This window comes from Bidens hawaiensis, unplaced genomic scaffold (assembly GCF_021521415.1).
Source record: "Bidens hawaiensis isolate Kalapana, Puna unplaced genomic scaffold, B.hawaiensis_p1.1 tig00067088_1, whole genome shotgun sequence".
NCBI lineage: Eukaryota > Viridiplantae > Streptophyta > Magnoliopsida > Asterales > Asteraceae > Bidens > Bidens hawaiensis.
In genome coordinates, this window is record NW_027501886.1 from 1 (window position 1) to 71,303 (window position 71,303).

The window sequence follows — 71,303 nt, forward strand, 5'->3', positions numbered from 1 at the left end:
CAAAAAATAGTAACCTTTGTGTTATAGTAACCTGATTCGATTAGAATCGATTAACTTTGTTATGACATTGTCACAAAACCTAAATGTAGCGATGGTGTGTAGACACAAATTCAGCTGGTATCGGTTAGGTTTGTTATAGTAATCGAAACTAAACCCAAAAAAATAATCTCACTAAATTAAGATATATAAAAAAACAAAAGAATCGACATTAAACCAAAAAAATAAACGAGTCTCCGCCCAAAATAGTAGCGACACTCGTATTGTAACATTTGCTAGTTTTTTAAACCTGAAAACCTAACCTATTTAAATTTTTGGATATTCATTTTGTGTTCGTTTATGTTAATTTATCAAATTATTTTTATGTATATTTTTGTGGTATTTACAAACTCAATTTTAAGTACTTTAGGGTCATAATTGCATTTAAATTAAGTCTAGGGATCAAACTCGTTTTCATGTTGTTTTTGTTATCTGGTTAAGTTGATTTTGTGTGTCTTTCATATAGAACAATTGGAATATGTCTTGGCATCATGCCATAGCATGCATATTCTCTTGATTCCTTGAAGTAAGGAACAAGAAATGAGCTAATTTTGTCAAATTTTTTTGATTCCTTCCATTTTTTTTTTACTTTTTTATCATATTCCAATTAATACACAATTATGTCGAATTCCTAGGCAATAATTTGAATTAAGGCTGGATAAATGACGTCTAACCTCTACTCAATGTTCACCCCCACCTTAAATTACTCTCATTTCCGGCTTTTGGTTGTTAATTTACAAGTTATTCAAGGTTTGACTTAAAAATCAACTGTTTTGGTTTATCATTGTCTTCCTCATATTTTTGGGTAAGTTGTAAGCATAAAAGTTGTGTATTTTTATCTAACTAACAAAAGCCCTCTATTAATTTTACTTATCGGAGAGTTTCGCTAGTCAATTGCGGTTTGACCCGTTTAGGGTTTTAAACATTAAAATTGGGATTTTCAATTACATTTAAGTATGATCAAAATTGGCTTTCGGTCAAGTTAAGTGTTTTTTGTTTGTTTTCATATTATAAAGCTGTTGGACTCAAACCCTGTCTCGAACCGTTGTTCGAACTCAGTATGTATAAAACAGACTTAAATCTCGTTTTTGTCATAACTTGTGAACCGTAATGAATATTAATATGATTCCATTTCGATTCTTCTCGGTTTTAATGATATTTTCACATATTAAATTTATAGGCTGTTTTATGTTGGACCAATCAGCTAGCTTATTTTATTCTTATTGTCGCGATAGTTTGCTTAATCACAAAGGTGAGTAATCACATCCCCTTTTTCTCTATTTTATTTTGTGGGCTTTTTGCGTACTCAATACTCAGGTTTATATATTTACTCAAGTGCATTATAAACTCAATTCATTATATTGTGATATTGCTCGATTAGCTGTTACATGCTATTTGACTATGTGTTTATAGTTTTTTAGTTGGTGGGTATCCATCCTCATCCTCATAGTATGGTCATACGCCGTCGGAGTAGCTCGTTATCTATGTGATTCGGGTGAAAAGACAACCTTTATTTAATTGTTATGCTAGTTGAAGTAATGCACATTATCGCAAGGAATTGTTGATTTTATATTATGTATATATTTCAAATTGTGATTACTTACCTAGCATTATGTAGACAAAATATATTTATTTTACGCATATCGTAGGTTGCTATATGGGATGATTGAAGTAAAGTTTGAAAACACTAGTTAGACCTTAGGATTTAATAAAACAATAAACAATTTCTTTTGCGTTAAGTTTGATGTAATACTTTGGTTTATTTTGATTTTGTGAACACTTGTGTACTTTGATATTTATGAATTAATTAGTTGTTGTCACTATAATTATTTAGTGTCTTTTGAGCTATGATACAAATATTGTGGCGCCCCGACATGTTCCGCCATTAGGTTGGTTGTGGCACGTATAACTTATGATACAAGAAATAACATATTTAATGCAACACTAATTCGGTCGGTAAAACCTAGACGTTGCTGTCCGCGAGTTCGTGTGCATTCGAACGATATCGGTTTGGTTTGTTACGATACCGAAACTAAACATAAAACCAGGGCATTGGGCTGTGAGTCACTGCAAATTTGGTTGGTATTGGTTAGGTTCATTACACTACTGGAACTAGACCTAAAAAAATTGTTTGTCAAATTAACATATTTAAAACTAAAAGAAAAAAAAACATAATTTAAAAAAAAACAGTAAAATAATCTAAAGACAGAATAGCAAAAGAACGTCCTTTACGTTTGATCGTTTTTCAATGGATGTCCTTTAGTAAAATAAATGGCAGAAAACATACTTGATATTTCAATCCCCTTCACGTTACGTCCTTTGTCACTAACAAAGTTATCTCAAACTCTCTATCCCTCTTATACCATGACCACCAGGCACCAGCCCCCCACCCTACCCAATCACCATCGTCCCTGGCAGACTCTCCATCATCGTCGGCTCCCCACCAACACCAGTGTCATCCTTCTTCTCCTGATTTTATGCATCAGCAGGTTATACATGGAAGGGGCTTTTGTAACATCTCGGACTTTTCGTATTTGTATTCGTTTAAGTTTAAACCAATTCTAGAATGTAATTTGATCTTTCGAACTATTTAAAACTTGTATTTAACTTATTTTATAATTCCATACTTTCAATTATGCCAAATAGCCCTTAGAAACTCTTAAAATGGCTAAAAATGCATTTTCGGGAACTACATGGACTAATTTTGCCAATTATTTTCTATTTTCGATTAAATTAACGAAACTTAAACTCCAAGAAAATGCTATTACAGATCCCAAGACATTTTCTTGTTGTCCACGTTGAATTATTTTAGTTATTGTACCCGATTTTTCTCATTAATAGCTTATTTGTTTCTAATCGAGCAGATTACTTCATAAACAAGTTATAACCTATTATATTTAATCAAAACACATCTCTAAACCCTAAAAACTCGGGTTTCCAGCCATCCTCCTATATCCCACGAAATTCCCATTCCCTATATCAATTTCATAAAGTTTGTTCAAGTTCTTTCATCTACAGTTTAACTTTGACGTTCAAGACCACTTTGACCTCGATTATCTCTTGCTTAATTCATCTTTTAGGTAAGTTGTCTACATTTGAAAAATGTTTATTTTTATCCAAATAGCAAAATCCCTCAATCAATTTCATATATTGATGGGGGGGGGGGGGTTTGTCGGTCAATTGCTTTCGACCTGTTAAGGGGCATAAAAGTCAATTTTAATGAATTTCAATTACTATATTTTCTTATTGGAATTAGATTTCGGTCCAGAAGATTTTTATTTTTATCTAGAGATTTTAAGGCTATTGATCAAAAACTCGACTTCCGACTCGCTGTTCAGATTCTGGTCAGTACCAGCTCGTTTATTTACTGAAAACCTCATAACCGGAGTTCCAGATATCCGTTTGGATTGATTCTAGCGGCTGTGTTCTCGGTTTTGACTCTATTTTATTTTGCATAAGTCTCAGGTCTTCTTGGATTAGAAAATTGTCATGTTATCCGGAAAGAATGAAATGCATATGGGACCATCCTTTTGTTGCGGCATGCTCCTCAGATTTACGGATTCCTACTTAGTTGACTGACAATGACAAAGGCTTGCGAAACTAAGTAGGTTTGCTTTAAAATCTTAAGTAGTCTAGCAGTGGTACAAAGCTAAGTGCCCCTTTTCAGTAGGGGGCGAAAGGTTAGACCTTAGAAAGTCGGCGAATAGTGGTTCTTCTAAGTAGGTATGGCGTTCCCCCTTGACTCTTCTAACGTTGAGCTAAGTGATTTCGTAACCTTTTCGTAGCGTAGTAGAATGAATATGCTCGTTTATTCTATCTCTCGGTTTATTCGCTTATCGTCAATGTGAGATATCATTCCCCCTTTTATTTTACGATTTTTAAACATTTTGGGAACATATGCGTACTAATACTTCCTTTTATATTAAATACATACACAAAACTAGCAAAGAATGATTGTGTGTGTTCAACCAAATGCTATTTGTTACTTGCTTATGTGCTTACATTCTATCATATTCGAAGAGGTCCATCATAATAACATTATAGTATGATCATGCACCGTCCTAGTAGCCATAGCCTGTGTTCGTGAGGCATGGTCAACCGACAATCACACCTGTATGCTAGTCATAGTAGCCAATGCCCGATTCGCTAGGCAACGGTCAACTGACACCTTATTTGCTCATGGTTTGATTGTTATTACTCACATTATTTTGTTTGCGTATTTATCATTTATTCTTTATTTATTATATATTATTATTAGTGCCAAAACTGGTGATTATCTCACTCAACATGTATTGTTGACAAATCTCTGTTTATTTTCTATGCATATCCAGGTTATCAATTGGTTTGAAGTGAATGTGAAGAACACATAGAGAGACCTTAGACAAAAAAAATAGAGAATAGTTATATTTTATTTTGTTTTGGTAATTTGTTACTTTATTGAAATTTGAAATAAATAAATTAATTAGATATTGTCATATTTTATATTGTATGATAGTACCTTGTGAGCTGTGAACCACGGTTCACACCCCGGCATTTCCGCCTTAGGTTGGGGTGTGACAACTTCCATGCGAACCCCTAAATAACTATCAAATTCAACAATTCACACACATTTGATGCCCTAATCTAAGTGTATCACTGTAGCAAATGATCTGATCTATTTACACAGCAAACTGAATAAAACATCGTACGACACCCATTCAAAACCCAAACCCCCAAAATCAACCACTCACCAATCAATCGAAGATCTTGTAAATACTATCACATAGAAGCCCTTTCCTGAACAATCAAATTCAATGGCTTATTACCCCTAAATCAGACAACCACAGGTTAAGAACGTCCATCGTTGTGCCAACCAAAGCTTGAAAGGGTTAAGATTTGAAAAAACAGAGCGGCCGGAGGGGAAGGAGCAGCCGGAACTAGTTTGGTGGTGACTAACGGGTGGTTTCGGTTCTAAGCGCAAGTGGGGTGCAATAGTAGGGGTCCGGTTATGATAGTGGTGTAGAGAGAGAGAGAGAGGTTAGGTGATTCCGGCGACGGTGGTTGTGGTGTTGGATTTGAACGACGGTAGTGGTGGTGCTCTTGAACTGGAAAATCATGGCAGAGAGAGAGAGAGACAAATAGAGAGTTATACATATACATTTTATTTTTAAGTTTTAATTATTAAATACATAGTAAAATTATAATATTACCCTCATGTGCAAGGCCCATGACAAGATTTAACAAGAAAAATTAACTCGGTAGTAACAAAGGACGTAACCTGAAAGGGATTTGAAACATCAAGTATGCTTTTTGACACTTCTTTTGCAAAAGGACGTCCATTGAAAAAACGATCAAACGTAAATTACGTCTTTTGCTATTCTATCTAATTCTAAAAAAGATATGTAGCATCGAGCACCAATTTTTATCTTATGTATAGTGTGCATTTTGGATTGCCTGGAAGTTTATTATTAAGTCGACCACTTAGGAACAAATTTTATGTAGCAACTTCGGCTATATATAGCGCATGGCTTGATGTTACATTATGCATGACAACGCCCACAGGACCACCACCTTCCTTGGATATGAGAGGGGGCTTGGAGCTTGGATGTGGTGGCGCCGGGGGAATTACTTTTTTTTAACTATTAATTAGTATAACAAGCAATCATTTTCATTTTTTTTTATTATTCGCCCTATCACATTAAATAACCATAACGCACGTTAATAGAGTGTGGAAGGTAGAACACATACTCTTTACATGACAACACTTTTTGAATCACCTTCTCATAACATATAGCTTTCTACATGCAATTATAATAATTTTTCAAAAAAGATATGTAACAACTATTTTTAAGCTATAATATTTTAATGTTTGGTATGCATTGGATATTTACTTATGGAATTTGTGTAGCAGTGTAAAGTGTGAACACGTAGAATTAAGTTTGGATCGCATCCTTTAACGTAAGGTAGCACGAACTTGATTTGTGTAACTAAAGAGCTAGAAGTTGATTCGTTTAAACATAAGAGAGCTTGAGCCCGACTCGTAACTTGTGCTCGACTTGTATACATGTATACTAGTTATGCTATAAATTAGATTTCCCTTAAGTTAAAATAAAATTGATAATGAATTAAGGGGCATTTATATATTTCCCCTTCCTAAACTTTGAAATTACATATTTCCCTAAACCATGCTTAAAGAGCATTGTACATGTTGTATTAAAAACTTGTATTTTAGGGAAATATGTAATTTCATTAATGATGATATCCAATAGTGGTAGTAGGGAATTTCATATTAATCGTGGAACGTGATGGCTTTTAGAGCATTCCCAACCCATTTCCTACTCTATATTCATATGTATCATATAATTACACTATAAATTACTGTTTTTTCTCTCTCCTATTTAATTAAATAATTCTTTTTATACCTTTATCATTATCTTTTCTCTTTCCTCCACTCACATCCACTTTTCAAAAATATTAAAAAATTATAGGGTATGAATAGTGTATCCTCAAATTTAACTTTCACATATAATATTTTCTCTCTCCTCTACTCATATCCACTCATAACCATACCATATAATTTACAAATCCTCCTCACTTATTTTAAGGGAATGGGCTGAGAATGCTCTTAGTCCCTTATTAAGCTGATCTATTGACTTCTCTTACAAAAACATGCACAAAAACATTAGACTCTCCACCAACGGCTTAGTTGTAAGCTTTATATTGATATTTCGATAATAAGTAAAAGAATTTGTGTTGGTGGTCAACATACTTAAACGGCTAGATAATTGCATTAAAAGGATCTAGAGTTATTGCGGCGTTTCAGCCATTTGTTGGGGGTGGTTGTGTTGGTGTTCATTTGAAAAGGAGGCGGGTTTGTGTTAGTCGTGTACGCATCAAAATATGATTTTTATGCATACAAAGATTATTTTAAGTGTGTTAAGTACGTCATTGCATATATACGCAATGACTTATAGTCTTTTATACTAAACTAGTGTTACACCCGGCGCGTTGTGTCGGGGCAAGTCAGTAAAACCCGGGTCTTGGTAAAACCCAATCATTGTCGACCTAAAGCGTTGAGGCGGTAAATCGACGCGGATTGGGTCGGTTTTGGTTACTTGCGTTATTGTACTCGAACTAAAGCCAAAAATAAAACAAAAAAATGATAAAAATTGAGGTGGACAAATGGGATGGCGTCGATGAATAAAACTCAAGCGTTGGTAAAACCTGACATGTCGAACCCAAGTGTTAAGGCTGCGAGTCTATGAAAATTCAGTCGGTTTCCATCAAGTTTGTTAACTGGAAGCCAAGGCTCAAAATGGTTGAAAATATTTTAGCCAACATTATTGTGAAGAAGTATGTGGTTGGGCAATTCTAGCATGTGTCGTTCCCTGCAGCTTTTTTAGAATTGGAGGTTATGTATGTAGTACTTTAGGTGGTCCCTCCTCACAACTTCTCTTTAAAAAGAATCAAGTTAGTTGTAAAAATATGATAACAACCAAAGCATGAATAATATGCTATACAATATATTTACCTTTTTATTCTTCTTTTCTAGAACCACTCATAATATACTCTTAATTCATTCATATTAACCATGCATATCTTCGACTTAAGTTCATGTATAGATGAAAGACACACTACTATTACAATGTTTTCCGGGAGATGATAATCTATTATTTTAATAAACAAAAATGATTGTTCAACCACATATCCCTTAATTGGTCTAATATTCTGCCAAGTGGCACCCCTATCTTTTCTTCTTTAATTCTTAATTATTTTATTAAAATAAATCATTTAACTCCTTTCATAACTCATCTTTATCACATAAAAGCACCAAAATTCTAACATGTTTTTCCTATAATATTTAATTTTAATAAAAAGAAATGTTTCTTAATGATATCCTTTTACAATATTTGTTTTAAAAGTTTAATATGACATTCCATTGTTTCTTACAATTTAATGGTACAAAATAATAGTCTTAATAATTTAAGAAAAAAAAGTGAATGCTTTAAACTTTATACTTAATCTTATTTTTAATTCAAACTATAAACTACACTTAACACTTTAATTTTAAAAAGCATTCGTGATTTTTAAAGACTTTCACTTTCCGACTATAATTATAACTTGCGTTATATTCCAAAAATAATAGTAATAATAATAATACATGCTTAAAATCTTTGAAACTAATTCTTATATAATCTTACTATCTTATGTTTTTTTTATTAAAATAGGTTTATTTTACATAAAAAAAAATCTTAACAACAGTAATTTTCTTCATCGGCCATGTGGTGTTACATGCTCATATGCATCAAATCTAGATAACTACATTTTAAGAAAAATACATGTAAATATGACCAAAATATATAAACGGTTGCTGTTATCCCAAACCTATAATGGTTTCATGTTGTTTGGAATGTTTTGTTGCTTTGAAAAAAGAAGCTACTTTTTATATTTAAAATAATGTTTTTATGTTTTAGAATATTTATAGTTTTTATGGACTAGCATTGTTTTAAACTCTTAGTATCTGGTGTTTTGCTTATATATATTTTTTTGAATGCTAAACATAAATATTAATTATATTACTTTATAATATAATATATTTATTTAAACTTTGTGTATTGTTTATTTAAGTATTTGTATGGGTTGTATTATTTTTTTTAAACACTATTATTCTTAAAATATAAATCCATATATCAAATTAATATGGAAAATTGTTTTTATTGGTCCCAACTTTTTCATTTTTGCCGGCGATGGTCCCAACTTTCATTTTGGCTGGCAACGGTCCCAACTTTAACATTCGTTTCTTCCACCAGTCCGCGACTGACGGAGCACTAACTCCGTTATGTTTTTGGTTTATACTTAATATAACCTCAAACTTTAGGGTCTAAACTGAAATTATAAATTTGAAATATATTAAATTAATAGAAAACACCCAACCCCCCCTGTAGCCCGTATTCCCGGCGAGCCGCCGCCGGCAACGGCGTGAGTCTCCGACCACCGAAAAACACCCCCATTTCAGCCGTTCTTGACCCGTTAATTTAGAATAACGTAGTTAGACGGCAATAAACAACAATAATTAACATTCTAATTATATTTTAACGCCTTAACCATCGAACTAATTCCCGTAACCTTCACCGGAAAATCGGCCATAAGCAATTAACACTGATTAATGAATTTCATCGCAATTACTAGTATAAATAGGACCCACACACCAAGCTAAACTTGCTCATCCTCTCAAATCTCACTGATATATCCTCTTTAACCCCGTAATCCTTCCTCCAAGCTCGGAGCTTCGGCCAACTTCGTTCACCCCTTTCCCGGCATCATTCGAGGTAATTAAAACATGGTTTTGAATCATTTTAATCCACTAATCAAAAACCCTAACTTAATTTTAACAAACATGGATTGGATTAATCAATTGGATTTCTAGGGTTTGCAGAATTATGGATGAACCTGTATTATTATATACAATAATCCACGGTGCCTGCCACGTAAGATGTTTTTGACAACTCAGATTGACACGTAAGCAAAAACATAACGGAGTTAGTGCTCCGTCAGTCGCGGACTGGTGGAAGAAACAAATATTAAAGTTGGGACCGTTGTCAACCAAAATGAAAGTTGGGACCAGCGCAAGCAAAAATGAAAAAGTTGGGACCAATAAAAACCAATTTTCCAATTAATATTAGTACTAAATGATTTAAGTTTTTAGTGGCAATCATGTGTTATTAGTAAGAAAAGTTAATTAAATAAATTTTAAGCATTATATACAAGGAAAGTTTTTAAAGATTTATGTCGCACTTTTTTGATTAAAATTAGAGATAGAGTCAATTTTCTAATATTGAATGAAGAGGGAAACTTGTTAGAGATTAATGAAAATTTACTATCTAATTTTCCTTTTTTCATTTTATGTAAATATTATTGTATTCATCGTTGTAATAAATATTCATATTCATTCATCTAATACCAAATTAGTATAAGTATTTTACACTGTTTTGATCTTTTGTTAATATAGTTTACCCAACCTGTGTATACACGGGTAGTTAACCTAGTACAGTATATGCTAATATGCATACAACAAAACATTTGGGATAAACTGTTAACATTTAGAGCGTGCGCGTTGTGGTTCACGTTAACGCGAATTTGGTCAATCTCAGTTACGTTCATTACGATACCGGAACTAAAACAAAAAGGCCGGTAAAACCCGAGCGTTGTCGGTCCCGGGCGTTATGGCGGTGAGTCGACGCGAATTCGGTCGGTATCGGTTGTGTTCGTTACGTTATTGGAACAAAACAAAAAGGTCGGTAAAACATGAGTGTTGCATAGTGAGTTGGTAAAATCTGAGTGTTGTCGATCTCGGGCATTGTGATGGTGAGTCAATGCGAATTTAATCAGTTTCAACTACGTTTGTTACGGTATCGAAACAAAAAAAAACATAATATTGGCATGGCCCAATACCGAACCGCCAAGCAGGTTGCCTAGCGGCACCAAAATTCTGTTTTATACATATTAGATAATGTATTACACCCGTATTCGATTGACAAGCTTTTGAGGTATTTAATGAGGTTACAAATTTTAGATTGTGGGATGAGGACTTGAAGCCTTCATCTGGAAATGAATGAAGGCCAAATGATGGGCTTGTGAATGAGATCTCAATCATCTCATCATGGGGATGTGAGTGGAGTTCTAATTATGGGCATATTTCTCACAATGGAATGTTTCTTTTTAACTATTTGGTTTTTCATATAAGTTTTGTGATATCTAACTTTTTATTGAGGGTCGTCCATGTAATTGTTTTAAAGGAACTAAAATTTAAATTATATAGACATGGAATAGTAATTTGATAAAGGAATTAAAATGTGTAAAGGAAATGGAATTTATAATGTATTTAGCTGACAAGACATTCATGTGTCGTTTATAAATTCTTTAAGATGTTTGAGTGTTTTGGTGGCATTGTTGTTGGTAACGACAGTGGTGGTGACTGGTGGCAACGCTAATGGTGGGGGAAGCAACGAAGATGGAGTTGGTAGTAACGACATCAGCGATGGTGTGTGACTGAGAGATCTTAGTTGCTTTGTTAAGTTTCTTACTTGAATTCTTTCAATACTTGTAATAGCTTATTTGAGGAATCAGTTTTAACTCTCTTCATTCTCCAACAAAGCATCTTGCCCTTGAATTCAAATACAAATGGATTATGAAAGCCAAACATGTAATTAATAAAATTCATATTCCAACTTTATTGAATTTCAAATGAAGCAAATGTCATTTTAAAATCATAATTTCTTTTTATTGTGAACTACTTATGGATTAATGTAGGGATGAGTTTGGTCCCGATACCATTTGCTTATTCCTACATTGATGAGTGGTTGAATGCTCGGAAATAGAGTACTCTAAGGGTAGCCCAAAAGAAAAAAAAGGAAGGGGGGGGGGGGTACTCTTTTCAGCTTCAACTAATGCTCAAAAGCCGAGGTCCTACAAATGAGACTGATCTAACTAGTGTACTTTTGTATGGAATAGTTGATATCTTGAGCTTCATTATAATTTTACAAAACAACAGATTTGGTGATGAATAGTATCTTATATAGTACGGAATGGTTGATATTATGTTACTTATTAAGCATTTGCTTTTTTTTTTTAATCCAATAATATCGAATCTCCTTTTATATAGGTGCCGCCCATATTTCAGAGTGCACTCATAAGTCAGGAATCGAACCTGAGACCAAGGAAAACCTCATGAACACCCGCCTAAATTGGTGATGGCATCCTATTTAGTATTTGGGGATGAACATCGGCTATTTGATGAAAACAATGTACGATACTGTTTATGAAATTGGTATGTACAAGTAACGGCTATAAATAAAGTTACTCTATTTTCTTCAATGGATGGATGGAAAAAGGTAATATATATTTTTAAAGATGAGTCTCGAATAATGGAGAAAGCAAATTGCAAGTATGATTAAGAGGGTCCTTTTGGCATTATCTGAATTTATGGTAGGCTCCTTTGCTAATAATCACTGGCATCGCATGCATTTCTCCTCTTTTACCAGACAACCAAACCCAATGTGTCACTAGAATCATGAATTTAAAATGTGGCCCCTTATATTGATGCGCTACTCCCATGTATTTTCATTTCGGTAGAAACCATTATGTTCGGTTGCTATTACTTTACTAATAAAAATATTACAAGGCAGTGTCGGCTGAGCGCAGGAAGCCTATTGGGCCACGTCACATGCCTAGAAAATACCACCTCACTGACAAAATTTAACTTTTGTTTTAAACATTGTTAAGTAGATTTTTTTTATAGTTTTCATGAGTCAAGTGAGTCATCCAATGATCTCATTCGTATATATTATTCAAAATTGTTGAAATTTACAAACATTTCAATTTAGTTGCAAATAAGCTTTAAAAATTCTAATGAAGTTATTTTATTCTAATATAGTTGTGTTTATTTTTTGCATGTTGAATTAGGCTTAGATCAATTTGAACTAAAGATAAGTTGGGCTAAAGTTGAGAGGAGTCTCGATCTAATGCTTGCTAGAGTTGGTGATGAGCTTGAAAGCTAGTGTTGTGCTCGCTGGCTAGATTTAGATTCCTTATGTTGATCTAATTAATCTCATGATGTGATCTATTCAAAGGAAAAGAGAGAAGAGATACACCAAAAGTATCTCTTATCTCTCGTATTATCTCTCGATTGTTTCCATTTGATCTAGGGCTTCATCAAGCAAATCCTTCTTCTCTAGTTATCTCATTCAATTGTATACGTTTGATGGTGAATTCATTGTGTTAGAGATTGAATTTTGTTCATGTACAAGCACGCTAATAAATAAACATTTAAACTCAAACTCAAATACAAATACACACTCATAAACATATACAAGAAAAATAAGCATGGACATCTACAGTTTACTGTAAAAAGAAAAAATGGATTTTGATAATCTAAACTTTCTATTTTATTTCCAAAAAAATCTTTTATACGATTGGTCATAATAATGTTCCTTTGTCACACCATTTTATCTACCTGTCATACTCATACTCACCCACTAAACATGTTATCGAAAACTTGCTTACAACTCTTCATTATGTTTGAATCAATTAAAAAAGAAGCATTAAATGAGCTATGTTCGGGTTGACCAATATTTATGTATGTGTGAATTAATTAGGGTTAAAATCTTTGACGCAAATAATAACATGGGTCATATTCGGGTTGCACATGTCAACCCGCTAACCCGACACTATTAACACTCCTATTTTTGAGTCATATTGAAGCGTTAATGTTATTTTGTATATATTCACTACTACCACTACATATCATGAAAAATACCTACAAGGACAAGCAAATACAAAACCTACAAGTGAGTCATAAGCATTTACATAAAAATACACGTGTATATATCTATAATATATATAAACGAAACCCCTAAAATCCAATGTGTCGGATTATTTGATTTTTAGATACAGACCTTTCATTGATTTAACCCAACATCATGGGTATGGGTCTTACCAAAACCAGATAGCTCTTAAACGGGTTATAACATCTCATTAAATTAAAAATTAATGTTACAAATTATTTGAAATGAAAATCCTACAAAATAGGGATATGTTAAAATTTAATATCCAATTTAAAAAGAAAAAGATATTATTTATAATTAATAAAAAATTTTATAGTAAAAAACATAAGTGGGTTGTGACATTTGAGCCAAAACAAGGTACACCTCAGTACGTATTTATCGATTAAGCAAATAAACGCTTTTTACGTAACGAACGAACGATTAACCGAATGGGTCGGGTTATGACCCAGATATCTCGGGGGGCCATCTATAAGTGATATACGTTTAATATAAGCTAAAATATTAGTTTTATGGCCTTAGTTCCATAGCAAACAAGTTAAACGAAAACATGCTCGTTTAACTACCCGCTATAGATTTAAACGCGAAAGATAGTTACAAACTAAGCATTGTATCATCCGTTAAGCCGAAAAAGACTTACCAAACACTTATTTGAAATGTTTTAAGTGATCCGTGAAAATATTTTTGATTTTTACAAACACATAGTATGTTTTTATAAATTTACACAAAACTAGCCGAAAAACACTCGTTTTCACACTGTTTGACGCACCCGATATAAATTTCGCGCCAAAACCGAACCCGAAACAAATTTGAAATTGGGCCTTTAGTTCTGGGCTTGAAGAATCAGATTTGGTCCAAAAAAATGAGCCCAAGGTGGGGGGGGGGGGGGGGCATTATGGTCTGAACGCAAGAAAGAAACCCCCCCTCCCCTAGGGTTTCCTTGTTTTTATATTTAATGTATAGATATTTTGTGAACATCAAAAGTTGTGAACCAAGTCTGGAAACTTTCTTTCTCTCGGCCATACTTCAAGAAACAAAGGTATTAGGATTAATTTGATCATTTTAACTAGATTTAATCATATTTAATATCATATAAACATGGTTTAATTGCCAAAAATCATTCCTAATCATGTAAAAATTCTAAAAATGGTCCATAAACATGTTTTAATCATACACATGGTAAGGAACGTGGTTTGATAGTTTTTTTGTCCATAAACACGGATTAGAGGGTTTAAACGGAATTTTTACGGTTCAAAAGTTCGGTTTTATACCCTAACCGAAACCCTAAGTTAAGGGGCTGTTTTGTTGATGAAACTTGCTTGGTTTGTGATATAGAACTTGTATCTAGCCTTCAAATAATCACAAGAGCTTGAAACCTTGATTAGAAAGGCAAAAACGAGCCAAACCCGCTAAGGTAATGCCGAATCACTCGTTTACGGGCTGTTTAGGTTAAGGTTTTGATGTGCATATTTTATGATCTTGAAATATTTCAGGGACATCAGGGACCATATCATTGAGTCCCTGTTCAAATTTGGTAATTTTTCGACCATCCGAGAATATTTGGCGAATTTATTACCGAATTGGGACGTTTAATTGGGAAAAATAGTTAAAATGCTTGAAAAATTATGAAATTTGGTTGGGAATTCAGAATTGGTATATTTTGATCATACATGAAATTTGGGATCATTTGGAAAAGTCTAAGGGTGTTTTGTGCATATGCGTTCGTATGGATTTTTATAACCGAATTTGGGCCGAAAAGAATATTGAACAAGCTTTTTAGATCCTGAAATTGACACAAATGCTTTTGGGATATAATTTGAACATCCAGGAATTTTTGTGGAATTTTTGGAAATCGTTTGGGATAAACGGACAATTTTCAGGCTAAATATAGCTGATAAAATGAATTTTTATAAATTAATAAACCAATAAATAATTCCAGAAATATTTTTATAAAAATCTATATATTTTATTTGATAAGTGGCTAACTTTTCATAATTTAATGATTAACCGTTAATTAATTATTCTAATTTGAAGATTAAACAAACTCAATTCTGATAAAAACCTGCAAGTTCGTGATTAACGAATCTGCGGGAATATCAAAACACCAAGAGTGATCAAAAATCATATTTTTGGATTAATTAAGTAAAAACGAACCTTTTTATGAGAAACCTGGACAATCTGGATAGATTGTGCGCGTTTCTTCTCAAATCAAACTGAATAAACGAAAACAGGCCCCGTACCTAATTCGAGACCCCAATGTATGATCTTTCTTTATAACTTAATCACTTTATTGACCAACACATTTACCCAAGCTTATTTCCCCACAACTGTTTTCTGAACGCATAAACGAGCAACATGGCCCAGCTGGGAAAACGGGGAAACTGAGCCAAGTTCGGTTTTAAGTATTAGACATTGAACAACATCACAACCTAAGCCTATTGACACTTTCTGGGCGTTCTAGCTATACCCAGATTAGCCATACATTCCAGTTTAGTATTGAGATTATAATAATATTAAAATATTAATATTATTATAATATTGATTATAAGAACTAGTGATAGCAAATCGAACAAACCGCGAGCTGACACAGTGCCGATTATCTACTAAACAGTGAGTTTCATGACCCCACTTCTGAACTGTTTTACGAACTTTTGTGGTGAAAAGTATGTTTGATTACGTATACATATCTGAAACTTGTAATGATGTAAATTATCTAAGTGTTAACACACGAAAGTCCCCACGATCATAGTGATTACCTTCGAGCCGGTGGCTTGTGAATAGTTCTATTGGTTTGACAAACGCAAACGGAATCGGCCTGGTTGTCGTGTCACATAGCGCCGTTTGCACATGACCATATTTATACAAACAGGCTATGTAGTGTTAGACATAGCTATCGTTGCATGTTGTGGGCGGAAGGGGAGCCACAATGGTTGATTGAGCGTGGGAAATGGATACACGCAGGACATACAGTAAGGCTTCACTGTAGCTTAGAATAATTACATCATTTACATATATACATATTTATATCATAATTACAAGTGTTAACTTGTGAATATTCATAACTGTTTTCTTGAAACTCGTGAAACTCACCGACTCCAGTAGTTGACCCATTTTTAAACTGCTTTTCAGGATTACCAAAATTAGAGTAAAGTGATTTCGTGCTATCTATCGTGGAACGTGCTTGATGCTATGTGAATAGACGCAAGGTTATTAGTATGAATAAAATAGTTTAACGAACATATTTTGTCGTAACACCTAGTTTGTAAACAAAGATGGACCAATGTAAATTAGTTTGTAATGTTTCTTTATAAACAATGTTGTTGATACAAGAGGTGTCTGTTACATTCATGTTTTACGCTTCCGCATTGTGCTAGTCGGGGTGTGACAGAAGTTGGTATCAGAGCCATTGGTTATAAAGGATTAGGTTATCCCTTAGGATACCTAAAATATAACCGTAGGCTCGATTAACTCTGGTAAAATAATTAAATAATAAATTAATATTATATATTGATGGATGCCGGGATGAACTTGTAGGGCAAATGAGTTATTGTGGTCCGGAACATAATAACAGACTTCCTTATACGAGGGAATTCAGGGAAAAGTCACGAGATGTGCAGTTAGGTAAAAATGGCAACATATGTGGATAAAAAGTAATACTGAGTACGTATTCATATATACGTAACACTCATACGTGCTTATCTGAGTCAAGATGACGAATACATGTACGTACGATACTGTTGATAATGGTAAATTTTATTATGAATCTTATATTCATTTATATTCAATATTAAATTCTAATTATAACTAAAATTAAAATCTTAATAAAAACTAATATTATATTTTAAATATAATTAATATTAAATTTGGCCTAATTAATTAACCTTCCCGACAATAGTTAACACTAGCAATAGATATTATTATTATAACTAACCTTTGTGCAGAGGCATGATAAGGAATAACGACTACGTACCGGAAGAAGAACCGGTAATATCTGTTGAGAAGAAGGATCCAGAGGAGGACCCAGAAGAGGATCCGAAGGAAGATCCGGAGGAGGATGAGGAAGAGATTGAAGAGGAAGTGATTTGAAGAGAGCTACCCAGAAATGTGACTGACCTGTCCGGCTACAGATGTGATAGTTATCCACCCAGGTCACCATACAAAGGTCAGAATGAAGTTACTAGTCAGCATCGTTCACCTGTTAGAGTAGTCAAATCACCTACTCCACCTGTCCACCAATCTCCGACTACATCAGCCGCTGCACGAGTCCGGCAGACTGCTCGTATTAGGGTAACCCCGATTGACCCTACCTCAGTTCCATTTAGATTTACCTACCATCGGGGAGAGCCTTCGCGTCCTAGGACTGGTACTTCATCTTCCCGTTCATTGAGTATATCTACCTCTCACACTGACCTCCCAAACATATAAAATAACTCTTGGATGGCTGCCCTGACCGACCGTGTGATAGACCACTCGATAGCCATAGCTAACATTAACTAGGGGAGGAGAGACGTGACTCAGTGCTTATTGATATTGCAGCAGATAGTGCTGAACCTGCAGCAATCAGATGCTTATCATCGATGGTGTTTGGATACGATGGCAGTCCGTCTGTGGAAATGTTACTGGGTGATCACGGTGTTGTTTTTATGTTTATGGTTAGTCCATCGTTTGTATGGATAGATGTAGGATGTTACGAATCAATATACGTGATCTTTTGACACTCCATGTATGTATATCGTAGTAGTACGTTATGCTGACATGGAGTATGATATTGTGTATTATTGCAAGCACTGACCTTTACAGCGTTAAGTCTAACAGTCACTTAGTGACAGATTTTGATATATACATACAAGCACTGGCCTTTATCAGGCTAAGTCTATGTATCTTTTGTTATCAATGTATAGAGCAGTTTGTGGAATACCAGTGTGTTGTCTGATTTACTTGTACAACATTTATTGTGATTATTGTTACAATGTGTTATGTACTGGAATTAGTATTAATTGGCTTATATGTGATTATCATTATAGAATGGCCCCAAAGAAAGAAACCCCTATGACTGAAGCGGAAATAGCCGAGATGATTGCTCGGCAAATGCAAGCAGCAATCCCACTTATTGTAACACAAGTAACTGCTGGTCTAAATGCCAATATACAAACAAACCAACAACCAAACCGAACCCTAACAATAACAATAACAATCCTAATCCCCCTCGTAGAGAATACTCAATTAAGAACTTAATGGCCTGTAAACCGATTGACTTTAAAGGCACCAAAGGGCCAAACGGGTTGATTAAATGGATCGAGAAGACTGAATCTGTTCTCAATATTAGCAATTGTCCGCCCGAGAGTATTGTTAAGTATGTTTCCTATACTTTTACGGATCACGCTTTGATGTGGTGGAACACCACAGTTCAGATAAAAGGTCAAGATGCAGTTAATCACATGACATGGGCTGAACTCAAAACATTAATGCTAGAACATTTTTGCCCAAAGAATGAAATACAAAGGTTGGAACATGAGCTATGGAGTTTAGAGATGAAAGGAGCGGATCACTTGGGATACACGAACCGCTTCAATGAATTGGCTCGCTTAGTACCTTGGTTAGTAACTCCTGAAGACAAACGAATTGAACGTTATGTTTGGTGTTTAGCCCCAGAAGTGAGGAGTTTGGTGAACTCCGTGGGTCACAAATCGTTTGAGAATGCCGTGACTCATAACTGTTTTTTTGAAACTCGTGAAACTCACCGACTCCAGTAGTTGACCCATTTTTAAATTGCTTTTCAGGATTACCAAAGTTGGAGTAAAGTGATTTCGTGCTATCTATCGTGGAACGTGCTTGATGCTATGTGAATAGACGCAAGGTTATTAGTATGAATAAAATAGTTTAACGAACATATTTTGTTGTAACACCTAGTTTGTAAACAAAGATGGACCAATGTAATATAATGTAAATTAGTTTGTAATGTTTCTTTATAAACAATGTTGTTGATACCAGAGGTGTCTGTTACATTCCCGTTTTATGCTTCCGCATTGTGCTAGTCACGGTGTGACAGAAGTTGGTATCAGAGCCATTGGTTATAAAGGATTAGGTTATCCCTTAGGATACCTAAAATATAACCGTAGGCTCGATTAACAAACCCAAACCCAAACGGAATCGGCCTGGTTGCCATGTCGCATAGCGCCGTTTGCACATGACCATATTTATACAAACAGGCTATGTAGTGTTTGACATAGCTACCGGGGCATGTTGTAGGCGGAAGGGGAGCCACAGTGGTTGATTGAGCGTGGGAAATGGATGCACGCAGCACATACAATCAAGGCTTCACTGTAGCTTAGCATAATTACGTCATTTACATACATACATATTTATATCATAATTACAAGTGTTAACTTGTGAATATTCATAACTGTTTTCTTGAAACTCGTGAAACACACCGACTCCAGTAGTTGACCTATTTTTAAACTGCTTTTCAGGATTACCAAAGTTGGAGTAAAGTGATTTCGTGCTATCTATCGTGGAACGTGCTTGATGCTATGTGAATAGACGCAACGAACATATTTTGTTGTAACACCAAGTTTGTAAACAAAGATAGACCAATGTAATATAATGTAAATTAGTTTGTAATGTTTCTTTATAAACAATGTTGTTGATACCAGAGGTGTTTGTTACATTCCCGTTTTACGCTTCCGCATTGTGCTAGTCGGGGTGTGACATGGGTCATGGGTCATTAAATCCAGATAGCTTTTAAACGGGTTATAACATATCATTTATTAATGAAACCCTTTCATTATCAAACCCTAAGTATATTATTAACTTTCTTACAATAAAGAAAATTAAAATTCAAAAAATAAATATTAAAAAACGAAAAATGTAAAATGACAATTTTCTCAAGCCATCAGATTGCTTTATTTGTAAACGAATGTTTCTCACGCATTTGACCCGAATTCATGGGTAAATGTCTCACCAAACCCAGATAGCTCTTAAACAACTTATAACATCTCATTATATTAAAAATTAATCTCATAAAATATTTGATATGAAAATCCTATAAAATAGGTATATAATAAAAATTAATATCCTATTTTATTTAAAAAGAAGATATTATTTATAATTAATAAATAATTTTATAATAAAGAAAATAAACGGGTAATGGGTATCACCAAACCCAGATAGTTTTTAAACCGGATTATAATATATCATTTATTTGTGAAACCATGTTATCATCAAACCTCAAGTATATTAATTATTAACTTTATTACAACAAATAAATTAAAATCCAAATATACATATATAAATATTAAAAACGAATAATGTAAACACCCCCCGTAATACGGGGGATAAAATCTAGTATAATATATATAAATGAAATCTTTAAAAGCTCTCTTGTTTTTCACTAAATTCTCTAATGCCACCAGATTACTTTATTTGTAAATGGAGACTTCTCATGCATTTGACATGAATTTATGGGTATGGGTCTCACCAAACCCAGATAGCTCTTAACCGGGTTATAACATCTCATTAAATTAAAAATTAGTCTCACCAAATATTTGATGTGAAAATTCTAAAAATTAATATTTGATTTCTTTTAAAAAGATATTATTTATAATTAAGAACAATTTTATACTAAAAAATAAGCAGGTCTCGGGTCTCACCAAACCCAGATAACTTTTAAACCGGGTTATAACATCTCATTTATTCGTGAAACTCTTTTATCATCAAACCCTAAGTATATTATTAAATTCCGTAAAATAAATAAAATTATAATTCAAAAAGATATATAAACATTATAAACGAATAATGTAAAATAACCCCCGTAATACGGGGGATAAATTAAATTAAAAATTAATCTTACCAAATATTTGATATGAAAATTACATAAAATAGCGATATACTAAAAGTTAATATTCGAATTTAAAAAAAATATTATTTATAATTAAAAACAATTTTATAGTAAAAGAAAATAAACGGGTCATAGACTCATGGGTTACTAAATCTAGATAGCTTTTAAACGGGTTATAATATATAATTTATTTGTTAAACCCTTTAATCATCAAACCCTAAGGGCGCGCTGGTTTCACAGAATTCGTGGGAATTCAAAAGAATTGGAATTAAAATCCCATGATATGGCGTGTTCGTTTCGTTGGAATTGGAATCTTAATTTCCTTTTGATGCGTTCGGTTGTTAAGGAATTGGAATTCAATTCCTTCAAATTCCTTTAAATGATGGGATTCTAAATCCTTCCAAAATGTGGAGAATTTCAATTGAATTAGTTGGAATATTTTCTCGATTTTTTTTACGAGAACAACGGCGGAAACATTTTAGTTTTTTTACTTTTTTTGTTTTCGATTTATATTTTAAGTTATAATTTTTTTATTATTATGTTTGAATATTTTTTTGAGGGGTTTTTGATCTTAATAGAAACCCCTAAAAAGATCATTAAAAAATCATAACACAAAATATAAATAAAAAATAAAAAATCTAAAAAAACTAAAATGTTTCCGCCGTTATTCTTGTTAAAAAAAAAGCCACTGGATTCCAATTCATTTGTCAAACGAACACACCAAGAATGGAATTGGATTTCAATTCCTTCAAATTCCAATTCCTATTGGAATGTTCATATTCCAAATCCTATTCCCTCCAATTCCAAATCCTATGCAAATTCCAATTCCAATTCCATTCCATTCCGTGAAACGAACGCGCCCTAAGTGTATTAATAACTTTCTTACAATAAAGAAAATTAAAATTCAAAAATTAATATTAAAAAACGAAAAATGCGAAACAACCCCCGTAATACAAGGGATAAAACCTAGTATATATATATAGGACTAGGATCATGTGAGAATTTTTGAGAATTGAGAACTGTGAGAACCATTTTGGACCACAAAAAACCCAAAAATAATAAAATTCATAAAACAAAAAAACACAAAAATAAAAAAACTAAAAAAATCGAAGTTCTTATTTATCATACCGGTTTCTAAAAGAAACCTAAAATAAAAAAATTCTCGGTTTAGCTAAATTTTATATATATATGTGTGTGTGTGTGTGTGTACACGCATGTTTTTTTCCTATACATATATGTATAATTTAAGGTAAATGATAATATACATATGTGTACATTACGTAACTAGAGATTAAATGAAAGTATACATATGTGTATAGGTATAGTACGAATTAAAAAGAAAAAAATTCGTTTTTTTCTATTATACATATATGTATAATATGTACAGACATGTTTTTTCCTACACACATATGTATAATTTAAGATAAATGATAATGTGCATATGTGTACATTACGTAACTAGAGATTAAATGAAAATATACATATGTGTATAGGTATAATACAAGTTAAAAAGAAAAAAAAATTTGGTTTTTTTTAATGAAACCGGAATGAAGTATAAGAATTTTGGTTTTTTACTTTTTTAAAATTTTCGTTTTTTTTTTGTTTTATAATGTTTTAAATATTTTTTTAAAGGTTTTTTTTAGTGGTCCAAAATGGTTATCAAAGTTCTCAATTTGTCAATAGTTCTCTTAGAATCCTTACCCTATCTATCTATAATATATATAAACGAAAACCCAAAAATCTTATGTGTCGCGATATGGTCGCTCCCCCCTTTTATGGAAGCCACCAGATTTCTTGATATTTAAATGGAGGCCTCTCATTGATTTAACCCAAATTCATGGGTATGGGTCTTACCAAAACCAGATAGCTCTTAAACAGGTTATAACATCTCATTAAATTAAAAATTAATCTTACCAATTATTTGATATGAAAATTCTATAAAATAGACATATACTAAAATTTAATATCCAATTTAAAAAGAAAACGATATTATTTATAATTAATAAACAATTTTATAGTAAAAAACATAAGCCGGTCATGGGTCACCAAATCCAGATAGCTTTTAAACGGATTATAACATGTCATTTATTTATGAAAGCCTTTGATCATCAAACCCTAAGTATATTATTAACTTTTTTACAATAAAGAAAATTAAAATCCAAAAAATAAATATTAAAAAACGAAAAACGTAAAACAACCATTCTCACAAGTCATCAGATTAATTTATTTGTAAATGAAGGTTTCTCACGCATTTGACCCAAATTCACGGGTAAGGGTCTCACCAACCCCAGATAGCTCTTAAACGGGTTATAACATCTCATTATATTAAAAAATAATCTCGTCAAATATTTGATATGAAAATCCTATAAAATAGGATTATACTAAAAATTAATATCCTCTTTTATTTTAAAAAAAGATATTATTTATAATTAAGAAACAATTTTATAATAAAGAAAATAAACGGGTAATGGGTATCACAAAACTCATATAGCTTTTAAACCGGATTATAACATATCATTTATTTGTGAAACCATTTCATCATCAAACATCAAGTATATTAATTATTAACTTTCTTACAATAAATAAAATTAAAATCCAAATATACATATATAAATATAAAACGAATAATGTGAAACAACCCCCGTAATACAGGGGATAGAATCTAGTAATATATATAAACCAAAACCCTAAAATCCTATGTGTCGCGATGTGATCGCTCCCCCTTATAAGGAAGCCACCAGATTGCTTAATTTTTAAATGAAGGCCTCTCATTGATTTAACCCAAATTCATAGGTATGGGTCTTACCAAAACCCAATAGCTCTTAAACGGGTTATAACATCTCATTAAATTAAAAATTAATCTTACCAATTATTTGATGTGAAAATCATATAAAATAGGGATATACTAAAATTTAATATCCAATTTAAAAAGAAAAAAATATTATTTATAATTAATAAACGATTTTATTGTAAAAAACCTAAGCGGGTCACGGGTCACCAAATCCAGATAGCTTTTAAACGGGTTATAACATATCATTTATTTATGAAACTCTTTCATCATCAAACCCTAAGTATATTATTAACTTTCTTACAATAAAGAAAATTAAATCCCAAAAATAAATATTAAAAAATGAAAAATGTAAAACAACCATTTTCTCAAGCCATCAGATTGCTTTATTTGTAAATGAAGGCATCTCACGCATTTGACCCGAATTCACGGGTAAAGGTCTCACCAAACCCAGATAGCTCTTCAACGGGTTATAAAATCTCATTATATTAAAAATTAATCTCATAAAATATTTGATATGAAAATCCTATAAAACAGGGATATATTAAAAATTAATATCCTATTTTATTTAAAAGAAGATATTATTTATAATTAAGAAATAATTTTATAATAAAGAAAATAAACGGGTAATGAGTATCACCAAACCCAGATAGCTTTTAAACCGGATTATAGCATACCATCTATTTGTGAAACCATTTTATCATCAAACCTCAAGTATATTAATTATTAACTTTCTTACAATAAATAAAATTAAAATCCAAATAGACATATATAAATATTGAAAACAAATAATGTAAAACACTCCCCGTAATACGGGGGATAAAATCTAGTATATATCTATAATATATATAAACGAAAACTCAAAAATCAAGCGTGTCGCGATGTGGTCGCTCCCCCTTTTATGGAAGCCACCAATTTCTTGATTTTTAAATGGAGGTCTCTCATTGATTTAACCCAAATTAATGGGTATGGATCTTACCAAAACCAGATAGCTCTTAAACGGGTTATAACATCTCATTAAATTAAAAATTAATCTTACCAATTATTTGACATGAAAATCCTACAAAATAGGAATATACTAAAATTTAATATCCAACTTAAAAAGAAAAATATATTATTTATAATTAAAAAATAATTTTATAATAGAAAACATAAGCGGGTCATGGGTCACCAAATCTATATAGCATTTAAACGGGTTATAACATATCATTTATTTATGAAACCGTTTCATCATCAAACCTAAGTATATTATTAACTTTCTTACAATAAAGAAAATTAAAATCCAAAAAATAAATATTAAAAAACAAAAAATGTAAAACAACCATTCTCTCAAGCCATCGGATTACTTTATTTGTAAATGAAGGCTTCTCACGCATTTGACCCGAATTCACGGGTAAAGGTCTCACCAAACCCAGATAGCTCTTTAACGGGTTATAACAACTCATTATATTAAAAAATAATCTCATCAAATATTTGATATAAAAATCATATAAAATAGGAATATACTAAAAATTAATATCCTATTTTATTTAAAAAAAAGATATTATTTATAATTAAGAAACAATTTTATAATAAATAAAATAAACGGATAATGGGTATCACCAAACCCGGATAGCTTTTAAACCAGAATATAACATATCATTTATTTGTGAAACTATTTCATCATCAAACCTCAAGTATATTAATTATTAACTTTCTTACAATAAATAAAATTAAAATCCAAATATGCATATATAAATATTAAAAACGAATAATGTAAAACAACCCCCGTAATACGGGGGATAAAATCTAATATATATATATAAACAATTTAGCACTTTACAAGATAAAAATTTGTGATTGTAAGATACAAATTATTACACTATTATTGGATGAACTTGCTATTTTCTTTGAATTGGTCCATACAACATTACTAACATCCCTAACGAAAATTTTTGTGTTCATTACTGGCACTACATAACATGAAAAGTATCTGCAAGGACACAAAAGCAAGCATAACACATATACATAGGCAGTCATGAACACATACGTACGTATAATACGCGTGGATGAATGCGAGCGTTAGGAACATCCAAATTGATTTAAAATCAACATTGGCTATAGAAGTGATCATAAAACCGTAAAAAATACGAAAAAACATGCAATCATAAACTCATTCATGATTCTCTCACTTTGTGTTGTAGTTTTATAATGATAATTAAATTAAACAGTTCTTTGATTTGAATATATAATTATATACTCATGTGATTTTTCTTTTTTGAGTTTGGGAACAACTTTACGATCTTTCCTTAAATAAGAAAGTTTTTTCTTTTAATTAAGAGAAAATTACTGTTTGCGTCTCTGTGGTTTTAAGACGGAGGTACAATGAGTCCCCGAAAATTTTTTTAAACTGGTTGAGTCCCTGTGGTTTAAAAAATGAATCATTTGAGTCCCTGCCGTTACTTAACTTTCAGGGTAAACTTTCATTTTACTGAAACCACAGGGACTCAAATTGTTTGTTTCTGAAACCACAGAGACACAACCAGTTCAAAATTTTTTTCGAAGACTCATTGTGCCTCCGCCCTAAAACCACAGGGACGCAAACAGTAATTTTCTCTTTAATTAATATAAATCCACCCTAATGCATGGGTGAACTACCCTTAATGCCTGGTTGAACTTTTATGAGATGGGATGCCATCCACTCGTACTAATTTTGATGCTTTAAGCCTCAAAAAGGAAAACCATCACTGTTGGCGTAGTAAAAGAGGACCGTGTGTGTCCCCGGTCACCGTCGTTTTTTTGCCTCGTAGCGTAAGTTTTAGCGATTTTGTCCGAAGTTTTTTTTAAGCATTGAGCCTGGTCACCCCTCGATAACCTCGATCACCTCTACAACTTAGCTCAAGCTTCACCATTACTCTTGAGTCAAGTTTCAAAGTGTAAGCCTATGCCGTTGGACCAAATGACAAGTGCTATTATAGAAAGTAATCACGTGATCCGTTTTACGGAAAAGGTAGCGGCGGAAGAAAAGCCCATGTGAAGGTCGATGATTCCTTTCATCAAAGTCAACATCAGGGGCCCAACTCTATCTCCATGTTTTTATAATATTTGTTGATAATTTTGTTTTTGTTACTTTTATAAATAAATAAAATAAGTGACACTGAAGCCAATGCATGCAAGACTAGAGGAATTTTGATCACCGATTTTTGTCGAATGAGAGTACATTAGATCTCTTATAGCAAGTAAGGTTTACAAATTTTAAGTTACATGGTCTTCGGAATAAACTTCAAAAGATACAACATGGAATTTTAGAGATTTTACCATGAAATTTAAGGTGGGTGATTAAATTATATTGTAGAAAGGATCGGAGTCCAGTAATGTGACATTATGTATGCTGTGGAGAAGTTAAATGAAGACTTAGAGAATGATATTCGTGTAGTGAGTTCCCAACTCTTTAGATGTAATGAGTGATGATAAACATTAATATGAAAATAAAGTTATACTACTTGATGAGGTAAAGGTAACCCATCCTGCGATCAGCCTAATGATCAGAAACATGCCTGACCCTCATATTTTGGCTCAATCGAAGTTGCCAGATAACCTTAGGCCCATTCCTCTTGCTTCAGCTCGGAACTTGACGCTGCAACGGGAGCAGTCACGCCCAAGGGCAGTATTGTCTAAAGATGTCATAACAGAGAAAGAACTCGGACCTTATCGTTTTTGCTATATAGAAGACAAGGGGAATTGGAAGGAGGCACATCACACATTGAATACTTGAAATACTAACTCTTGTATACTCTCCAATCATAAGCCCTCATAACTTCATCCATAAGATAAGAAGATCGATCACCCTCAAGAACATGACGTCTTTAGAAGACTTAAGACCCTTCTGATCCAGGCTTCTACACTACTATTATGAACTTGGCATTAGACAAGTTGTTACCAAAATTCAAAGATGCTTTTTAAGGTTCCAAATGCCTTACCATGATGTTGTAAAATGTGCACGCGACCTTAACATAGTATTGAAAGATAAAATTGTCACTCTTAATATGAGTCATATATCCATACTCGTCCCTTATATGCTGTGCTTGTCTAGAAAAAAGATGAAAGCTAGAGACTTTGCATTGATTATAGAACAGTTAAGGACCGGTTTCCTATACCTTGAGTATTGTTAGATTTTCCTTAATTTGATTCTCGTGGACAAGAATCCTTAAAAAAGGGGGAGCCTTGCTACATTAAATATTAGTTTAGTCACAGTAGTCAAATTGTTATAGAGTAGGCTGGTCTTTTGTACATGTGAGATGCTATGAACAAACCATTAATCAATTGAGGTAACTAGCTATTATATGTGAATTAATATGTTGTAATGTTGCAAACTTCAATAATTTTTGGGTTAATTAACTTTCCCAAAAGTTACCAATTTATAAAACCTAATAAGTCCAAACTGTAAAACCTGACCGTAGTAACATGGCTTTGGCCTTAATTTAGCGAAATTAAAAACATTAAAGACCCATGCTTTAACTGAGCACCCCTAGCAAGCCCAGATAATACAGTAAAACTATATATGTATCTGAAGTGTTTCGAATAAGTCATATTTCCTGCTATCTTTTTGCCCGTTGTGTTTACCAATATATATCCCATGATTACCCCTTTATGTATACACTAAGTCAACCAAGAATCATAACTTAGTGGCTTTAATTCCTTTAACAAACCAATAAACTAACAAATAATCCAAATAAATAAAACTCACAAACTAAAGAACAAAGATTGCTAACTCTGATATTCATATATCTATCCAAACAATTTTATTACAAGAAAACATGCAAAGCTGCAACTAAAGATGCCAAGACAAGCTTAAGTTCCAACCTCACACTAGATTTCAAGCATATAATCACATAATCAATAATGTTGGATATCCAATAACGGTAGACCTTGCATAATTACATAATCATAAAGCCACCTTACACGCCATGTTTCTCTTGATACGCGGAATTGGAGTATAAACTAAGGGAACCGCCTCTCGAGTATGTATTCTAAGTTCTGTATGCTGAGTCAGCTTTCGGGATTCCACATATGAAATACAGATTGAAAACGCTTGTAGAGGTGACAATGATGAGTTGTACTCAATTGAACATATACCTTCCTTCAATGAAGAGAGGCTGAATATTGGTCTTTTGCTCTCAGCCTCTCCCTGTTTAATTAATTATGTAAAAAATAAGTATATTCACAAGCATATTAAATAAAACTTAATAATTAATTAAAAGTTCATACCTTAAAGAAAAGGTCAAACTGGCCTGATCTTGATCCACTAGACTGCACCTGCTTAGAAAGGGTTCTTAACCTGCAACCGACATCCCAACCTCCACAATCACATGTCCCACCGGACCGCCACCGGTCAACCAACGGTGAAGGCAGACCTTTACTCACTACACCATGACTTCCGCCAGGTAGGATAACCGTTGTGTCAAAGCTTTCTCGGTTAATATCACCATTCATGTTTCTTGAAAACTTCACAACAACAGCTTCCAATTCTTCTAGTGGCTGCACATTTGCATTCACAGAAAATAAAACGAACTCCCGAGTATCAAAACGAGAATTTGAAACCTTCATTTGAGCTGTTATGTTAGGTACATAGTTGTGATCTTTACTTTTGTTACCATGAGATAACCAACTTATATTCTTTTTCTTTACTTCATGAACCGTAAAAAACGTGTAAAGCGAGTTTTTGTTATTATCTTTCACCGTGGCTGCAAGTATTTCCATGTTGTTTTCAACTGCAAAGGTGAATAAAAGACGGTCATTTTTAACCGTCATCTGAAAAAGAGCTTGCTTTCTTGATGATGATGCTGATGAAACATCATCAACTCTAATTTCCTTAGTGAAATCAAGTTTCACTCGGGCTTTTGTTCTAGAATCTTGATGACATGTTTCCTTTGATGGGAATATTGGGTCTAACAACCTCCTTAACGGGCTCGAATGGGCCCGTTTGCTATCTTTATTTGGCGTTTGAGAAACCGAAGAATCAGGTCTCTCTGTACCATATTTAAGGCTAAAGCTAAACCGGCGAAGAGGCGATATACTTCTAGGTTTTAACTCACTTTTGCAAGTCGTTTTTGATATTATGCACGAATTCGGATGATTGCTATTATTAACAGACTCATCTTGGATCTTTAACTTCCCCTTCACACCTGACTGTTTTGGGAAATCATCAGAATAATGAAGCTTTTTAACTGCTTTTGAACATGATTTGATGTGTGGAGTTAAATCTTCTTTAGATGAAGCTTTACTAGATCTAGGAGATGATTCATCAGCTGAAAACAACGAAGAAGAGCATGTGCTAGACGGTGAATACTTGTTGCTTTTACCAAAACCGTGTATATGAGGTCGAGTTTGCCATTTCTCTAAACGGGCCCAATCCATGACACCAAAACTTAAACCTCGATCTTGAACCGGTTTTTCCCGTTCAAGATAACTTGGGCCATGTTTCATGTGCTTGACTATTTCTTCAATCTCCATAGTTTTTTGCTTCTGGTCAAAGTTTGTAACTTTGGTACGAAATCTTTCCAGTTCGAATTTATCTCGCAATGTGGCTCGGCTTGATGAAGGATCACCCATGTTTTAGTGTTCTTTCAACAAAACTTCACATGCAAAATAATGGAAATTGTGCTACATCCTTGAAAGATTCTTCCCTGATAATATTTGAAATCAGAAACATTAAGCAAACTCAACTTCTTTTCATACAAATTATAAAACATATAAAAAAGGAACAAAACAAGAAAAGTATGATCCTTTTAACAATTTTTGAAGCTAAAATTACCAATTCACACATAGTGTTCAACAGACAAAAAAAGCTTCAATAAGCTGCATCATAGGTCATCCCAAGATGCTGAATTGCATATCAAAGACAAGCTACACAAGGACAATTACAAGAAAGGAACTGAAAATGAGAATCTGGTGGTCCTAATGAATCAATAATTGGATATGGGTGTACAAGATAAGATGATATTATTACTGCATCTCAAGAAACCTATAAACAAGATTCCTTGATGATGAAAAAGAAGGATGCACAACAATTCAAAACAAGATTTTGAATACTGAACCTTGGATTAAGACAGGGGAAATAGAAACAAAAAAGCAGGAAAAGTAATTGAGTTGAGTAAAAAATGAAGGAGATTTGACGCTTTGTGCACATGCTTGCTTCAGTGTTATGTCATCATAAAATATTCTCTGAATGAATTAGACTCATACCCATGTAGTGATTCAACTTCAAAAGCCATAAAAAAGTGTTACTTTGACCATAAAACCTGCAAACAAAAAGGATCTTCTTTCTAAAGCTTGTGGTGATAATAAAAATGGTAAGATTCTCAGTTAATAAGTTTCTTTCAGAACCATCAGAAAACATAAAGAGCAGTTCACTCAACCCAACACCGTCTAAGTCTAAAATGACTAGACTAAAGAAAAGAATAAATCAGCAACTTGTATAGATACTCATTGAAGCATTTGGTCGAACACTTACCATGCAATGCGTCGGTGGGCATAAAGAAAACCCCGGGAAAAAAGTGTTCCTTTTCTCCAAAATAACGGAGAGAAAAAGTGGTGTTTGTGTGTGAAAAGAAAATGGTTAGAGAATATTATTGTATGGGTCAAAGTGTTTTGGGGTGAAAGTCAGTTGTTGTGTAGATGGGTGTCAGAAAGATTGAGGGGCCGTTTTTGATCGGACGGCTGACGGAGGAGGAGATATTCGCGGGTGAATCATGTGAAACCAGAAAAGATTGGATGGGTGATTCATGTGGGACCTACTCATGACTAATGCTAACACGTCTGTTTGTATTTCAAACTGTTATCACAGGATATCATATGTTACTATTCTAATAAATAGATTATATTATACGACACTTGTCAATCTTTTTTTAACTCTCTTAATTTTTAACCCATTTTCATAAAATGGTATATCTTTTTTAGTTAACCCGCTCCAATAATGTTATCTAGATCCATTTTTGTTGTTCTTACATTATTTTCATTCAATACCAAATGCTAACCCTAATTCCCAGAACCTCCGTTCATTCTTTTCATTCAACACCAAAGACTACAACCCTATTCCCGGAACCGTTCATCTCTTCCACCGCCATCGATACATGTGGTTTCCAATTCGCCGCCGCCATCGCTACAACCCTAATTCCCGGAACCGTTCATCTCTTCCATTGCCATCGCCATCGATGCATGTGGTTTCCAATTTGCCGTCTCCATCGTCAACTACGATACCGCGTCCCCTTCGTCATCGCCACCGCCGCACGTTTGGATTATCTCAAAAGCCTAAATCTTTATGCACTTTCAACGTAACTTTTCAAATTATTTTGACCAAAACTTGACTTAGTTATTTCTTGTCGGGACAATCTAAATTAGGAAGAATTTGTTTATTTTGTTCAGCTTTACAGATGGAGTTTATAAAAAATTGTCACTCTTAACCGATCTCAAATTCTTAGATCTTTGTGGTGCTCAGGTATATAATTGATTTCCATACGAGCTTAGCTTATGATTTTTCTTGGAAATTAATTTTTTATTTTTACTTTTTAATGACAGAATCTATCTGATGAATGACTTTTTCTCTATAGGCAAATGCAAAAATATCCGTACTCTCAATTTAACATGGTAAATCTTTGTTTTTATTCAATAACACAATATGAACTATTACATACTCTGTTTCTGTTTTTTCCCCTAATTTTGCATTAATATTTTTTAAAGGTATGTGCGTGTCACTGATGCGGGTGTTATAGCCATAGCCCAAGGTTGCACTAATCTTGAATTTCTTAGGGTTGGTTTGTACTTGAAAGAACCCATGTTCTCACATGGACAGCTATACGTCGCCTTGTCAAGAGTTACAAGCAGGTTTGCGCTCAAGATTCTGATTCTTGATAAACAAGGTAATCTGACCAATACAACCACAAATGTAGTGTACAAGGAAATTTTTTCTTATTTGTAAACTCATTGCGTAAAGTTTTGCTTTGTAATTCCTGTCATTTTAATGAAAGTTGTAATTGTATTAATAATATATGATAATTTTGTTACTGATTGCATTTTATTTAACGTTTAAATATTGTAATTTTCATTAATTCCCCGTGTAATACACGAGTCTCAAACTAGTTAAATTTTAAACTAATCTACAAAAACCTTTACTTCTTCTCAATGGCTCTTGTTTCAAAACGTCACTCATCACCTACTTTTCCCTTTATTTAATCCATATCAATTTATATCTTTTATAGCTAATTATTTTATTTTTTATATATTAAACAAATTAAATAATAAAATAAAACAAATAAAAAAGCAATTGCTAAAAAAACACACTTTAATAAAATAATTAATTAAATGGAGTATTTGTTTGTGTGATATGTATATATGTGAAAGCATGTGTATATATATTATGCTTAAAAAAGTTATTTTAATGCAGCAGCCGGTAGTTTGCTTAAAATGAAATTTGATACTATTAAAAAAAGTCGTACATTTGGTGTGATATATTTAACTGGTAAGGCTGAGGGGTGTGGGGGGCGCGAGAGGGGGCGCGAGTGGGGGCGCCATCCAATAATATTGTGACGTGTGGCAGAGAGAGAAGCTTGATAAGATGGGTGTTGGTAGTGGTGATAGCGCCCCGGGGCATGGTGTGGAGGGGCGCGAGAGGGGGCGCGAGCGGTTTATTTTTTTATTTTTTTATAAATGTATTAAAAAAACGTATTATTAAAAAAACAATAAATTATTTAAAAAAACACACATTTTTTTGAAAATTCATAATAAAAAAAACATACTAAAAATTAAACAAACAATAATATTTAATAATAACACTAATCTAATACAAGATCATCTGGTCTCCTCGCCCACAAATGTTCAACCAACTCATGTCGAAGCTCCCCGTGTATCTCACGGCTCTTGATATTTGCTATGTTATGAAGTTTTTGTTGATCACTGATTGTGGACGGTTGTGGCGGAATGTCACCTTGGTAGTTTTGGCATATAGCTTTGCCCTCGTCTTCTAACGTCATGTTGTGTAGGATAAGACACGTGTAGACGACGTCCATTATCCTCTCCCGAGTCCAATAACGTATCGGGTTCGCCAGAACATAATATTGTTTTTTTATAGCTCCAAAAGCTCTTTCGATATCTTTTCTAGCAGACTCTTGCTTCTTCGTAAAATACTTCCGTTTGTCGGCGATTGGATCTGTAAAAGCTTGAACTAACACAGCCCATTCGTTGTAAATACCATCGACCAGATAGTACCCGTACTTGAAGAGTTCTCCATTTGCAACAAAAGATTGAGGTGGTTCAACCCCGTCGATAAGGTCGTTGATCAAATGTGACTGATCGATAACATTAAGGTCGTTATTTGACCCAGCAACACCAAAAAAAGCATGCCAGAACCAAAGATCCTGTGACACCGCCGCCTCAAGTATGAGGGTCGGCCCTTCATGATCACCACGGTGGAACTGACCTCGCCAGGCCGTTGGACACATAGCCCATCCAACATGCGTACAATCGATGCTACCTAGCATCCCAGGAAAACCATGTTTTTCTGCGTGCACCTCATATATGCGTTGGATGTCATACGTTGTAGGTTTACGCAGATATCTCCGAGCGTAAGTCGATATGACTCCTACGTACAATATATATTAGAAAATGTAATAAATATTTAGTAAAAAGTAAAATTAATGTTTTTTACCTTGGCAGAAAAAATGAAGGGATTCACGTGCAACCCTTTTCGACATCTGTAAATACTCATCCAAAGCGTCCGACGAGATGCCGTACGCTAATTGACGGATAGCAGCCGTGCATTTTTGAAGAGGTGTAAAACCGGGAAGACCCCTAGCATCCTCCCTTTGTTGAAAAAAGGGATACCGTGCCTCTAAATCACTCGCTATACGCGTGAACAATTGCCTGCTCATTCGAAAACGAGTTCGAAAATCCGACTCCGCGTATACCGGTTGAGGGCTAAAATAATGCCTCATCAAAGTTTCGTTAGCACCCGATCGATCACGATCACGAGGTGGTGCTCTAACCCTCGGGAGTCGGGGTTGATGGGCTTGATTTTGCAAGAGATTGACCACGGCTGCGGTCAAAACTCCCCCTACTTGAAGAAGCAAATCATCCTCTTCTGAGGAGTCGGAATCAGACGAGTACGACGACATTATTTTTAAAGGTTTCGAAGATAGGGTGATTTTGGGTTTTGTGTGTGGTATGTGATATTGGTTTTGGTTGTAGTATGTGAGAATGGTTGGAGTTTGATATGTGAGAATGGTTGGTGTTTGATATGTATTGTGATATATATAGATGATTTTATTAAAAAAAAAAATATTTTTTTATTAATTATTTAAGCCTCCCAACGGCTCTTTCCTTTTCCCACAGCCCATAACGAGCGCTACCTCCCTTGCGCCTGCCTCGTTTTCCGCTCTCGCGCCCCTCTCGCGCCCCACTCGCGCCCCGGTGGTGTGGCTCTCGCGCCCCGGGGCGCTATCGAACGCCTTCTCGCGCCCCTCCTAGCGCTCCGCACCCCTCGGCCTAATAAGGTTTGCAAGTAAAGTTTGCGTATTTATCAAAAATCACGTCTAACACTCGTTTTTTCTCATCGACAACCATTTTCTATTGCAATTTTCTATTAATGTTTGATAGTATTTATTATATTTAATATAAAATTAGTGCGAGTGGGGTCTATATCAAGTGTTTGTGGTGGTTCTTGTTCACAAACTTTTAGAAGAAAATGGTACCACTCCAATGAAAGGAATGGTTTGTATGAGGTGTTCGTAATTACAAACCAATGCCACATAGGAGATGCTCTTATTAGGGATTGGTTAGGGGTTTGGGTGAGAAAAAAGTATTGCCATGTAGGCGACATATAAACACACTTTTCTCTCACTTAGATTATGCGTAGTCAAAATGTCTCACCATTAGGCATTTTGTGTCATAGCGTCCAGTCAGCTTTTCCACATTTTGTAAAAATGGAGTGCAATCATAACTCTCCTCATAAGTATGCAGCAATCATTACTTAATCATTTTTTTTTCTTTTTTGCTTTTCTAATTTTTTAATTAAAACTAACCAAATAATATTTCATTAAATAAATAAATACACATTAGACGAAAAAAAAAAACTACCTAGCTCCCTCTTCCTTGCCTTCAGTAGCACCACTGTCGCCGCCGTCCTCTTCTTCATCATCGAACTCGTCTTCGTCTTCATCGTAGCCCTCGTTCTCGACTTCATTTTCACCTGGAAGCCGCCGAAACATCCAAGCATATTGGACCAAATCCACTGTAAGAGAGTTATGTATTTCTTTTGAACGCATAAAATACGCATTTTCTAGTCTCTGTTCCAAATTTTCTGGTGTTGGTGGTGGATCATCGTCCGGTATATAAATTGGATATATTGCTTGTAACACCCCGTAACCGCAGCGGAAACGTAAACGGGATGCAACAGACACCTCTGATATCAACCACATTGTTTATAAAGAAAACTGAATACATTAATATACTTCAAATTACATTATCTCGTATTTCATTACCGTCTAGGTGATACACACATCATACAATACGATACATAATTCTATTTATTATAATGTATCCTAACATCCCGCACGCAAATCTTACACACATCAAGCACTTAGCACGTAAGCAATCACTTCATCTTAATTGTACCTGAAAAGCATGTGAGAAAACGGGTAAACTACGAATAGTTGGTGAGTTTCACAATTTGAGTAAACCATGATAAAATCCATATCATAATATTATATTATCGATGTAATTATGCTGAGCCCACAAGTGAAATCTCTGACTATCCACACACACAACCCACGTGGCATACTCCGCCCACGGACCTGCCCCAAACCGCTATGTAACATTACATAGCAAAATATATATAACAACAAAATAGACATGTGCAACTGGTTGGGAAACATCAGCAAATCCATGCCGGACCAGTTGGGTTTGTCAGACCAATAGTACTATCCACACTCTACCGGCTTTCAGTTAACCACTCGTGTTCCGGGGCCTTAGAATGTTAGCAACTCAGACAATTACCATCTTAGTACATTTCCGTACGATTCCCGTACAATAAAAAAAATATATAAATCCACGCAAATCCATGCGTTCAGTATGTACTTAAACATTTCAGTATTAACATGCTTCCGCCCCGAGAAAATATTTAAAAACAATTCAGAAAAAGGGGCTCGTGAAACTCACCTTAGCACATGCAAGCAGGTAACAACAGTCATTATCAGTTAACACGTCCAATCTGTAATATGATCCATACGATCGTTACTATACACTTACTATTAATATAACTTTAACCGTGTTGACCGGTACATCTGGGGACACTGTTAACCCAGTACTGTACCCATTCCGGGGGCAATGTTAACCCAGAAACACTTCTCCGGACTCAGATTGTGATATCGTTTAGAGTTCACTAGTCAAATTTCTATTAGTCGTTTTTTCCGTTTTGCGTGCCTAGCACGGTTATCCGTTTTTACGTTTCAAAAATGAGTTTGGTCACACACGACCCGAAAATAGTGGTTGAATGATAATTTAATTAAAGTTGTGAAATTAGAGCTCGGTTTAGACGCCCCGATAGGCCGCGGGACCCGTTTCCGTCTTTAGTGCACCGGAAACTGTTTTATCGGATAAAATTACTCAAATCATCCGAATTATTTTCGGATGATTCATTTTTACTTGTTTAACTCAATTATATGAAAATAGTTCATTTTTTAGGGCTTTTATACACCGGTCAGCTCGTTTAGGCGAACTTTACCGGTTTACGCGTTTTAAGCTTTAAAAGTTTGTTTTTGCACAAATAATTATCCGTTTAATCTCGGATCTTGAAATTTTGTACAAATCACTTTTTGACAGTGGGGAATTTTATAAAATTATTTCCAGAATTAATTTTTATATTTAAAATTTATTTATCTATTTTTAAACACCATTTAAACACTAAATATGTCGTAAATACCAAACGACCTTAGAAAAATCCCAAATTTTTCCTGGATGTCCCCTGCCATCCACATAGTCCTCTGTAATTTTTCTAGAACCAATATCTCTTTTTACATGCCATTTTCACTAAAACCGAGCTAGAAAACCCTAGAACTCGTTTAACCGGAAAGCCAACTTAGACTTCTCCAACTGACCTAAAATTTTGTGTGTGACTTTTACATGTTATAAAAAGCTTATCTGAAATTTTCCAGAATTTTTCATGATATTTAACTATTTTTCACCATTTTTGGCCAAAACCGAGCATTAAATTCACCAAATATTCATCCTTTGTCCAAAAATTACCAAAAATTCACAGAACTCATATTTTCATGTATTTAACACCTCTGTAAAATTTCGTGACCTAACTCTAAACCATCACAATCTGTCCAAAAATCCATAACCGAACATAAACCGAATATACCTTTTGTTTTCCGCCACTACAAGCTACAAACTCGTCTTTCCGTTTTATCTACCACTAAACACAGATCCTACAATCAACATATCACAATACCAAGCAAGTTACACTCACGATCAAGCCTCTTACACTATAGTTTCGGTTATTGTTTCAAAACTAAAGTTTAAACCGTAAAAATTCGTTTTTGGTTCGTTTAACTCCTTTCTTGGACCAAGATCCCTTGTATAACCCGTATACATCACTTGATCATGCAAGAATCGGTTTTCATCTTTGAAACCTCATTTTCTTGCAAACAAACTCAAGAAACGAAGATGAAAACGTAAATAACTCGATTTTTACCTTACTTTTCTTGCTAAAAATCTCGGTTTTTAGTTCATGAAGTGGAGAGAATTGATGGATGTTGCAATGGTTGGATGAAAAAAATGAGAGACAAGGGGTTTCTCACCCTCTTGTCCGATCGGAAATATGAGGGGGGGTGGGGTGGGACCCACCTCTCCATTTCTAGCCACATACTTGGATTCTCGTAATCCGGATAATGTTTTGGATAATCTGGTTCAGTTCGTTTTTTGGTTAAATGTTTAATTCGGCTTAAAACGAGGCTAAAACGGTCATTTTCGGCTTAAAAATGAAATTTATATAAAACCGATTTAAAAACTTTAAAAACTTAAACCATGACATTTATTAACTTAAAACATCATATTATTAATTATTGCGCATCTTTTTCGGCTTGATCGATCGTCTCTTGCTCGGTTTGGTATTGAAAGTTTCATTTAACGTACCGACGTACCATTAAATCGAAAATTCTTTTTCTGTGCCGTACATTACTTATCCCGAAGCATTAATACTTCGTAAACATCACTAAATATCATATATATCGTCTATAATTGAACCCTCGATTCGTTCGGGTTTCAATAACTATCGATCGATTAATCGCATATTCAATACGATGAATTATATATTCACGTACAATCAATACAGTGAACCATATTATGGTAATTTATGTACCCGACATTAAATATAACGTAACTATTGTCTACCGGTTAGGGTATCCCTGGTTTCATCGGAATCGTTACACTCTCCCCCCGTTAAGAAATTTCGTCCTCGAAATTTTACACGCCCACTATCCCCTTTCGAGAGAAAGGTGGGGGGTTTTTCCTTCAGAATTCCCCTCGCGTTTCCAGGTATAATCTGGTCCTCGCTATGAATTCCTCTTAATCTTAATCAATAACGCTTGGTGTGTCCAAACTGTTTAGTTTTCCCGTCTACTATCTCTACGGAATTATTTATGATATCAAGCATGTTTTCTATGAGTACCTCCATTACTAGTACTCTCGTTGCCTCGTCGCTTAGGTACTTTTCAATCCGTATACATGGCAAAACATCATGTATAGTACTTAGCCCCTGGAGTGCTTTAATCGATAAACTAAATGACCAATCATGGAGATAGTCTCATGAGGTCCAATATATTAAAGAGCTATTTTCGGTTTTTGCCAAACCTCATATCACCTCTCTAAGGTGATGCCTTAAAAATGCCTCGTCACCTCTTTCCAGTGACAATGGTTTCCTATGAATGTTGGCATAAATCCTTTGCCAATCTCGCGCTGCTTTCAACTTATCTTAAATATTATAAATCCGATTGGTTGTTTCTCGAATCAATTCAAATCTTATGGCTTGAGTGACGCCCATTTTCAATTTAACAAATTGGTGATAATTACTTCACCCAAAGAAAGCTTCAAGCTCTCGATGCTTCCTTCCCCGCATTCCAATAATGGAAGTAGGATGACTATTTCGATCTGAGATAATTGAAAATGGTACTCCACGACGAGATACCATTTCACCATCATGAATTTGGGCGAGGATTCATTGTGGTAATCGTCATGGATTGGGATGAAATGCAAGGATTAGTTAATCGATCCGCGATTACCCAATTTACATCATGCCTTTGATATATCTTGGGAATTTGCGTCCCGAAATCCATTGTAATTTATTCCTACTATCATTGGAGAATTTTCTGTCGTTGTGGCGTTCCCTAGGGTTTTTGGTGTGCAGCCTTATCTCTTGCATAACTTAAATATTCACCAACATACGTAACCATATTTTTCTCCAAACTCGGCCATTAATAAAATTCTTTCATATATTCATATTATCAATAGTCTATTCCGATCCCGGATGTATGGAATATTTCGATCTATGCGCTTCGTTCATGATTAATTCACGAAGGTCATGGAGGGTCGGGATCCAAACCCGATTTTTGAAATAGAGAATTTCGTCCACGCGCTGTTCGAAATTCTTCTCATTGCCGTAAAGTTTCTCCTTTTCCAATTCTTCCTCTTTCAACGCCTCACGTTGAGCGACTTGAATCAGGTCCAAAAGGTTCGACTGGACTATCATCCCCAGCGCTCGCACTCGCAATGGCTTAACCCGATCTTTCCTACTCAAGGCATCGGCTACGACGTTAGCCTTGCCGGGGTGATAACGGATGTCACAGTCATAATCGCTTAACAACTCGACCCATCTTCGATGAATATGAGACTGCGGTCTCTTATCATCTATAAAATTTGTACATTTGTGTCGTACAAAGGATTATGAGTTGGGTAATGCTAAAAGTTCTTCAATAAACCGCTGATAGTCTCCGGCTAGTCCTAAAATTGGCGCATTTCCTTTGGCGCCTTGGGTGACTGCCAATTTTAATGGTTTCTACCTTACTCGGATCAACGTGTATTCCTTGATGGTTTACAGCGTGACCGAGGAATTGCACTTCTTGTAACCAGAAGTTACACTTGGGGAATTTTGCATACAACTTCTCCTGATTCAGAAGCTCTAAAATTAATCTTAAGTGTTGTCCGTGCTCTTCTTTACTTTTCGAGTAGATCAAAATATCGTCAATAAACACGATGACGAATTTGTCGAGGTAGGGTTTACAGACTCGATTCATGAGGTCCATGAACACTGTCTGCGCATTTGTTAGCCCGAACGGCATAAATAAGGATTCATCATGGCCGTAACGAGTCCGAAACGCTGTTGTTGCAACGTCCTCCTTTTGGATTTTTCATTTGGTGATAACTATATCTAAGATCAATTTTCTAAAATAAATCGCCCCTTGCAGTTGGTTAAACAGATCATTTACTTCGAAGAAGTGAATACCTATTCTTTATCGTCACTTTATTCAATTCTCCCTAATCAATACATATCCTAACACTTCCGTCCTTCATTTCCCAAATAACACTGGTGCACCCCATGGTGACTAACTAGGTCGTATAAAACCTTTATCCAACAATTCTTGCAACTGATTGGATAATTCTTGCATCTCGGACGGTGCAAGTCGGTAGGGTGCTTTAGCAACAGGGCCAGCTTGAGGCATTAAATCGATTCTGAATTCGACCTGTCGGGTTGGCGGTAATCCAGGAAGTTCTTATGGGAAAACTTGTGGAAATTCGCGTACCACCGGGGTATCATCCACCCGTTTCTCCTCAGAATCTGTGGCCGTCAAGCTTGCTAGATACGCCACGCATCACTGGCGTAAATATTTTAACACCTTGAGGTGGGATATAAATGGTATCATTGTGCCCGACTTCTCTCCTTGTACTAACACCTCTTCGTCATCCGACACCCGGATCTTGACGATTTTCTTTTCACAGTTTATTTCCACTTTGTTACGTGCTAACCAATCCATTCCCACTATCACGTCAAAACTACCTAATTCTACCGGTAATAAGTCAATCAGGAAGGATTGATCGTTCAGAATGAAAGGGGCAATTCCGAACTATCTGATTGACTATCATGGTTTTACCGTTAGCGACTTCTACGGTATAAGGTTCTATGGTTTCACTAATCGGTATCTTTCCAAATGATAGGAGGTTAACAGGAACTAACTTCTATCGACGACCGTAAAAATATCACTGAAGCTTATTGATTTAAAACTACAACGTACTCAATACCACCTTTGGATCATGACGTGCTTTATTCGAATTACTCACAAAAGCACGGCTCCTTGCTTGATCAGAGGTTGATGCTTGTCATGAGGTTCGTCTTCCAACGACACTTTGGTTCAACTTTGGGCAATATCTCTTGAAACGTTCTGTACTGCCACCTTCATAGCAAGTACAACTGTTTGGCATAATTTGATTTCTTTGGATGGATGGTTATTGAAGCTGTTGGGTTCGGAGTGGTTGTACACGAATGGGTTGGGGTCGCCGTTCACATGGCTTCAATTGGTTCTACAATTGGGGCATTACGTCCATCTTTACCACACCTGTGGCCTACTATCACTCGACATTCTTCTTCCTGCCGATAACCATATTTTCCACATTTAGGGAATGACCCTTCATGCGGTTCATGTTTTCACACCAGAACTAGTCTTAGTATAATTCTGGGTTGTAGGACATACCTACTTATTCAAAAGCCTATCTTGCACTATAACTTTATCATTTCTCTTCTTTAACACTCGACGTCTCACCTAACGTCCTTCCAGTCCGCTTCCCATAGAGTCAAATATATCAATGCTGGCTTGTGACACAACCCTTCCAAAGGTTGTATATTTTACAGGATTGACTATACTCCTTATCGATGGAGTTAGTCCCCAATATAGCGCTCACTTCGCTTAGTTTCAGGAGTAATTAGCCATGTTACCAGACATGACAATTCCTTCAAACGATTAGCGTGTTCTAAGTGATCAGCACACAACATTTCTATCTTCCATAGCTCAGTTTCCAATCTCTGAACTTAATTACTCGAATAAAAGTGCTCTAGCCCAAGAATTTTAAATTCCGACCATATCATCTGAGTAAAAATTTTCTAACTATAATTTTGTACCATCGTGTTCCATCACGATACGACATAATCTACCAACATATCTGTAGCATATTTTACTACACAATGTCCTAGACTCTTACCAATATCCTTAACCATTTCGATCTTTTCTATCCACTCGCTAATCTATACCTCCCTTTACCATCAGTAAACTATTAATAATTTCCTTAACACAACCAACAAACATATCCTTCATACCGGATCTAATTCATTACGACTACTATTCATGTTTAGTTTATAACTAACACTTGTAGTCATAATAGTATTCGGTGGGACATTATCACTCTTTGTAATACTACTAAGAATTGAAATACTCATATTCATGTGATTGCTCGATCTATAATTCTGCGATCACATTTGCATCAACACTAGCAGTGATCTGTGATACGACATTCGGTATCATCATCTGCTATCCTTGAGCAATCAACTGAATCATATCAATCTCCATCATTGGAGTTACTCATTTTATGTCATTCTGCCGTACCCATCCCGTACGCAGTAATCAATACTATTCTCACCGTATAACTCGTTACCAGCTCAATCATAACAGCAGGTACACATACACACCAAATATTATCATACATATTACACATACCAGTATCTAGTTTATATGTCCCACAAATATAATATCATATGGACTTAACCTGTCGTCGGTTAACGTTCAAATATGTTTCATAACCCTTGCCACCAACTGACATATAGATCTTTCTCAATAAGGATTAATGTTTTAATATGCTTGATTTCAATATCTTTCTGCATGTCAGCATAACCGATACATGCTCACCGTGAGCACCAAACGATTACGTACCACAGAGTTATAATATCCGTGTCTATTCGTACATCCGGCATACACGGTATACCACCTACGAACGAATAACCAACTATGCTATAATGATTCCAACACCTCTTTGTGTATGGGTAATCATTCTATTCGAGTATACATGGGTATAGGCATCTAACGGATGTAAGGTTAACATAGGGAGTTGCAAGGTTCAAGGTAATCACGCAACCCATGTTGCCTTCAAATATTATCAATTACTATTATGGGAAACTCTATCACTTGCTCAGTCAATGTCCTCAGGCGTTCTAGGTTTGCTAAAATCGGTAATTCTCGATTTGGAGGTGGTATGTCTCATAGGTTTGAGAGTGAGAAATACACATATATATTTCCATATATTATTTATCAAATTTATTATTATTATTATTATTATTTTTTATTTATTTATTTATTTATTTACCTTAATGGAATAAGAATGGGTTCAGGTACAGGTCCGTCCGTACGTGAGGGTCGGCGGTTCGGGTGAACATAGGGGGTTATTAGAATATACGGTACCGGTGTTGGTAGGGTAAGGGATTCATCAATTTTGGTTGGGAGTGACGGTTACTAGATATTTCTGGTTAATGTCAAACGGGAGATCTAACTTGGTACTATCATAACTATGGCCCGATAAGTCAGACTTATCATCAACCGATGCTCTAAAAAAATATATAAATCCACGCAAATCCATGCGTTCAGTATGTACTTAAACATTTCAGTATTAACATGCTTCCGCCCCGAGAAAATATTTAAAAACAATTCAGAAAAAGGGGCTCGTGAAACTCACCTTAGCACATGCAAGCAGGTAACAACAGTCATTATCAGTTAGCACGTCCAATCTGAAATATGATCCCTACGATCGTTACTATACACTCACTATTAATATAACTTTAACCGTGTTGACCGGTACATCTGGGGACACTGTTAACCCAGTACTGTACCCATTCCGGGGGCAATGTTAACCCAGAAACACTTCTCCGGACTCAGATTGTGATATCGTTTAGAGTTCACTAGTCAAATTTCTATTAGTCGTTTTTTTCGTTTTACGTGCCTAGCACGGTTATCCGTTTTTACGTTTCAAAAATGAGTTTGGTCACACACGACCCGAAAATAGTGGTTGACTGATAATTTAATTAAAGTTGTGAAATTAGAGCTCGGTTTAGACGCCCCGATTGGCCGCGGGACCCGTTTCCGTCTTTAGTGCACCAGAAACTGTTTTATCGGATAAAATTACTCAAATCATCCGAATTATTTTTGGATGATTCATTTTTACTTGTTTAACTCAATTATATGAAAATAGTTCATTTTTTAGGGCTTTTATACACCGGTCAGCTCGTTTAGGCGAACTTTACCGGTTTACGCGTTTTAAGCTTTAAAAGTTTGTTTTTGCACAAATAATTATCCATTTAATCTCGGATCTTGAAATTTTGCACAAATTACTTTTTGACAGTGGGGAATTTTATAAAAATATTTCCAGAATTAATTTTTATATTTAAAATTTATTTATCTATTTTTAAACACCATTTAAACACTAAATATGTCGTAAATACCAAACGACCTTAGAAAAATCCCAAATTTTTCCTGGATGTCCCCTGCCATCCACATAGTCCTCTGTAATTTTTCTAGAACCAATATCTCTTTTTACATGCCATTTTCACTAAAACCGAGCTAGAAAACCCTAGAACTCGTTTAACCGGAAAGCCAACTTAGACTTCTCCAACTGACCTAAAATTTTGTGTGTGACTTTTACATGTTATAAAAAGCTTATCTGAAATTTTCCAGAATTTTTCATGATATTTAACTATTTTTCACCATTTTTGGCCAAAACCGAGCATTAAATTCACCAAATATTCATCCTTTGTCCAAAAATTACCAAAAATTCACAGAACTCATATTTTCATGTATTTAACACCTCTGTAAAATTTCGTGACCTAACTCTAAACCATCACAATCTGTCCAAAAATCCATAACCGAACATAAACCGAATATACCTTTTGTTTTCCGCCACTACAAGCTACAAACTCGTCTTTCCGTTTTATCTACCACTAAACACAGATCCTACAATCAACATATCACAATACCAAGCAAGTTACACTCACGATCAAGCCTCTTACACTATAGTTTCGGTTATTGTTTCAAAACTAAAGTTTAAACCGTAAAAATTCGTTTTTGGTTCGTTTAACTCCTTTTTTGGACCAAGATCCCTTGTATAACCCGTATACATCACCTGATCATGCAAGAATCGGTTTTCATCTTTGAAACCTCATTTTCTTGCAAACAAACTCAAGAAACGAAGATGAAAACGTAAATAACTCGATTTTTACCTTACTTTTCTTGATAAAAATCTCGGTTTTTAGTTCATGAAGTGGAGAGAATTGATGGATGTTGCAATGGTTGGATGAAAAAATGAGAGACAAGGGGTTTCTCACCCTCTTGTCCGATCGGAAATATGAGGGGGGTGGGGTGGGACCCACCTCTCCATTTCTTGCCACATACTTGGATTCTCGTAATCCGGATAATGTTTTGGATAATCTGGTTCAGTTCGTTTTTCGGTTAAATGTTTAATTCGGCTTAAAACGAGGCTAAAACGGTCGTTTTCGGCTTAAAAATGAAATTTATACAAAACCGATTTAAAAACTTTAAAAACTTAAACCATGACATTTGTTAACTTAAAACATCATATTATTAATTATTGCGCATCTTTTTCGGCTTGATCGATCGTCTCTTGCTCAGTTTGGTATTGAAGGTTTCATTTAACGTACCGACGTACCATTAAATCGAAAATTCTTTTTCTGTGCCGTACATTACTTATCCCGAAGCATTAATACTTCGTAAACATCACTAAATATCATATATATCGTCTATAATTGAACCCTCGATTCGTTCGGGTTTCAATAACTATCGATCGATTAATCGCATATTCAATACGATGAATTATATATTCACGTACAATCAATACAGTGAACCATGTATTCTCGTATAATTATTATGGTAATTCATGTACCCGACATTAAATATAACGTAACTATTGTCTACCGGTTAGGGTATCCCTGGTTTCGTCGGAATCGTTACATTGCTCGACCCTCGTCTTCGATGATCATGTTATGCAATATGATACACGTATACATAGCGCTTTTCATTCTTTCCAACGACCATAGACGACATGGATTTTTAAAAAATGCCAACGTTGTTGAAGAATCCCAAAACACCTATCAATGCCCTTTCTCGAAGACTATTGCACTTTTTTTTTTAATATTCTCTTTTTTCATTGATCGGGTCTCTAAACGTTTTCACTATAGTCAAGCACTCTGGATATATCCCATCACCTAAATAGTAACCGTGTCGGTCGTGGTTATCGTTAGCCCTAACAAAGCTACGGGAATGATATTGGAGATGTAACCCTTTATCACCGGCGACTGTTCTAAAACGTTTATGTTATTGTTGGAGCCAGCGACACCAAATAATGCTGACCAAATCCAAAGGTCGTATGAAGCAATCGCCTAAGGACTAATGTTGGTCCTTTTTGGTCACCTCGTGTGTATTGACCCCACCATACGGTAGGACAGTTAGCCCATTCCCAGTGCATACAATCTATACTCCCGATCGTGCCGGGTAAACCATGCACCCTTGCATGCGTCACGTAGATTTGTTATAGATCGTTACAATTTGGCGTTCTAAGATACTGTGGAGAATACATCTTTATTATTCGTATATAAAATAATTAATTAAAATCAACTTAAAAAAAATTACAAGAGATATATGTCTTTTTCAAAATTGAAATATACCATAGCAGAAATAATCCAAGGTGTATCGAGTTGTTTTGTCGGCCATCTTTAAGTACCCATCGTTGATGTCGGTCATGTTTCCGTAAGCGAACACGCGTATAACCTAGGTAACCTTTTGGATAGCGGTGAATCCTAGCGTCCCTTGACCATCTGGTTTTGCTTAAAGTAATCAAACTTGTGCTCCCAATCTTCGAAATATGCAAAAATAAACGTTTAGACATCCGAAATCGACACCTAAAAGTCTTTGGGTTCTTTTATCTCGGCGATTCATCGAAGTAAGCTTCCGTCAAATGAGTTTTCGCGGACAAACGATTGCGTTCAATATATGCTCTCTTTGTAACTGGGGGTGGAAGAGAACGAAGAGAACTCATATAATTTGTCGCGAGCAAAACCATACTCATAATCGCCTCTTCCTCCGCGTCGTCATCGGCTTGTTGGTTGGGGCCAAAAAATGGTGTATATACTAGTGAGAGAATCCATATGTTTGATTTTGTAGTGAGTTGGTTATGTGTAGAGTTTGAGAAGGATTAGTTTTGATTGGAAAATTGATGAATTATATAGGAAAAAAACTGTTTTTTTAAAGTGCCATTGGTTTCAACAGTCAAAAGGGGGAATGTTGCAAAATTTGTGCCATTGAAATATTGCCTACAAAACGCTTGAAAAACTTCCCAAGCACTGATTAAATACTCAAAATGGGTGTAGTGAGACGGGCTTAGTTGAGGACTTGGTTGGTGATTATGTAATCATTATTATTATTATTTATTTATGTTAGTTTATATATTGACAAATCTAATTAAATATTATTATTAAATACACTTAATAAAAATAAAAGAATAAAAAAGCTAAATATAATGATAAATAAATAAAACAAAACAAAACGAAAAAGTTAAATTTTTTTATGTTAAGTTATAAAAGTTAATAAAGGAAGATGAATAAATGATAAAATAACTTATTTGTTATAAAATCATATATACATTATGTGTATATGGTAGTTATGATAGTTATGTTTGTTATATTTTTATATATATAGTCTTATGTATTGAACATGATAGACTACTTCTTCATTCAGTAATATACAAAGTCTCTCTATATTCTCTGGATTATAATACGTTATCAGCATGATTTGTTCTTTCCACGAATTGCACTATTCACAAGAAGATCTTCGTTCTTCAATCCGGTTACTACAAGTCTAATGCTTTCTAATTTTGCATCACTGGCATGCTCATAATTTGTTGCATATGTTTTCTGTATTGCCAAATTAATTTTTGTATTCTTTAAATTAACCATCAAGAATGCAAGAAAAATAAAACCAATCAAGATTAAATTTGTATTCATGAAACTGAGAAAGAAAACTAACTATGGCAAATGGGTTTCACAATTTTAGATTTAAATCAATATGGTTTTACTTATCAACATCAAGAAAGAATGGAATTCACCCATCATCACAAAACATCACGACGCTGTTTCACGTTCGCAAGTATTTATAAATTCAAAATCGAAAATTTACAATCGTAATCAACTAATATTCAGTTCACTTGATCTAACCAAATCGAAATTGAAAATATCCTCGATAATCAATTTAAACGAATTCATAAATAAAAAAAAAAATCGATCAAAGACTAAGAACAAAGGACGAAAAGTTCTGTGAAACAAAACAAAATCAGTGTACGTTAAACTTAACGAATAGAACAACATTCAGAATTGTTGAAATTCGATACATAATTTTTATATAATGGGTTAAACCGTTCAGCAGAAGAAATAGGAATTTCCTAGATTATTGGGATGCTAAACGGTTATTGGTTGACCACGTTATTTATTAGTTATTAATTCTACAGCAAATGATACAACAGAATAAATAATTCGTGTACATATGCATTTTTATTTTTAATTTATTTATATCACTTGTTAAGATAGCATAAGTGCATAATCAGTCATGCAAATATATGCTTCATTAAAAAGCCATTCTTGATATCTTAGGATGCTTATCTTCAACATTAGATAGTTTTAGACCCTTGGATAGTTGAATTATAGAAATTTGAAAGTTAGTGAAAATTTTAATGATAAACAATCGTGACTACTAGTCATCAATCCATAACAAGAATCTGAGGCCTGAAGTTGTCTTGAAATATAGAATCTATACAAATATATATAGATTTAAGACAAGCATCTCAAACTGTTAATAGTAGATATATAGACTAGCATCTATACAAATATATATGAGGCTTATTTACAAAAATATACAGACGATAGTTCGGATGTTAGTTAAATGCAATACCCATATACAAAAAGAAAAGAAAGAAAATGATATCAAATTTCAAACATGTGGTTTATTTATTGAGAAACCATATGCATATATTTTTTTTCACAAAAGCTCCTTTTATATGGCGCTTTCATAATTAAAACAGACGTGTGAATTTTCTAAATATAAGTTTGTCGTCCTCCACATCTCATTACATAAGTAAATCAAAGACAATTTTGATCACCAGAAGTTGGTAGCCTTCAAAATGTTTCTACTTAGATATCATTCAAACTTATCAAGCGGTGCTGGTCATTTCCTAAAGCGAATGTGGTAATTTTTAGGGCATAGCCGCACTAATCAAATAATACCCAACTGTTGATAGCAAATATTCCCCATCATAACTAATCTCAAGAAGAGAATCAAATATGCTTCACATAAAGGTATGGGTATTGTATCACAATGGAATTACTTATAAAATCGACTGGATACAAACTGTTATATAAGAACTTATACTTTTAAAGTTCTAATTATTAATAACCTAATATCACAATAAGTAACTAGAAGTTACCACTCAAATAAACATTGATGACAAAATAGGTCATTTATATAATGTAATGATGTGCTAAATTATCTATAGTGCTAAATAATCCAAAGTGCTCCCTAGCACTCATAATAATCTAAAAGCGTATATTTACCGAAATATATTTTATGATTCAAGTTTGTAACAAAATTTCAATTCGTTTTCTTTATTTTTATTTCCTGAAGAAATATGTATGCTAGCTCTAGAAAAGCTATGATTGGTGATGAATGCCTGATAGATAGCGGTATTCCCCATTACAACTGGTCTCCGGGAGAGAACCATGTCTGTCCCACCTAAGAATTTTCGGTTGTGCGGTATATGTACCAATATCGCCCCCACAACGTACTAAAATGGACCCCAAAGACGACTGGGCATTTACATTAGCTTTAACTCTTCGTCTATAATTAAATATTTAGAACCATTGACAGGAGACATGTTTACAGCAAGGTATGTTGATTGTCATTTTAATAAAACAATGTTCCTAGTCTTAGGGGGAGATAAGAATGAAAAGCCTGGTTATATATGAAATAATATGAAATGCATCACAAATATCATGTTTAGATCCCTGAAGAGATCAATATAAATCTGAAGTCAAATTGTCATACATTTATAAAGAGTAACTAAAGAGTTACTAGATGCATTCATAAAACACATATAGAGTGACATTGTCACATATACCAGTATCAAATTCATTTGCTAGAATTAAAGTAATCAAAATAAGGTTACCATACAAAGATCACGTGGAAGACAAATTGGTTTCAAAGATAAAACCCACGAAAATCAAATGAGCAAAGTAATGCAATTGGTGTAACCCTAGAAGAGGTTACTTGTAAGACCATTGAAGAGGTTATTAATATAATACCATGTTGGGTAAATGTCCCAGAAGAGACTAATATATTTCTAGAAGGAAATAATAAAACCTTGAAAGAGGTAAATGTCCTAGAAGAGACTAATATAATGTATAAAGTTCCAGAAGAAACACCGGTATTAAATCGATATGAGATCTCTACAAATTAAGTACAAAGGTACAATATGGAACCTACACGTAACGCGCGCTAATGAAATACTTGCATATGCTATAGCTACAGATGTAATCGATGAGAAAGATTATGAATCTAAAACTCTTTAAAAGTATATACACAGAGATGACTGCCAAAATGGCAAAATGCCCTTAAGGCTAAACAAGAATTGTATGACAAGCAAAACGTTTTCGAACCTGTAGTTCGAACATCCATAGACATCAAACCAGTAGGTTATAAATGGGTGTCCTTAAAATAAAAAGGAACGAAAAGAATGAGATTTGCGACGTATGGCACGAGTTGTAACACAATGGTTGTTTTCCCAAATCCCAGAAGTTGATTATGAGGAAATGTATTCCCCTGTAGTGGATGCGATAACCATTAGATGTTTTAATCAGCCTCGCAATTTCAGAAGGACTTCAGATAAAAGTTATGTATGTTATCACTGTATATTTATACGTGGCAATTGAACATTACATATACATGAATATCCCTGTATGGATAAAAATGCCTGAAGCATTAAAAACAATACCCCGAGATATAAATCTAAGATTTTTATATGGTCTTAATAAAACTAGTCGTATGTGGTACAAACGACTCTATAGATTGGTCAAATGAATCATATGCATTTATCAAAATTTCACTCTTAATAGTTTATATAATCATAATCGCAGTTTACAGTGATGATGTCCTACATCATCGAGAGACTCTGTCGAACTATTTAAGAGAAAATTTTGATATGCAATAACTTGACGCAACTAAATTAATCTTCGACCAGCAGTTCAAGTTATGTGTAATTGCATATTTATTAGTTAGTCAAATTACATCCAGAAGATGTTAGCATATTTTATACGAGCAAAGTTGATTCACTAAGCCCACTCGTGATTGGTTGATCGCTATATATATACATATGGATCCTAAAAGAGGGCTAATGCGTACTTGGTCCAGAAGTACCATGGTTAAATGTGATCAATGCCCTAATATATCTTATAAATATCACGATATTAGCATTGCTTTCTCAATATATGTGCTAGTGAAACATAAGTGTAGTTTAATATGTTGTACTCTTTTTCCCTTCACTAAGTTTTTCCTATTTGGTTTTCTTAGTAAGGTTTTTAACGAGGCAACATAACTGATACAATAGCATCAGTTTATCTTATAGGTCCTGAAGTACCGATTTAACATCATCCAGAAGCATGTTGTTTGTTATGTACAAGTCGCGATGCACGATTTTTTTTCCCTTAGCTATGGTTTTGTCCCATCAGGTTTTCCTGGCAAGGTTTTTAGCGAGACAACATCATTAAGCGTATTAAATGATAAGTTAATATACTTGAAGGACTCGAGACATGGATTTGTTCCATAAAGAAAATATAGAGTTCCATATTATGTTTATGTAGAATATCCATCACTTTTGCATTGAGATTGACTATAATTCAACTACGTTTTCACTCATGAAAATCATTGATCTAACACTTACAAGAGGCAGTTGACACCATAACTAATCCAGCAGTATTAGTTAATATAAGTCCAGAAGAACCGAGCCAATATTATCCAGTAGTATAATGTTGATAGTGTATACTATAAATGTATGAGGGGGAATGTTTAAACACATACATTTATGACCCAATCCAATGTTTTATGAGCTGATGTAATCAGTCCATATGTCTTTATAAAAAGATCATACTCAAAGTGTTGGGCTATATTTTGTGGTTTATGCTTGGTATTGTTAAACTTAGATTGGGCTTAGTTGGGCATTTATGGGTGAACCGAAATCTATTGATTTCGGTGGGCTTTACTTTGTTTAGGGCCTAGGTTGGTAGTCTATATATATGATGTATGTTTACATTTGTAGGGTATCCAGTTGGTTTGTGAGTGGGTCATCAGTTGTGTTGTTCGTCCATTGTATTTTCAACCGTGTAAGTTAAGGGCTTAAGCACCCGACGTATAATATACGTGTGTTTTGAAGCTTCTTCATTGTGTTTGATGTGTTCTTAATCATTTCTCACAGAATCAACTTAGTGGTTAGTTTCCGCCTAACCGTTAAGTGTATTGATATCACATTGAAAGATCCTCCACAAGACTTACAATTGGTATCAGAGCCTACAGACCTATTCTAGGCTCGGTTATAGGTGATATCAAGGATTCTACCGGCGATTCACGGGTGTGCTTTTGGCTGAAGTTTTCTGGATCTTGAAGAACTGTTCTTCATGTTCTTAGGGTTCTTGAGATTTTTCTGGAAAGGATTTGAGTTAATCTTTGAATTAAATTCAAATTCCTTCATTCGTGGGATTTGATTCTATATTTAAGATTACCAAATCAAAAACCTTCCTTACTCTCGGGATTTGACTAAATTTTCAAGACTTCCATATCAAGATTGTTGATAGTTTTTGGCCAAGATTTGAAGTTTTCGGGAAAGGATTCGGGCTAATCTTGGAGTTTAATTTAAATCCCTTTATTCTCGGGATTTGACCATATCTCCAAAGATCACCATATCTTGAGCTTTTAATAGCTCTCGGTGGCTTTTATTGTGTTCTCGGGAAGATCTTTGATTTTTCGGGCAGATTGGATAGTTCTCGGTTAAGTATCAGAGTTCCCGGTCAATGACCAAAGTTCTCGCCACTGTTCAAGGTTTTCGGTTAAATTTCAACGTTCTCGGCTAGTTTTGCTTGTTCTCGGTCAAGTTTCAAGTGTTCTCGGTTACTTTTCAAGGTTCTCGGCCTTTCGAAAGCATTGGGCTCACCTAGTTGGGCTTCGGATTTTGTTCAAGTGGGCTTCTAATTCGTTGGGCCGGTCATCCGAGGTAATAAGTTCATGGCCTTCACCACCACTAAATCCTTTGAGGTAAGTCCTATATTATGTTCCCAATCATGTATTGATAAGGTAGCACTCTATAAAATTCACTATAGTAATATGCATAGAGAAATGGAGGGAATTAAATATGAGAATACTACCCTAAAGAAACTAGAAAAGGCATTAAATGATAAAATAGAGCCACAAAAACAAGATTTCTCTAAACTTCAATCAGATTTTAGCATAAAGTGCTGTCACCATTTAGATGCTAAAAATAAAATAGCTGAACTAACTGCCGAATTAGAAGCATCTAGACTGGAGATAGTCAAATTATCAAATAAATTCGATAATTCTGAATTCAATTTTAGAAAATTTGATGTCTCTAGTGTTGTTGTTGAGTCAATGATAGAGAAACAGTTAAAATGGAAAGAACATAAAGGTGTAGGTCTAGGCTATAACATGGTACCACCTCCATATAATAATAATTACACTAGTCTTCCTCTTACCAAAGAAGAGGAAGAAATGGAGAAGTGCATGCAGTATGGTAAGCCGACTGCAATTGGCAAGGGTGCTGCTGGTTCAGCAAAAGCTACTGAATCAACATCCGAGGTGAGCGATACTAATGTGTTTACTTCACGTGCAGATAAAGTGATAATTGAGGATTGGACTGATGAGGATGATGACTCACCTATTAATTCTCATGATTCTTTGAATTTGCCTGTTTTGAATACTATTGCTACTAATACTTGTGGAGGATCTGTTTTTAAAAAACAAAGACAATTGTGTGGCTGATATTTCAAAAACTTTTAAAAGCAGTAATCTGCTTTCAAATAAACTTGATAAAAATAAGAATTTGCATAAATATCTATCACCCAGGTTTGTTAAAGAAGGAAGTTCATGCTCTCACAATTGTGAGAAATCAGTGCTAAATCCAAAGGGAGACAAACAAGCTCACACAACAGAGCAAGATCGGGAATCGGCCACAACGATTTTTTCATTAAAAGGCAAACCTGTTTCAACTGCGGCATTCCCGGTCACATTGCTAGAAATTGTTCACGTCTCCCGTATTTTCCATATTACAGACGCTATTAGAGGACTATGTCTCAAAATACCAACAGAAACTTTAACTCACATAAAACGAGGTGTTTTAAGGCAAAGCCCTCTGATGGTGATTGGAAGAGAGACAAGGCTTACAGGTCAAATTATCATCAGACCAAGCCTATTATGGTTCAAAAGCGGAACGGAAACTCTGTTTCGGCTCCGAGACCAAAGTGGGCCTCAGAGTCGAAATCGGTTAGAAAGTCAAAGTCAAAGTCAAATTTGCATTCCGTCTGTAAAGCGAAGACAAAGCCAACTGTCTGTACAAACAATAAAGTTTTAAAACCCAAATACAGATGGTTGCCTAAATCTCTAGTGAACAAGTTATCAAAGCCTTCCTGTTTGATTTTTGATAATCAGGAAGACATGTCATGGCAACTCGTGACACGGTTGAACAAGTCAGGTTTACCCAGAACGACTATGGACTGGGTACCTAAGACTAACAAATCTTGCACATCGTGCAGGAACAGCTATGGAGGAATATCATCAGACCATGGTATGTTGATAGTGGTTGTTCTAGGCACATGACAAGAGACATCTCTCAACTTCACGACATTCAAATTTTTAATGAAGGGTATGTTTCCTTTGCGGGAGGAGAGAAGGATACTTTGATTGGGTGATCGACTCATCTCATGTCAATGCAAGAAACAAAAAACGGTGTCCACATCTACTACTGAGGCTGAGTATGATGCTGCTTCTGCTTGCTGTTCACATGTCATCTGGATGCAACATCAATTGCTGGATTACGGTTTGGAATTTCTTAACACTCCCATATTTTGTGATAATGATGCTGCTATTGCAATTGTTAAAAATCCCGTTCAGCATTCCAAAACCAAGCACATTGACATCAAGGTCCATTTTATTCGTGACTGTTACGACCGGAAACTGATTCAACTTGAACAGGTCCACATTGATAATAATGTGGCGGACCTATTTACAAAACCGGTCGGAATAGCCAGATTTAATGTGCTTGTGGGATTTCTTAAGATGTTGCGTTTTGATGACTGAGTATTTTTGAGGTGTAAATTGTGTACATAAATTCTTTTTTCATGTCATAATTTCTGTACAAATTTAGGGGGAGAAAAAGAAAAATACAAAAAGAGAGTGTGTGTGTGTGTCTAATTAAAAATAAAAAAATAAAAATTAAAAATTTTTTTTTGTTCCTTTGCTTAAAATCATGCCGGCCACTCAAGTTCAACGGACATATTTCATTGTCCCGTCATCAATGTTTGACTCTAGGGATAGCCATTAACCTCAGGACTGAAAGTGACCGGGGCGACTGAACATTCATAAAAAAAAAAAAATTTGGTTTTGATTTAACTATCCCTTTAAATCCCCTCACTGAAAGTTATGTTGGCCGCCTAAAGTTTGAAGGACACATTTTATTATGTGTTTGGTCTTATCGTCTACCTGTGGACACATAGGATAGCCATTCACCTGAAAACTGAAGGCAACTGGGGTGATTGAGTTTAAATCGTCTTCGGGGTATCATCTGGGAAGTGATATTATTATTCAGCTAAAAGCTTTTCAGAAGCTTAAAGTATTTTCAAATGAAAATTGATCAAACCTTTGAGAATTGATAGATAGAGTGATTTTGAGTGCCTATCGTGTGAAGTTATTAGGCTAAAAAGGCTTTTGATTAGTCATTGATGTGTATGGTAGCTTTCCATGATAATTAAAAGTTCGAAGTGATATAAACTAAATCCGCTAAACTTATTGTGGAGAGTCATTTTGAAGATATTTGTATGTCCCTAGATACATCTCTTCGAATGATAGGTGGAAAAACAATTACCCAGTCATACACGAGCCCGTTAGTGTATTGATCGCCAAAAAGATTATATTTCATTAGTGTTAAAATATATATATATATATATATATAAATAAAATTTTTATCATAAAAAATTGTTTTCTAAAAGCTTAAAGGGGTCCTAGGGAACTACAGGGGTGAGGCATTCAAATAAGTCCTAAACATCCTGAATGTAAGGCTTGTAAGTCCGGATGGCATGTAAGTCCAACGTTCAACCTTAAAGCTTAAATCATTTTGTATAGAGAAAAGTATTTTGATCAAGCATTAGGGGGTTGGAGTCAAATTAGGGTGATCTGGGGAAAGCCAAATACGCCTTGAGAATAGATAAGGGGCATCATAGGTCCATAAGTGATGTCCATGTAAGCTTTATGCCTAATTGAATCTAATCATATCACTGGCGTAATGAAAATCATGATAATTACCTGCTATCAACCTTTTCACTATGTCACAATAATGCTGAAAATGAATCATTGTGAAAGTATCTTAATCAGTATGATTTCATGTTCGGATCTTTTCATAAAAAGGTGTCGCATGTTTAAAACAGCTGAAATTTGATCCAAAATATGTTAAATTTACTGAAGGCTAGATGGTTAAATTTTTTGTTTTAGTTTAGTTTTTATTCTTATTTTATTTTGTTTTTAATTTTTACCTCATGTTTACTCGTGTCGAAACAAATGTCTTAAGAAATCGTTTTCAATGAATCGGGATTGTTTTTTAGATCATGAAATTTGACGGTTGCAAACAATGTCGTGGGCCATTCAGTTGGGCCAAATGTGTCCATAATATTTGTGTTATTGTTCAAGTCATCTTTGGTCCAAGTTAGTTGTGTTAATGGTGTTCTCGGCCCATCCTGGTTCTCGGCCTAGATGGGTATCTCAGAAGTTCAAAAGGTTATGTTTGCAGATTTGATTAAGTTTGGAAGGGAGTCAAAGTGGTTTATCAAGGTCCTTCATCCGTTGGTCAAGTTTGGAAGATTTGCTGAGATCGACGCAGATGTTGATGCTGTTGGTGCAGCTGTAGCTGAGGAACATGTGGTTCCTGCTCAAAGGTACAACAGTTAGTACCTACTGCTGAACAAGTTAAAGAGTTCGAAGTGTTCAAGAAAAAGCTCCAGTTGACTGCGTTGAAACCTCCTCAATCAGTCACTATGACACATGTTGAAGATGATATTGACGAAGAGCCAGCTACTGATCTTATTCTACGCAAACGACGAAAGAAAGATCCGAGACCGGGCGTGCTGGCTAGTGATGTGAAACCAACTACTCAACCAACTGTTGCTGAGCCCGTCACTATTGAAGCTCAGACAGCTCAAGGCCCATCTCATGCTGCTAAACAATCTCAAGAACAGATTTTTGAAGATATCCTCGAGCACGACTAAAATTAAGCAATAAACCAAGGGGGAGATTGTTGGGCTATATTTTGTGGTTTATGCTTGGTATTGTTAAACTTAGATTAGGCTTAGTTGGGCATTTATGTGTAAACCGAAATCTATTGATTTCGGTGGGCTTTACTTTGTTTTGGGCCTAGGTTGGTAGTCTATATATAGGATGTATGTTTACATTTGTAGGGTTGCCAGTTGGTTCGTGAGTGGGTCATCAGTTGTGTTGTTCGTCCATTGTATTTTTAACCGTGTAAGTTAAGGGCTTAAGCACCCGACGTATAATATACGTGTGTTTTGAAGCTTCTTCATTGTGTTTGATGTGTTCTTAATCGTTTCTCACAGAATCAACTTAGTGGTTAGTTTCCGCCTAACTGTTAAGTATATTGATATCACATTGAAAAATCCGTCACGGGACTTACACAAAGTTTACCATAATAGCAGTTTATGTTGATGATATCAACATAATAGGATCTCCTGAAGAGATAGAGAAAGCTGCCTAATTATTAAAGAAAGAATCTAAAATGAAAGATCTTGGCTTTACAAAATTATGCCTCGGCCTGCAGTTCGAGCATCTGTGCAATGACACATTCGTACACCAGTCAAACTACATCTAGAAGATGTTAGTTCATTTTAAGATAACTAAAGGCCATCCGTTTAGTGTACCTATGGTTCATCAACCGTTGGATCCATATAAAGAACCATACCGCCCTCAGGAAGAGGGAGAAGAAGTACTTGGTCCAGAAGTACCATACTTAAGCGCAATCGGTGCCTTTATGTATCTCGCAAATAACACGTGATGTGTTGTAAAACACACGTATTTTCCGCACGTTTTATCTACGTATTGTATTATATTTTATGTGCTTTTACTTAATTTATATAGGTTTTACATATATTTAATAATCATGTAGGTTTTGGGTTACAAGGAAGAGAAATCGGGACTTTTAGAGAAGCTTACGAGCCTTTTATGCATACAAGTTCAAGACAAAGCTCAAAGCCCGACCCATATGCATCATGGAGGCCCATTACTTACAATATTACAACATAAAAAGAAAAAAATAAAAACCCTAAGGGGGAGAGGTTCCGATCGGAACTAGGCAGAAGGAAAAAGAAGAAAAAAACTTGGGTGGCGGCTAGGTTTTGGTGTCTTGGCGGCTAAGGAAGGAAGAAGAAGCAAGGACCAAGTGTCGGGAAGGTTTTACATCAGTGGTTATAGCCGAGAGCAGCCTCGGAATACCTAATATCCTTTCATCTATTTCATAGTTCATACACTTTAATGTTCTTGTTCAATTGTTAATTTGTTTTGCAATTGATTAAAAGACTGAATTGTTTATGACTAGAATTGGTTGTTGCATGATTGTTATGATGATTGGTATGAGTTTAATGATGATTTTAATGAGTATTTGCTGCTGTCAAATTATGATTCTCGGCTAAACTTGTTAGTTCTACCTAGGGATGATGTTAATTGTTAGGTTTTGATAGGTTTTATGGATTGTTTGATTGATAGATGTTAATTGCTATTGTAAAGTTTGATTTAGACATGAAATAGGTTGTGTTTAGTGACTGGAAATTATATCAATTTATTGCATAAACCCCGTGTGTTGATTGATTAGTTTTGTATTGATTGATCGGTGCATTGTTTGATTATGGACTTGGTGATTAGGGTTTGTTTGCGGTAGGTACCACCGTAGGGTTTTGTTGCATGATTTATTGGATTAAGTACAGCGGTTAGGCACCTTCTTTGAGACCGAGAGGTGATAGGAAGTTAGGGTTGTTTCATTGCCTTTGCATGCTAGAATAAGAATTGCGCGAGAGCGAGTTTGTTTCTTGTCAGGTTTAGGTGTTTTGAGCGACTAGTTGATCTATTTTGGTTTAAGTTGAATTGTTCCTCTATCCTTGGTTGTGTAGTATTCATTGCCATTAGGGTCGAGTGTTGGTGAGACCGAGAGGTGATCCTACATTAGAACACGTTAGGAATTGTTTTCCGGTTTGGTCGTTTTAGCCGATTTTGAGTAGTTTAGGCTTGTTGAGTGAGACCGAGAGGTAACCTAGTGAGCCCGAGCGATCCTTAGTCATGTCATATTTAGGGACCGGTGTCTTGATATCATTCAATCCATTAGCTTGTTAGGCCTACAGTTTGATTCAGACCTAGGTAGACGTTTTTCTCCATCATAAGTTAACACAGTTAGTTCCTTGTTAAGTTTTCTATTTTTGGTAAGTTTTGTCAGTCAGTTAGGTTAGTTCAGTTAAGTAATTAAAAACCAAAAATCAATTAAATATTATTCTTAGGTAGGTCTTGTCTAGGGTTAGTGATCTTTAGCGTTCTTACGTGTCCACGTGTTCGATACTCGGACTTCCTAGGTCTATACTACTTGCGATCGGTGCACTTGCCGGTTGTGTGTGGTTTTAGGATTTTTGTTTTATATTTAAAGCTTAATTGCGAGGGTCATTATTATAGGGTTATCCGACGCACATCAACACGCGACCTGATATTGCATTCGCAGTAAATGTACTAGCAAGATACAGCTCGAATCCGACACGCAGACATTGGACTGGAATAAAACATATATTCCGATATCTTCACAGGACACAGGACTTAGGTTTTTTCTATCAAAAGAATGACAAGTCCCAACTTGTTAGTCAACTAAGCAAACACTTACAGCAACATCTTTAAATCATGCGGAACTGATAGCATTATATGATGCCGGTCGAGAATGCGTATGGTTAAGGTCAATGATTAATCACATACAAGAAGCATGCGGATTATAACAAATCAAGAAAGAGCCGACGGTTATCTATGAATAAAATGCTGCTCGTATAGCTCAAATCAAACAAGGCTACATCAAAGGTGACAGAACAAAGCGCATCATGCCAAAGTTCTTCTCAACATATGACTTGTAGAAAGAATGGGAAATTGAAGTTCGTCAGATCAAGTCAAGTGACAATCTAGCTGACTTATTCACAAAATATTTACCTAGAAGCAGTTTCGAGAAGTTGTTACAAATTAATGATCGGACTTCGAAGATTGAAAGACGTTAGTTAAATTGAGGGGGAGCACTATACACGCTGTACTCTTTTCCTTGACTAAGTTTGTCCCATTGGGTTTTCTTAGTAAGGTTTTTAACGAGGCAGCATAACTGATCCAGAAGTGTCAGTTTATTCATAGGTCCTGAAGTATCTAATTAACATCATCCTGAAGCATGTTGTTAATAGTGTATAATGAACGGTAATGTATATCTGAGGGGGAGTGTTATAAAATCATATATACATTATGTGTATATGGTAGTTATGGTAGTTATGTTTCTTATATTCTTATATATATAGTCTTATGTATTGAATATGATAGACTACTTCTTCATTCAGTAATATACAAAGTCTCTTTATATTCTCTGGATTATAATATTATTGTAGTTTTACGGATTACTTTTTTCTTTACTCTCTTTTCTCTATTACTTTAAACTTTTTTAGATGAATTATACTACTGCTTGTTTTATAGAGGCCCATCATAATTTATTTAAGGAGACATTGGGCTCCGTTTGGTTTTAGAGGCCTAGTTCATAGAATTTTTGTACTAGGTTATATTATCCTTGCCAGCCTTCGTTGTTTCTTTAGCAGGGCCGCATCTTATCAGCGGAGAAGCTGCTAACACACTTGCGTCAGAAACCAATGATCTCTATCTTAAAGCCAATCACAAAAAATAAAATAAAAAAGTGAATCGTCATCTCTCCCCCCGTGCCCGGGACTCACCCTTTGTCACCCCCCGCGCCCACGCCTACGCCTGCGCCGGTGTGTGGTGGTGTTCTACCTTGGCGCCCTTCGACGTGTCCAGCTTCCGCGCCCTATGGCGTTGTGATAACACACCAACTAATAAGATTGTTTGTTTTTATTATGTTGGATGCGCAAAAGGCTATGCTTTTTATTATATCATATGGCACGTCAATGTTTGAATTTGTTATAATATCAGCACTAATTATAACAAGATTATTAAAGTAATCTTTGAACTTTAAGATGACAAAGAAACAAGAGAATAGGAAATAGACAAATTGGTAAATTTGTCGATGTGTGTTTTTCTTTTGTTACATGAGGTAGATATATATATATATATAGGGGTAGGTTAACGTACAATAATTGGTTATCGTACATTAGGTACGCGAGCTTTTTGAACGTCGATTTCAATTTCACGCGGTGGCATAATTGCAATAACTTAAATTTAATTCTATGATCTAATTCATCAATTGATTCATCGAGTGTCCATCCGTATCAATATAATTCAACCGTCACTCAATATTAAACTAATTTGTAGATCGATATCAAACTAAATGAGTTAATTATCTAACCCTAAAAATGTTCGTTACCTGCAATAAAACAGAACGTTTTATCAAAACGTATTAAAAAAATCAATTTTATTTCAAACCAGAACGTATTAAAAAGAACGTTTTATCAAAACGTTTAAGAAGACATCAATTTTATTTCAGACTAGAATGTATTAACAGAACTTTTTAATACGTTTTGATATATATGGAGACCGACCCCCAGGTGTTCTTGAGCTGTAAAGAAAGTGATTTAAGAAGCGGCCTATCCCAAAACAGTAAAGCCATGGATCCTTATTATCAAGAAGACCGTGATAATTTAGCCATGGGTCTGCTGTTGGTTGACCCTGCTCGACATTCTACACGTGTTGACAGACTTGCGTTGTTGGAAGTAGAGGTGTAGAGGCAAAGTGAGGAGCCGCGAGAGGCGACAAGGATGCTACGGGCTATGCATGATCACCATGGCATCCGGGTGGCGCCTGAACGTTGTCGACAGCGATGATGGTGACGAAGAGTGTTGATGGCGTCGGCAAGCGGAGGTGAAGGAGGTGTGCTGGTGTCGGTGAGGGGTGGTGGAGACGGATTGAGTGAGAGGGAGGAACAGATGAGTGTAATTGTGATTTTGGGTTTTGAAAATCTATCGGTTGGAAGTGTTGCGTACTGTACGATAAAGGATTATTGTATTATATCCTTTATCTATATATATATATACTATTAGAATTACTATTTAGGAGACATGCACAAATAATTGGTGTTGAAAATTTTCATTCATTCACATGGATGTGTTTACCCACACGTTTATAACACCCCCTTGGATGACACATTTCAAACTTCGGGATCTTGAATTACCGCCTCATTAAAAACCTTGCTAAATAAAACCCAATGGGAAAAAACTTTAGTTAAGGGAAAAAGAGTGAAGTATATAGCCCCACCAAGTTGTAGGTCATTATATTTCTCGTACATGTCGCATGCCAATATCATGAACATATTTCCTGAAAGTCGTTGTGAGGAGTGCCTTTGTGAAAAGATCAACTGAATTGTTTCTAGATTGGACATATCTTGTTTCAACTTTTTATCTTTAATAAGATCTTGAGTGTATGAAAATAATCTTGGAGGTATATGTTTTGTTCTGTCAGTTTTGATATACACTTCTTTCATCTGCGAGACACAACCTGCTTTGTCTTCGTAGATTGGAGTTGCACTCCTATCTTTCTCAAGTCCACAAGAAGTTACTGTTTTGGTCAAAAATTAACAAGGGTGATTTCATAACCAAATTAGTAAATGGGACTTGGTGCTTGCTTGAAATGAATGGAAAAGTGCTAGAACATAGAGATTTATTGCGGGAAAAACCCGTTATCCTGAGGATAACAAGAAAAAAACCTCGGGTGGTGAAAACTATCACCACCAGTTTATTAATAAGTAAAATAGGTTACAAGTGGTGGAGCTTTTCTCTTTGGATCGTGTTACAGAGTGTTGCTACAGCTAGAGTGTAAAGTGTGTGCTATATGATCCAGAGATAGCTCTATATTTATACTGAAATTCAGCTAACTAACATGCCTAAAAATCAAGAAAACCTAGACTACTTCTCAATTAGCTGTTATTCCCTTATTAAGCACGTTCTATTTAAGGTAGCTGTTTGATTTCCACGTTTCGTTTTTGAACACGTTCTATTTAAGGTAGTCTAGCCGTAAGTCCGAGTCTCTAAGGAATGATTGTCCCCAAAATTAACGGCTGTAAAAGTGCTTTACAGCTGTTAATTTTTGAATTTTGCAGATGGAGTGGATAAGCTACAGGTGTCGATCGTCCATAGAACCATCAAAACCCTCTTGGTTTATATTTTAAATCTTCACTCGATCATTATCAGGTAATCTTTTTTCTCTATTTGCTCTTCATCTTCAAGCATCATGAATATGAAACTCAAATGGCTTAGGATGGCTCAGGAGGCTAAGGATGCTGGCTTGGATACTCCCTTTTGGGACGTGGCTGCTTGGGAGAAAATCGTGGGCGAGCTGAGCGGAGAGGACGTGGAAGATCTGGGCCCAAGTGAACAAGGTGGTTGATAAGGTAGCGAAGGTGGCAAATGGCGAGGCGGCGAAGGCGGTGGGTGATTGTGATCAACTGGGCGATGATGCGATAAAGACAAGGCATGAGCCCGGTTTTGTATTGATGTTTGTTTGTGGTTTAAGATGGTTTGTGGTAGTGTGTTGGACAATCTTATTTTCTGTCTGGAACAAGTATGCTTAGGAAAACCTGACAATAAGGAAACATAGGTGGAGATAGGGGCGTGCAGATTTCGGTCCGACCCGAAATTATCCGTAGAACGGACCGGAAAATGTCAAAACCGACCCGACCCTAATATTCAGTAGTTTAAATCGGTCCAGGATTTTATGGAATTTCGGTCATCGGGTCGGTCTCGGTTTTTTACCATTTGAAGTCTACAAAAAACCGAACCCGAGAAATATAATAACAGCCACCATCATGCAAGGATGGACCCTTAGTTGCTATGCTGTGATCATATCCATATTATTAATTATGTGAAGAATATATAGAAACCGACTAACGGCAACTATGATCAATTTTTTGACTGGTTCTTTCATCAATTTAACAATTTTGCTTCAAGCAATAAATCTTCATCATAGAGGATTATTGGTCATCTTAAATCATAAATTTTAATCAAGATAATCATGCAATTCTTTTCAGGCATTTCATCAAGCAGTTTGTATGCATACTATCAATACAATACAGAAAGATCCAGCCTTTGTTCAATTCACCCCAAAATCACAAGTTCAAACAAGTATGTTTGAATCACTAAATAAAAGTTTGTAAACTTATCATTCATGGTTAAAAAAAATAGAAAGAAAAAAAGCTTGCAAAGAAATATAGGGGTGAAGTCGTGAAGAAGATAGATTGTGGTCATGTGGAGAAATTGGTGATTCAAAAATCAAAATCCACTAGAATCACTGTAGCGACGTCTTAATCTACGAAGAGATTGTAAGATATGAATAGGTCTCGGTCTTTTCGGGTGCCCAAATTAGAAAGCCCGACGATAACTGATGCCCTAAATACACACTTGGGTCTGGTTCTCGGTCCTTTATATTCAACTTTCTCGGTTTTGGTCCGAGTCGGGTTTTACTCGGGTCGGGTCGGGTTTTTCAACATGCACACCCCTGGGTGGAGGGATCTTGGGTTTCAAGACGAAGCCTATGTTTTCTTGAACCATAACGATGTGATGATGCCTGGGTAGAGGGATCTTCCATTTGTTGAAGACGAAGCCTAGGCATTGTCTTTTTGTTTATCTGCACTTTCTATTAGTAATGACATAACCTTTGGGTTAATATTGCATTCTATTTGTATGTTACTTTAAATTACTTGTCTGAATATATTTGATTAGAACATTTCTTAAGTTTTTGAAATAAATTATCTTGAGGATAATATATCCGAAACAAAATTCTTAAATTTATCTTATTTCAAAGTAAAATATTTTAAGGACTTTATCTTTAGAAAATATGTTTTGAAACCCTATTATATATTAAGATAAAACATCTTTAAGGATAATATATCCTTAAGTCTTGTGTAAATACGAAGTGTCACAATTAAACCAAAAGATTATGTCTTGAAAGATAAAATATGTAAAGAGACTTAGTGTAAAAAGTACCTTTGTAGAGAACATTTATGAACTTAACAAGTTTACATACGATGTCCGCAACTGTTGATCTTTTTAAGTATCATGCTTCTGCAATTTTGCTAAGTTAAAAACAACTTAGTAACATCTCTACACTTAGCGACCTGGCTGATCTCCGATCTGTCAAAACAAAGTTAGATAATCCTGGCGATAGAGCCTTTTTACTGGCGACAAGGGGTTTACTTGAGAGACATGAAAATGTCTAAACATTAGATAAAACTGGGGAAAGTCCCAAACATGAGGGCATGAAAATACCGAAACCTTAGATAACATGAAAATGTTATAAACCTTAGATAACATGAAAATGTTATAACCCGTATGTGTGACGCGTCTGCCACTTATCTTGAGGATCCGATATATAGCCAACAACAAACGGATTATCAGCGGGTCTGGTCCGCTTGCCTCGAACTATATTCAAACATCGTGCGCTCCAGGCGGGGTGTTACCCAACTCGTGAGAAAGGTGAAGACCTTTAAACCTTAGGAGATATCAGGGATATCATGTTCGTGTGGGAGGTGATCAGCCTCTAACTGTTGTCAAGATAACATATCCCTAGGATAACTGCAAAACACTGAACTCTTAATGAGGGGTGGGTGTTAGCCTGGCTAACACCCCTCCGATGCTTAAGTCAATAAACTTGATAAAGAGATAATAAGTTTAAATATGAAACAATGTAAAAGTAGATCAGGGAACATACCTTTATCCTAAGATGTTAAGGATATGAGCATACCGGTTGAGGATACTAAGAGAAATATGCCTTGAGATGAATAGCGTTCCACGCTCTTGGTAAAGGAACACCTTCCATAGTGACCAATCTATAGGCCCCTTTGCCTGCTTCTAAATCGATCTTGTAAGGACCTTCCCACTTAGGAGCTAGCTTTCCATCTGCTGGATTAGTGGTATTCTGGAATGCCTTTCTTAACACTATATCTCCTAATTGGAATCTTCGAATTCAGATGCTTTTGTTGTAGGACTTGGCTATTCTTTGTTGATAGGCTGCCATTCTAATTTTGGCAAGGTCTCTAAGTTCATCAATAGTGTCAAGGTCTTAGGTAAAGCTTTGGTTGTTGGACTCAGTATCTTGGATGCTGGTTCTTGCTGTGGGGATTACCATTTCTGTAGGGATAACAGCTTCGGCCCCCAATCACTAAAGAGAAAGGTGTTTGACCCGTTGCATTTTTTGAAGTGGTTATATCAACCCAAAGTATGAATGGTAGTTCTTCAGACACTTCTTGGACCCTAACTTTTTCTTCAAATTGTTGATGTGATCTTGTTACTTGATTCTGCTTGACCATTGGCTTGAGGATGTACTGGTGTTGTAATTACATCTTGATTCCCCAACTTTCACATAAGTTGGTTGTTTTGCTACCAATGAACTTTGAACCGTTATCACAAACGATCTCTGCCGGAATACCTAATCTTGTCAGGATATTGCGCTTGATAAATGAGATCACATCCTTCTCTTTAACTTGGACAAACGCCTCGGCTTTGATCCACTTGGAGAAGTAATCTGTCATGGCTAGCATAAAGACTTTTCCATCTGGAGCCTTAGGCAGCTTTCCATAATGTCCATTCCCCATTTCATAAATGGCCACGGGGATATGATAGGATATAATGGTTCAGCTGGTTGATGTAGTATGTTGCTGTGTCTTTGACAAGCATCACATTTCCTGGAGAAATTCATTACATCCTTCTTCATTGTTGGCCAGAAGTAACCTGTCCTCAGTATCTTGGATAATAAGACTCTGCCCCCCAGTGTGATTTCCACAATCGCCTTAATGTATGTCTTTGAGAACTTCTTGTGCTTCATGGTGTTCCAAGCATCTCAAGTATGGACTTGCAAGTGACTTTCTATACAAAACATTATTTAGGATAATATACTGGGTTACCTTCATTCAAAAGGCTATAGGATTTTCTCCTTCTGAGATCTCGTTATCTTGAAGACAACGTATTATGGGACTGGTCCAAGATACTGGATCGTTTTCAGGTTTTGAAGTATCCATAATTCGCAATTCTGCTTCGTTGCTGGAGTCAAGATATGCACGATGGGTATTTTGATGTCATCTGGTATCTTGAGAGCTGATGCTAAATTTGCTAAGGCATCTGCTTCAGTGTTCTTTTCTCTTGGTACTTATACTATTTCAAATGTTTCGAAACACATAACTAATTGCTTAACTATTTCTAAATATTTTGCTAAGTTTTCTGCATTTACTGCATAAGAGCCATTAAAATGATTAGCTAATAATAATGAATCAACATAAACTTGAAGATACCTGACCTTCATGTCCTTAGCTAATTGTAAACCAGCTATTAAGGCTTCATATTCAGCCTCATTATTAGTAGCATGAAATTCACAAGATATTGATAGAGGTATAATGTCCCCCCTGTGACGATTTTAGCAGGATACCTAGACCTGTTCCTCTTATGTTGGAGGAACCATCGGTATGCAAGGTCCAACTCTCCTTGACCTCCAACTGCTGAACTTCTTTCTCTACTTCTACAAGTATATCTTGGCTAAAATCAGCCACAAAGTCGGCAAGCGCCTGAGATTTGATGGCTGTCATTGGCTCATACAAAGATATTGTATGCATTAAGTTTTACAACCCACTTTGCCATCATACTTGACATTTCTGGTTTTCTCAAAACAGCATTAATAGGATAGTTAGTCTTTACATGGATAGCAGGAGTTTCAAAGTAATGTCTTAGTTTAGTAGAAGCCATTATAAGTGCTAAAATTAACTTTTCAAGATAATAATACATGGATTCAGCTTCTAGTAGATTTTTACTTACATAATATATCGGATGTTGTTGACTTTCATGATTTTTGACCAAGACAGAACTTATTGCACTCCCCGAAACGGCTAAGTACAAAAATAATGGTTCACCGTCAATTGGCTTCATCAGTATGGTGCCGAGGATAAGTATTCCTTCAGGGATACCAACGCTCTTTCTTGCTTTTCTCCCGATTCGAATTTTGATTCTTCCTCTGGATATCATAGAAGTCTTTACACTTCTCTGAAGATCTTGAGATGAATCTGTTGAGACCTACTATTCTTCCTGTCAACCTTTGTACAACTTCGACATTTCTTGGCGATTTGATATCCAGGATAGCCTTGGTCTGCTCAGGGCTTGCTTCTATTCCTCTTTTGGTGACCATGTATCCAAGGAATTTTCCTGCTTTAACTCCGAAATGACACTTGGCTGGATTCAACTTCATGTTGTATTCATCCAGGATATCAAATGCTGTTGCCAAGTATTTGAGATGATCCTCTGCCTTCTTTGACTTTACCACCATGTCATCTATGTAGACTTCCATCGTGTCCCCCAGTTGGTCTTTGAACATCATGTTGACTAGCCTCTGGTATATTGCACCTGTATTTTTTAATCCAAAAGGCATGGTAATATAACAGTATGTACCTGTGGGAGTCATGAAGGCTGTGTATTCTTGATCTGAAGGCTCCATTTGAATTTGTTGAAATCTTGAGGATGCATCCATGAAGGTTAGCAGTTCGTGGCCAGCGGTTGCATCCACCATCGAGTCAATGTGTGGGAGTGGAAATGGGTCTTTTGGGCAGGCCTTATGCAGGTCTGTGAAGTCCACGCACACTCTCCACTTTCCATTCATCTTCTGGACTACAACTAGATTGGCCAACCATTTAGGATAGTGGACCACTCTTATCATTTTGGTCTTGAGCAGCTTCTGCACTTCTTCTTGTATGATAATGTTTTGGTCAAAAATTAACAAAGGTGATTTCGTAAATAAATTAGTAAATGGGACTTGGTGCTTGATCGAAATGAACGTAAAAATAATAGAACACAGAGATTTGTTGCGAGGAAAAAACCCGTTATCCTGAGGATAACAAGAAAAAAACCCCAGGCGGTGAAAACTATCAACCCTAGTTTATTAATAACAAAAGTGGTTACAAGTGGTGGAGCTCAAACTGGATCATGATTACATAGTGCGAGTACTACTAAGTCTCGAGTGCTAAGAGTGTGTGTTATGATCCAAGTAATAGATCTATTTATACACAAAAGAAGGTAACTAATCTTCCTATAATTCCAGAGATAATTGACTCCTTCCAATTAGCCGTTTCTTTTTGAACACGTTCTATTTAAGGTAGTCCAATCGTAAGTCCGAGTCTCTAGGGAATCATTTGCACGTCTTATGGACCTGGTAAACATGGAAGAACAGCGAACAATCCATTAATTATAAAATATATCCAGGATACCCGTTACCTTTGAGGATACCATATCCTGGAATTATCCTGGACATATTGCTTGCTAAGGATACTGAAAATCCGAGCACTAACAATTGTCCCCAAAATTAACGGCTGTAAAAGTGCTTTACAGCTGTTAATTTTTGAATTCTACAGATGGAGTGGATAAGCTACACGTGTCGATCATCCATAGAATCGTCAAAACCCTCTTGGTTAATATTTCAAATCTTCACTCGATCATTATCCAGGTAATCTTCTTTCTCTCTTTGCTCTTCATCTTCAAGCATCATGAATATCAAACTCAAATGGCTCAGGATGGCTCAGTAGGCTAAGGATGCTGGCTTGGATACTCCCTTTTGGGACGTGGCTGCTTGGGAGATAATTGTGGCGGAGCTAAGCGGAGAGG

At 35.2% G+C, this 71,303-nt stretch overlaps 1 protein-coding gene across 1 annotated transcript; it reads right to left on the reverse strand.

Annotated features, from left to right (window-relative positions):
* Window positions 1-28,904: 28,904 nt before the first annotated feature.
* On the reverse strand, window positions 28,905-30,650 carry LOC143604844 (uncharacterized). The gene is made up of 2 exons (XM_077081200.1): window positions 29,228-30,650; window positions 28,905-29,147 (listed from the first exon to the last, which is right to left on the reverse strand). Exons 1-2 carry the CDS (start codon window positions 30,569-30,571, stop codon window positions 28,905-28,907), a joined length of 1,587 nt encoding a protein of 528 aa, XP_076937315.1. The 5' UTR covers window positions 30,572-30,650.
* Window positions 30,651-71,303: the final 40,653 nt, after the last annotated feature.

Coding starts and splice junctions, on each gene's coding strand:
- LOC143604844 (XM_077081200.1), bottom strand. CDS start 30,571: ATGGGTGATCCTTCATCAAGCCGAGCCACATTGCGAGATAAATTCGAA. Junction 29,148..29,227: donor AGTTTGACCTTTTCTTTAAG/GTATGAACTTTT, acceptor TTAATTAAACAG/GGAGAGGCTGAGAGCAAAAG.